Genomic DNA, 72,089 nt, shown 5'->3' on the forward strand with positions numbered 1-72,089 from the left:
GGAGGACAAGTCTCAGTTGCCTCAGCTTCTGAGACAGTCAATCCGCACATCTTATCATGCGGCTCGTTGTGCATGACACCGCGGAGACTCACAGCATGTGGAGGCTCATGCTACTCTCCGCTATCCACGCACAACTTACCACACGCCCCATTGAGAGCGAGACCCACTAATCGCAACCACGAGGAGGTTACCCCATGTGACTCTACCCTCCCTAGCAACTGGGCCAATTTGGTTGCTTAGGAGACCTGGTTGGAGTCACTCAGCACACCCTGGATTTGAACTCGTGACTCCAGGGGTGGTAGTCAGCGTCAATACTCGCTGAGCTACCCAGGCCCCCCGGCTGCTGGACATTTTAATTTATAGAGCACATAGATTTCCTTTGGAAAAATATTGATACATAGACATTCTAATTCTTAGATGTGCCTGAAAAGACTTTAAAACAACATTCTCAGAAAGCTCCAAGAAAGCTGTGATAGTTGCCTGCAGTGTGTGAAATTTGGAGTTGCATAATGTTTTGACAGTATTGCCAGTTTCATCTCACAAAAACTCTGTCTCGGTTCCTGGCAGTGCCGGGCAAAAAGAAAGGAAGATTATTGCACCTTCAATCTACAAGACATAATTAGACGAAGGGCTGGTTATAATGTATTACGGTGCAATACAGGACAAATAAATGACAAGGGTTTCATTATGATATTAAACTGTCACCTCCACGAAAATCACAAAATCTTTCACTCTTTGATTTTTAATCCGTCATAATAACCACACTTGTGTTACAATAGATTCCTTATTAAATAAAAGCATGTGTTCTATTTAGGCTTGTCTGTTGAAACACAGCAGATTGGCTAAAGGTACATCAAAGCTAATTGTTTGCTCAGCAGATTATTGTGCTGCTTTGCACTACATCTTCTTACAAAGAAAGCACAAAGACAACAGGCTTTATTTAAACCTGCAGGCCTTACAGTACAGTAAATTGAAGCCTTGATGAATGTCCTTTGGCCTGTTTTCGTCACCAATTTAATCTGTAAACACAACAGATAAACCACTGCAAGCTCAGACAGTAATTAAAACTGATTTGTTTTCTCAGTTCAACCCATTTTGGGTTTGTTAATTTAAAAAAGATGTTTAGTGTAAAGGGAATGAGTTTTGCTGTCTGCTTGTATATTTAAATTAACACAAAATTGATTGTAATTACCCATTATTTTGTCTCATCTATCAACTGGCAAAAAAGAAAAAGAGGATTTGGGCTTTTCCCATTTTAAACAACATTCACTTTTTTCGGTTTAATTTGGGTCATAACTGTGGGCATGCATGCTTCATTTCAGCAGCCTGGTTTCCTGTCATAAATTTATAAATCCATTGCACAGTAGAGGCTGCTGTCAGTCATGGCTACATGAAAGAAAAGGCAAAAGCAACAGACAGCTTTTTCCTTCCTTCCTTAACAGAGAAAAGGTGCTTGTCTTTTCACTCTCTGCTCTAACTGAAGTAGTGTTTTGACTTGAAAATATATATATATTTTTTTTTTGAGGGATTGCTTTTACTGCTCAGGGTCTAGAAAATGGACTGAGATTAATTTTTATTTATTTATTCATATATTTATCTGTTACTTTTGATCATATCTTTGTTATTGGGTAATTGCACAAATGCTACATTAAAGATATAGTTCAGCTAAACATGATAATTCTGTAATTATTTACTCACTTTCATATCCTTCCTCTGTGGAACATAAAAGATGAGGTAATATCCTGTCAAAAAAGAAAAGTATCATAAAAGTGTTATAAATCGTGTGCTATATTCCAAGTCGTATGAAGTCAATACCATGTTTTTGTGTGAGGAGCAGACTGAAAAATAAGTAACTATTCACTCTGAGTCCTGACGTCTGTCCTGGCTCTCCCTAGCCCATTCATGAATGTACATGAGTAAAAAAGCCGTTCACATCTAACACTTTCTGTGCTAAATAAAGCTAGTGGAGCAGATTGCAGGTCTCTCAAGACACATTTTGCACGGTTGAAGCTAGTTTTATTTTTACACACAGTGTTTATTTAAAAAAATAAAAAATACAATAAAAAAATAAAAAATCTGTAAATTAGTTGCACCAAAAATTATAAATAAAAAAGAATTAGACCTTACTATTATCATAAGGTAAAAATGAGGATCCACTCTGCCAGTGCCACATAGTCAGTGTCTCTAAAGACCAGTTAAATATTTTTGGCCTTATGGTGTGTCCCTTAAGTCTGAGTGGGTGTCCAAAAACACAGCACTCCTGCATGTGGTGCAACGGTCAAATAAGTCCTTTTAGTGCATGTTTACATAGAAGTTTTTTTTGAAAAACAGTGCAGACTGAAACATAAAATGGTGTGGTGATGTCTGATTCATGAATGAATCATTCTTTTGAGTCAAATCTTTTAATTGAATCAGTTGATCCAGTTCACAGTTTGGGTGATTTGTTCACAATCAGACTGATTCCTTTTTCGAGTTCAGTTCACTGAATCAATGATTCGTTCACAGCAGATAACGGCTCACTGGAGGTGATGATAAGTAGCAAATGAAAACTTAGATTTGAGTCTGTTCCTCACACAAGCTATGACTTATGACTGCAAAAGCCTTGTGGATTAGTTTCGTGATAGTTTTATTGTGTTTTTTGTTGTCGCTGTGATTTTAGAGCCTGACAGCCCGGATCCTCGTTTAATTTAATTATATGGAAAAAAGGACAATTGACCTGTGTTGAATGGAAAAAATTAATTCATATGGTCTTGAAATGTACACTTCTGGGTAAAGTATTTTAAGGGAACTCACACGGAGACTGTGATCTGTTCTTTATTTCGAAGCAGTTGAAGGGTATTGTATCAGTGTGGAGGATTGAGGATATGGGTAATAGCTCCATAGCAGAGTTGTTTATGACATGGATCAGCAGAGTATAATGAAAATCAGACCAGGCTACGTCATGACCATTCTGTCTTTGTCTGTGTGCTCTGGTCCTTGTCTTTCCCTGGCACCTGGGAATGCTTTTGATAGTGGCCAATTCCACCATGGTTTCTGAGGTTTTGGGGTACTTGGCTTCAAGTGACAGGTCTGCTCTTTGCTTTTTCAACACTTATGGCTTTCAATGTCTTCTGTCTTGGCTAGCTAACCAGCATCTCCTCCCAGCTATGGTGACTATACTTTCATCACTGTGATGTCACATGCAGACTTTGTTGCATTGACATTTTAGGCTTCAGGAGGCTTAACCATCCAGTTTTCTATGATTAAAGAATTACAGAAAGAGACACATCATATTTCCCACTGTCTCCTAAACTGCTGTTGGTGGTCACACTATTTTTACTTTGGGGCTTTACATTTTGTTCTCTAAGCAAAAACTAAGCAAAACCCAAAACACTATTCTTAGATCTATTAAACTGAAACCAGACTTTGCAGTCCCATAGCATAAAACGAAAGAGGGTGGTGATGCTCCCTGTTTTTGGTTACAGCTCTGTTGCATGAACAATATTAGCAACATCAGGCCTTTTTTTTTTTTTTTAAAGAAGAATATGAATTATTTTTGTCTTTTGTCACATTTCAAAAAGGTATTGAAGATGAAGAGGAAAAAAGATGGAAGAGAGAAATTTTTATTTGTATCTAATTCTGAATCAGAAGCTGCCCTCTCAAGATTTTCATGTTTTTATTGGCAAAAAAAAAAAAAAAACAAACAAAAAAAAACAACAACAACAGAAAAATTATTTTTGTTTTTAGAATTTGGTTGGGCAGCAAAGAACACAGATTTTTATCTGTGAATTATGTTTTCAAATTGTGTGTAAACAATTCAATTAAAAAAAAAAAAAAAGAAAAGAAAAATGTCCTGCAGTGTGACTTTGCTCATCATGAAATTAAATACAGAAATGCATCAAAATGAGCAATGTGGATAGAAATACAATTTAAATACATTGCCATTATAATTGAGATTTTAACAAATGACTGGTCAATATTTTAAGGCAGATGCTATATACACCCCAGTGCAAATAGTGGCAGATATTATTTGCACCCCAACCCTGATGAAAATAATGGTAGATTCTAATTGCACCCTAGTGTAAATACTGTCAGATACTATTTGCACCCATATTTAAATACTAACATACAGGATGGGCATCACCGTAGTGTGTTTGTTGTGTTTATTTAGAGTCCCACAGACACACTACATTATCCTCTACCTCTAAACTTAACCTTACCTTAGAAAAAATAACCATGGTTTGATGCAATCTACACACAAGCGATGCCGAGCCGTGGAAGTAAGAGGAAGGGAACGAGTGCAATCGTCAGACCCCGCCTCCGGAACAAAACCTTCTCTGAACTCCTCGACAATCACCGTGAGCAAATCACTGTGATGAAATCAACATTTATATTCATTTTTATCTATTATTTTAAGTAGTATTACAGGAAATATTTAGAGTGGAAACAAGAAATCGGAAGGGAAAAAGAGTGAGACAAAATGTGGAATCGATTCACGGCCGCTAATACAACGGCACACATTCACATGCCGTCTTTACTCCCCACACCTATTGTTTGGGTTGCTGTATATTTCTCTGGTTCCACCAGACTATTGGGGTTCAAATATCTTCCATGTGTGGCAGATGCTACTGTACTAACACTGGGGAGCAAATAGACACTTTTTATAGGAGTCATAAAATGGAAAATAAAATTGTCACTTTTAAAAGACGCGGTGTCAACTTACAACTCAGAAAAAGAGATGCCATTAAGTTTCATTCAGCTGCTCTGCGTCATGCGCCCATTTGTACTATTTTTTATTGTACTATTTTATTTATATTGTTGGTGTATGTAAACAAGTACTAGCTGGACATCTTTGACCGTTTGAATGTGTTTCTGGCGATCTGCGACTCACCTATGTGTGCGTCATGTTTCACCGTGCTATGGACTTTGTATGTCATAATATTCAAGCTTTGCAGAGGAACTGTTATTGAAGAATGGGGTAGTTAAAAACACTTGGACTTGACCGCAAAACAGCAAGTAAACAGTTTATTCATGAGTATTTCAAATTTCATGACTGTTTGATAGTTATGTGCTGAATGTTAACAGTTGTGCTTGAGTTAAGTTTATATTCGGATGCAATGTGTTGGATGTGCGTAACGTGTAAATGCTGAAATTCAGTTTTATAATGTTGTGGAGCTGGTTTATTCTCTTCTGAATGAGTTTCAAATTTGGTTGTATTTGAGGGGCTGCACGATGTTAGCCAATCAGAACAGTGGGTGTTTACATTAAGGTTTAAAGGAGACACTGAGGCCAAAACTGAGTGTTTGAGCAGAGGGCCAGAGACATGGTGGACAATGATCATTTATTACTCAACTATGACAGTTTTGGTGCAGAAAACTTTACTGACATTATCAGTGGACCTCAGGGAAGATAATAAAGTGATAAAAAAACTAGCATTTCATGACCCCTTTAAATATTGCCCGAAATTTATAAAGTCTGTTGTGTCATTATTGTGCCACAAAATATTGAGTCCTGTGCAATGACTCAGAAAGTACATGTGGAAGTACAAATTGCTTTCTAAACTTATTTCTGTGAAGTCTTATCTAACTAATTATTACAAAATCCTGTGATCCTGTTTTTGGATATAACTTTAAAGTTTAACTTGGATATATTTTTTCTTGTCGAAATAATTTTTAGTGATAATCATTCAACACTATGGCACAAATGCAATGCAACGCATTATGGCACCAATTTGAGCCTAAGTCTGACAATGATGCATCGGAAGATAAACCCGAACCACCATCGCGACGAGAACAGGATGTTTCTCAGTGGTAAGTTTATATGTAGTTTGACAATAACGTGAGTTAGCCAGTTAGCAGAGGCTAACAGCTAACAGGCTAACAGCGTGCACTGGCTGTACACGTATACAACACAAAACTACGCATTTGGAACACTCGGTAGAAAATATATACATAAATAATTAATCATACTTACAGGTTGTGATCCAGAGGCGCAAGATGGTCCAAATAAAGTGGGTACGGCCCCATGTTTAATAAATAATCATTTTGCAAATCCCGCATTGACTTCAGCTAGATTGGAGAAGCAGTCTTCAGTGAAATGACGGTAACACAAACGAAGGTCGGAGTTCAACTGGTTTGGTATCGTTTTAAAAATGAACTCTAACCACTGACGCTTTACATCCTCATCCTTTGGTAGTATATGCAAAGTGGTTTTGCTTTGGCAGTGCAAAAAACAGCATTTTCTAGACATGGCGACAACAGGAACCTAACTCTTTTAGGGCAACTACCACTGTAGTGTTTGAGGGCGGGTCAAAGCTGTTCGCGAGCAGCCAATGAAGACCAGAGGTGGGTTTTTTGTTACCAAATTACGTAGGTTAGTACAGGAAGTAAGTCTGGAATTACTAACGACTCGTTTCAGGTGTTCTGAATCGGTTCTTTCTTTTGGGAGTTAATAACTCCATTTGTCGTGCACTTTGATTTTTGAAACTTTGCAGACTTTTTTACATTCACAAACAGCTATATAACACACTACATGAAAGGTAATATTTGAAAAACCATACTAAGTGCTCTTTAACAGCTGCTCACATTTTACTGTAAAAAAAAAAAAAAGTTAGACATTTTTGAGGCAAAAAGAACATTAATGTGATCTTACAGACATTGTATGACTTTATGATGCTGTCAATCTACATACATTAATCAACTGAAGACACCTGTAGAATTATGCATAGGCCAGAAAAAAATGACTGAATCCAGTTTGACAGCAGGCTGTTCTGAGTGGCAGTGAGAGCGAAAGTCTTGAAGATGCATCTGGGGTGAGTGAAGTTTTCTTTTGAGATTGCAGCCTACACATCAGGTTGGTTTTGACCACTCTTATTGTTGTACTGAAAACATGATAGGCTATATACACTATATTGCCAAAAGTATTCGCTCACCTGCCTTTAGACGCATATGAACTTAAGTGACATCCCATTCTTAATCCATAGGGTTTAATATGACGTCAGCCCACCCTTTGCAGCTATAACAGCTTCAACTATTCTGGGAAGGCTTTCCACAAGGTTTAGGAGTGTGTTTATGGGAATTTTTGACCATTCTTCCTGAGGCGCATTTGTGAGGTCAGACACTGATGTTGGACGAGAAGGCCTGGCTCACAGTCTTCGCTCAAATTCATCCCAAAGGTGCTCTATTGGGTTGAGGTCAGGACTCTGTGCAGGCCAGTCAAGTTCTTCCACACCAAACTCGCTCATCCATGTCTTTATGGACCTTGCTTTGTGCACTGGTGTGCAGTCATGTTGGAACAGGAAGGGGCCATCCCCAAACTGTTCCCACAAAGTTGGGAGCATGGAATTGTCCAAAATCTCTTGGTATGCTGAAGCATTCAGAGTTCCTTTCACTGGAACTAAGGGGCCAAGCCCAGCTCCTGAAAAACAACCCCACACCATAATCCCCCCTCCACCAAACTTCATAGTTGGCACAATGCAGTCAGACAAGTACCGTTCTCCTGGCAACCGCCAAACCCAGACTCATCCGTCAGATTGCCAGATGGAGAAGCGTGATTCGTCACTCCAGAGAACGCGTCTCCACTGCTCTAGAGTCCAGTGGCGGCGTGCTTTACACCACTGCATCCGACGCTTTGCATTGCACTTGGTGATGTATGGCTTGGATGCAGCTGCTCAGCCATGGAAACCCATTCCATGAAGCTCTCTACACACTGTTCTTGAGCTAATCTGAAGGCCACATGAACTTTGGAGGTCTGTAGCGATTGACTCTGCAGAAAGTTGGCGACCTCTGCGCACTATGCGCCTCAGCATCCGCTGACCCCGCTCTGTCATTTTACGTGGCCTACCACTTCGTGGCTGAGTTGCTGTCATTCCCAATCGCTTCCACTTTGTTATAATACCACTGACAGTTGACTGTGGAATATTTAGTAGTGAGGAAATTTCATGACTGGACTTGTTGCACAGGTGGCATCCTATCACAGTACCACGCTGGAATTCACTGAGCTCCTGAGCGCGGCCCATTCTTTCACAAATGTTTGTAGAAGCAGTCTGCATGCCTAGGTGCTTCATTTTATACACCTGTGGCCATGGAAGTGATTGGAACACCTGAATTCAATTATTTGGATGGGTGAGCGAATACTTTTGGCAATATAGTGTATGTTGTTCAACTTACCAGCTATATGCTTTCTACCCTTTTGTTTGTCTGAAACATCTGAGAAATGTACAGTGGAAAAGAAAAGTATTTGGAGTGTTGGTAAGCCACACTTACACATGACATGTATGAATGTAATTTAATTTGTACAAAAGCTGACAAAGATTTTTGATGTCTTTTAATGACAACAGTATTAAACATATCCAACTATCTAACATCCATAGATTTTTTTTTTTTTTTTTTTTTTCATTCATGAATGGGCTAGGGAGAGCCAGGACAGACCTCAGGACTCAGAGTGAATAGTGACTTATTTTTCAGGGGCATTGTCTAAACATAAGCTTTCAAGTTTAGAATTTTTCAACTTTAAACAGACTGATGCAGCCACACCTACTAATACCAGTAATCCATTAATCATTAATTTGATATTAGTCCATCACTGAACTACTGACTAATGTCTGATTGTGTCATGACCATTATTTGGCAAAGTTACATGACTATTACCAGAATTTGAAAAATTGATATTGTAAAAAAGCAGTCTAGTCTGCTTCCTTTAATTTCCCTGAAATTCTACAACTGTGGATTTTCCCAAAAATCACTTTTTCAAATGTCAAATTGATTTATTAACAAAACATTTCTTAATTTTCAACATCAAAATGTTACATTTTCCCTAGTTTACGCTATTAATTAATAACTGTCTGCCTCTTGTTTTGTAAAACTAAATGGAAATAACAAACTTTTAATGGTTTTACACGGAGTAGCTTTACAAGATTAAGCGTGGCTTAGAAATGATTGGTAACATGATTTCCCAGTTATTTAACCTGTAGAATCAACAGATGGCTGTTTTGGTAAATAATCGGATTTTACATACACTCCTGTGTTTTAAGACATTTTAGACAAAAACAGCTTGAATTAATGGCACTGTTGTGCACTTCTTTTGCTTTTATAGAGCAGTGGATGTCAAAAGTCCAGTGATGAAAATGCAGGACCAAAAGGCAAAGATCTGGGAATGGAGAAATAGGTTAATACTCTACTTTCCCCTATGATATAAACATTAATATTAAAACGAATAAATATGTCACCGCCTTGCCAAAAGGGGTGCTGAAATCAGGTCATCATTCAACCAGAAACTCCCAGGCTCTGCCAATATGTTAACATCCAAAAAAAGAAGTAGTTTGGTTTTATAGGTATTAAGGATGCAAGACTTTAGGTCAGTAAGGACGTCAGGCATGCTGAAAGACCCCGTTTGTGCTTATGTGCCTGTGCAGTTTGTTGTTTATTTCCCTTTTTTTTTTCTGAAGACAGCAAGGACAGGACTAAAGCAGCATGGAAAAGCCCAGAGAAGTGCACACAGAAAGGGGTGTGAAAAGCAGCCAGCTGGAAGTAAGTGGAGCTCCTGAAGTTCTTGGGGAATGTAGAATGACTTTTCAACACCAGTCAGCAGCCCTGTTTAGCCACGGAGAAGGAAATATCTACTTCTCTGAAAGAAAGCTGTGGTTTATTCTTAGCAAATAAAAGGAGAAAAACTTTTTATTTCACCGTTGTGCCCAAAATGATTGTACCATTATACATCGTGTCATGACCATTAGCTAGCATATTTATATGGTCATTACCAGTAGGCCTATATGAAATAAATGTAAATGTTACGGTCAGTTATTTTTTCATTGCTTGTCAATAAATGGGTGTGATTGTGTGTGTATGACCAATGTGTTTATTTCTGCAAATTACTGCTTTATAATATAACTGATTTATCTTCTCTGTCTTACATTTATCTTATTTTTCTCTTTCTCTTTCTTGAGAGGGGATGCTATAGATCATGTATATATCATGTACATTCAAACGTTAAGCGTCAAGACACATTGTTTGATGTCAGCATGAGTCACACCTGGCATGGCATTTCTTAATGCACCATATTTAAATGTACATGAATTTTTTGAAATAGCAACTATGGTACACTTTGATTACAAGGCCAAAACTTACCTGAGGATAAATCATGCGGTGCATAGATGACAGATATGTAGGAACAACATATACTGTAAATGCTCTGTTGATGAATTGTTTTAATTAACAGAACAATTAACAGAGTACAAATGCATAAGAGTTTGTGCTTTCTTTCCAAATCAATCAATAATGTCCAAAAATATCTGAACTGGATTACAAACACACAGTTGACTGGTAAAGTAACAAGGGTTGGCTGATGAAATATAGGTTACTACAGTGCTTTTTCTGTAGTTTTCTTATTATTCACATACCTACCTACAAATGTGATGAAATATTTTCAGATAATGTATGGACCCCAAGTGTTTTCCAGTAACAGTACTGTACTCTTATGATTTTGCAATCAGTGGCATAGCAAAGGGTGGGCTGGGTCTAATTTGGGTGGGCACAGGCCCACCCAGAATATTAGAGATTATTCTTTGACTTCAAATATAAAATAGTTAAAAAAAAATCATAAATTCTGATTTCTGAATGTGTGAAAGAACTGTTCGAATGTGCCGCTTCTCTGTTGGTAAGGAAAATTTTGTAAAATAAACTGGGTGAAAACTTTGCCCATGCATTTTTGTTGAGGCCCACCCAAAAGTTATTTCCTGGCTACGCCCTTGTCTGCAGTGCCTATGGCAATTCCGTTGTGACATTGAGCTAGCTTTTTAATAGCTGGTGATATATCTCCACAATTGAAAGAAAAATTTATTGAACTTGGTGCAATGGGAGCATTACTCATCCATTTGTTACGGTTAGTTTATGCGTTTATGAAATCAGTGGTTTAAAACAAAGGCAAGAAAGAAAAGAGGCTTATTGAATAAGTGTTAAAAACTGGAACTGTTTCAAGGTATTTGGACAGATACTCTTACTTGCTGTGGCTACTGTTGCCAGGGGGGCAAATATTTCTTCCATTTCTTTACTGACCTATAGCTGCCCACTAAGCCTCTCTGTTCTGATGAGTCAGACTATCCCGCCTGACCCAAGTGAACAGAACCATCATGCCTGTCAACTTTAACTTACCCTTAACTTTTTGGGGGAGGTAGAAATCACTAAAGAGAGAGAGAGAGAGAGAGGCTCATAAACAGCCACACAACACAGCAACTTCATATTTAGTTATTTAAATGCTAATATTTGCAGTGATTAAATTAGGATGATGGTAGGTCTCTTCTCTGCACTTATTTTACATTTGTGCAGATTAGGTTTTTGTATGGGGCTAATCTCACTTTGTAACTGTTTATCCAGGCCAGAAAAAGGAAACTATATATTGTAAGACAACATACCAATAACCAGTCTTGTCACAAGGAAAGCTGCATTTTCTGGATCTTGGTAGGCATTTGGCGCCCTCTTGTGAAAGGTTGTGTGAATGTAGGCTAATAGTCTATGTTATGCTAACTAGAGTGTTCACAGTCATAGCTGAAGCACTGTTTGTCAATAGATGATTGGAGGGAACTAGCATTAGGCAAATTTCCATTTCATGAGTGAACAAAGTAAATGAGTGAATAAAAAAGATACTGAAAGAGATATTGACTAAACTTAAGTCTAAAATTAGCAAAAATGCTACTCTTCTACCCTTGATTGTTGACCATTTGTAAACAGACAGAAACTTGATATGGGACAAGAACATATTTAGGCATACAGACGATCTCTAATTGATATTTGAGACTATAACAGCGTAAAGAAATCAGGCAATTAGTGACCAACCCTCATGAGTATTTTGTATCTGATTGAACCATGAACCCTGGAGATTTGTTGGATTCTGATGTTTATGCACGTTCCCCTGCCACGTCACCATTCAATAAATTAGACAATCATTTGCTATTATCTCATTAGATAATACCTAGTGTTCTATCTGCTGTTAATTTTTCTCTCACAGTAAATTTTTTTTACTATTAGTGCATCACACACCGTTTTTGATACATTATAAAAAGCACTTTAGATTAGGAATATGCAAAATACAGCGAAGAACAGAAGTATGTCAAGTTAGTGTCTGTAAAACTGAGAACCTTTACACAAGTGTCTATGACTTCTCAGTAACTGTGGTTAAAGGCATGTGTGGACAGTTGGCATGGCGAGGCTGTTGGCCATTTCTTTTGGCATGTCTGCTGCTTGTCCATGTGTGTAGACCTCAGGCCCAGCGTGTGTGTGTAGCAAGGGCTCTTCAGGCAGAGCTGCTCAGGTCAAAAGGTCAGGATGACAAAAGTGACATTAGTAACACAACTTATATCTAATGAAGGGAGTATTTGTCTGTAAGTGTCAGCATTAAAACAATTATTACATCAGAAACTAGTTTTACATATATTGAGGACTTCCATTTAAAATATTTAATCTCTTCAAGTCTTAAAGGAATAGTTCACCCAAAAATGAAATTTCTGTCAGCATGTATTCACCCTCATGTTGTTCTAAACGTCATGAGATTTGAAATCTTTCTTACTTATGTGCTTATTTAAAATTGCCATGTGAAGACCTGTTGTGCCAGGTTGGATGTCAGTGATGCCACGTGTCACACACCACGTTGATGCCAATTGTCATTGCATATCTCATAACCAATGATGACACGTCAAGTTTGAATATGCGGAAAAGTAAATTAGATATTGGTGGGACTATCTGTTACTACGCATGCCCGGTCCCCAATTAGGCTAATCAGCCGAGGAGAGGGATAAATGCGGCAGAACGCGGCAGTTCGGGAGAGGGAGAGCCACATGCAGCTACCATGTGTGCGTTTGTGTTCTGTGTGTCTTTTTGTTTAAGTTCTATTAAATTTTGACTGTGCAGCCGGTGCCTGCCTCCTCCTTTCCCAATCGTAACCTTTGTTACATACTTTTTGGTCACTGTATGATTTCATCCCTTACAAAAAATCTAGAGTTGCTGCAAATATGCCACTCATTAATTGTCACATGCAAATGAACTTTGTGGCAAACTCCTCATTGTTGCAAAAGGTTTGCTGCAGGTTCACCACTACTGGTGAAGAGCTGCAAACTTCTGGCAAACATTTGCTGTGAATAGCAAACTCATTTGCATGTGAAATAATGAATGGCAAATTTGCTGCAAGTTTGCCAGAACTCTAGATTCTTTGTATGGAAAAGAGCAGCGTGTACATTCTGAAAAATATCTCCTTTTGTGTTCTACAGAATAAAGAAAGTCATAAAGGTTTGTAACAACATCAGGGTGAGAAAAATGATGACATAATTTTCATGTTTAGGTGAGCTATCCTGTATAGGATTGACAGTTTGGCTACATAAGCTCCAGATACTCACAAGAGGGTACAGGGAGTATCACTGATGTGAAGTTAGGCAGTGGGATGTGCTCTGTCAGTATTTCTCTAGAGAGGACTGGCTCTGTAGATGTAGAGAATATAAATGGCTCAGGATTTGACTCTACAGAGAGGCAGAAAAGAGAAGATCCCACTCACTGTTTTATAACATTATTGCATTTTCAACCTGTTCTCACTGTAACTACAGTTAAGTCGGAGAGAGCTTAATCTCCCTTGGAGGACTGATTTTGAGTCTTAAGCTTGCGAGCTTCAGGTGGACCCTGGACTGAGACCCCCTATGGAATCTTAGTCAGCTCCTAGTTCACAGAAGTTTATGCTGGAAAAAATCTAACTCTCTATGATGTTCAGGATCAGCACTGCTTGCCTAAACCCAAGACTTCATTTACTGACCCTAAATCAGCAGTGTGGCAACCCAAAGGTAAATTTTACCACTAAAAATTTGCGCTTTCATAGCTTAGGAAACTTAAAGGAATGTTCCGGGTTCTATACAAGTTAAATTTTGAAAACAAAACCAATCAACGCGGGTTGACGGTTACAGTGGGCGCAACGTAGGGGTGTTCGATTTCGAGTTTTTTGGAGTCAACTCCAGCCATTGGAGTCGATGGTATCGACTCTTCGACTCCATTTATTTTCAATCAGGATAGTTTCAAAATTCAGGGCTGTCACCAGGGATGGCCATTAGTGGGCAGTGCCTTCCAAAGTGACATATTTTCACCCCCAAAATTGCTTGTCAGACATGAGTGGAAAATCAACGGAATTATAAAAATCATAGTTTAACTTTCACTCGTATATATCTCACTCAATCCACTGCTTATTGCATCCGATTGCCGCTCCGTGATAAAGTTGAAGTTTTTCATTAACTGCTGGTCAGTTTCTCCTACCCAAATCCAAACACTAACGTTAGTGGGACGGGAGAAGCTTACTTTAGACTAGATGGCTTCCATGCCGATGGAAAAACAAATCACACATACGTATTTTCTTGCTAAATTCACTTCAATAACTATTAATAGGCATATAATGGAAACATAATAAAATAAAAAATAATTAATTTGGACCGTTGTTTTATGGAATGTACTGTATTGTACGTGAAATCGCTTTTTAAGGAACGTTGGTGAAACAGCAGCTTTTTAAACTCAACAGTCTCGCCCACAACAGATTAAATAGCTGTGGGTTTAATTAAGATATATTGATATGGTTATTGCTTTGATAAAATATCACTAGCTTACCTGTAAGTTAATAGTGTTTCCTATTCCATTTGTTCTGGCAATGGCCCTGTGAAGACTGCAGTCTTTAATCGCACACTAAATTTAGTTTTTATTTTCTCTTAAGAGTTTTTAAAATGTGTGACATGAAGACATAAACTCCAGCTATTATAACAGTGCACTTTTAGTACTGTTCAAATTAGAACAGTAGCAGTCAACTCCGCACTGAATTTGGGTCTGTTCTTCACAGAAAGCAGTCTTAAGATTTGGTTGATAGCTAACAAATGTATGGATTAACTTTATTATTGTTTTATGGTGCTTTTTGTGGTTTATTTAGCTTTTTGGCATATTCTGAAAACTCCTTTCGTGTCCCATGGCAAACAAAAATAAAATTAAATGCTTAATAAATGATTAAATGATTACAGAGTTGTTATTCATTTTTTTTTTTTCTCCCCAATTTGGCATGCCCAATTCCCACCACTTACTAGGTCCTCGTGGTGGTGCGGTTACTCACATCAGTCCGGGTGGTGGAGGACAAGTCTCAGTTGCCTCCACTTCTGAGACTGTCAGTCTGCACATCTTATCACGTGGCTCGCTATGCATGACACTGCGGAGACTCACAGCATGTGGAGGCTCATGCTATTCTTCGCAATCCACGCACAATTTACCACGCGCCCCATTGAGAACGAGAACCACTAATCATGACCACGAGGAGGTTACCCCATGTGACTACACTCCCGAGCAACCGGGCTAATTTGGTTGCTTAGGAGACCTGGCTGGAGTCACTCAGCACACCCTGGATTCGAACTCGCGAATCCAGGGGTGGTAGTCAGTGTCAATACTTGCTGAGAATTTTTATTCATTTTAACATTTTAAAGTTTAGTCTTGGTTAAAGTGATATAATCCTTTAAAACATTGTATAGGGCTGCAGAAATCACACAGAACTGAATGAAACCGTTAAAATGTCATATTATAATGTCAACTGCGTTAAATGTGATGGCATTTAACTAATCTCATTGATTATTAATTAAATGTAATTAACTGATTAATTCTTTGAATTATTCAATTTTAATTAATTCAAACAGTACACGTAAACATTTGTACATTTCAATAGGTGTTAATACATAAAATGATGATGTTTAGATGCTGTCAATACGTCAATATTGTACGTTTCAGTGTCTATGCAAACATTAGAGAATGTACGTTTGCTTGAACCAAACTTGACGTAAGAATATATACGAATTCTCATGAGATCACATTCCAGCAAAGCAATTTTATCACACTGAAATAATTTTTACATGCATATTGTTTATGTCTAATGGCTATACTTTTGAAAAAGTGAGTATTATAACATTCAAAAATTGGCCCCAATTCACTTCCATTGTAAGAGTCCCACTGGATCCAAGATTTTTGCTTTTTATAAAAAAAGGAGGGACAAGTCAAAATAAATTTTTGTGATCCTCAACATTATGCCGCAAATGCTGTCGATTGAGCTTAACTTGTATTGAACATGGAACATTCCTTTAATAAAGTTCTCAATTATGTTTCACTGAAGTATCAACTTTGTCTCAGAGGTTTATCCTAAAATTTCCTGGAAGAAATAAAAATGTAATCAAATGAGACAACTGTTGACATACAGTAAGCGTTTAGAGCTATAAAATGAATGTGAACAAAGTCCATTTGGCCATCTTTGGAATGTTCCTGGGAAAGCTGGGCTGGGCAACTATTTTCAGTGTAAACAAGTGGCATAAAAGTACAGCTACTATCTACTTGAATGGGGAAAGACCAAAATCTCCAAAACGGTTGGTCAAGATTATGATCAAATAACATATGGTATCATAAAGTGCTTCTTTAGCTCAGATCAGGCTAAAAAAAACACTATTTTCTGACTGGTTCAGCTAACGCGCGTGCACGTTTTCAAGTTGACTGACAGGTGATGTCTGTATCTAAAAGGTTATTGGCTCTTTTACCTAAAAGGCGGGACTTCCTTTTCTACATCCGTTGGGCACTCAGATTTCTCCCATTCATTTTAACAGCAGTGGTCCACCTCTGCTAAACTGTCTATGGTGTGAATAGCATAGCTTGGATCCACTCTATGCTATTCACATTCATTTTTTTTTTTTAGCTCTAAATGCTTACAATATGTCAACAATTGAATGAGAAATGCTTGAGTTCATATAGAACTCTGACATTTGGTTGCAGACTTTAGTATCTTCCCAGGTGGAAAATCTGAGTAGCAGGAGACTTCATCAAATGTCTCAGTTTGCTCTCTATTTAATCTATTCACTGTCTAGGAGAAACAGTTAAAGATTAAAGATCTCATTTGTGATTTTTCCTTTCTATGGTACCTGAGACCTGCAGTGATTCAGATCCTCTGGCTGCCTCTTCTCCCAGTAGCATCTCCATCAACAGGCTGTCCACGCTGGCCTTGCCCAGAAGACGCATTAGCTGCAGCTGCTCCACCATCTGCCAGGCCACGCTCTGAAGTGTGGTCAGCAGCAACAGTAGCTCCCCAAATCGTCCTCGCTGCTCACTAGTGGCCTCATCCAACAACACCTGGGCTTGGAATCGCAACTGGCGCACTGCCTGGGTACAATGTAGTCCAGGGCAGTCTAAAACAGACAGGGGTCAGTGACATAACTATGCAATTCAAAACAATACATGGTGAAGATGCTCTCTGAGGTCACATTCACCATTTAGTAGATGTAATGGATGATTACTTCTGTAGTTTACTTCTGAAATGTAATCTAGTAATGATTACAAATTACATGAATAAAATTGTAATCAGTAACATGATCTATAATATGTTAAACCTTTTGGGTAATGTAATATGATTACTTTTGGATTACTTATTGCATGTTTTTAAAAACAAAAAAATATTTTATCCCCTTTTCTCCCAATTTGGAATGTCCAGTTCCCACTACTTAGTAGGTCCTCGTGGTGGCGCGGTTACTCACCTCAATCCGGATGGCGGAGGACAAGTCTCAGTTGCCTCTGCTTCTGAGACAGTCAATCCGCGCATCTTATCACGTGGCTCGCTGTGCATGACACCGCGGATAGTCACAGCATGTGGAGGCTCATGCTACTCTCACACAACTTACCACGTGCCCCAATGAGAGTGAGAACCCCTAATCACGACCATGAGGAGTTGACCCCATGTGACTCTACCCTCCCTAGCAACTGGGCCAACCTGGCTGGAGTCACTCAGCACGCACTGGATTCGAACTCACGACTCCAGGGGTGGTAGTCAGTGTCAATACGATGTATTGATGTAAATCATCTAATTTTAATTTTGCATCACCACAATAGAAATAGAAACCGTAACTATGTCACCGAGCCTGGATTGGCACAGAACGACATGGTTCAGCAATGGTAACCGTTCGGCCCGATGGTGGAAAAGCACCTTTTGTATATGATGTGCTTGATAGTCTGTGAGTGAATATATATTTGTATAAGCAACAATCTCAGACTAACTATTACACTCTTTTGACAGATGGCTGCTCTTGCTGACCAACCTGGCTCTAGTTTTATAATCAGACCTTCAGGCCAACAGGCAGTAAAGTCCAGAACTCAACATTCCAAGTCAGCAATATCTCAGATATTAATAGATCCACATATAACATCACAAACCAAAGAAGACAGTACAACAAAGTTGTGCCAGGAACAAGTGCAAAAGCACCTGGCACAGACACTGTATTTGAAAGCGAACCACCGAGACTGGGTCTTAGCCCTTAGCGATGATTCCTGACTAACCTGGGGCAAAGAAGACAATGGTTTTGAGACAGACAAATTCTGTGTCTGTGATGCTGAGCTCTTTCAGAGGTCTCACTAGCTCCTCCAAGATACGAGCTGCTACCTTGGACATCTCCTGCTCGGTCCCTCTCACAGGAATGATGAAGTCATTTCCTGTGAACAGACAGTATAATGCATAATATGGCTCACATTATAGGGGTGTCAGAGGCTAGTTGTCACATGGGGAAGTTGTTTCTCAGTAATGATAACCTTCGGTGTCAAAAGTCCAATGGCGCAAATGTATGTTTTCTATAGCAGAGGTTTTGTATAGTGGTTTCAAACACCTAGTTAAAAAAAGCTCTTATATTAGAATAATCTCTCCCCAGTAAATCTTTTATATCATAATATTTTTGTAATTGCTCTTACAGAGAACATACTGTAAGCAAACCAAACTGGCATACAATCAGGCAAGGGTCAATTACAGTATATAAGCTTTTATACATTTAATTGATAAGCCTATAATAGAAAGTTTAATGCAGGTTAACATGTAAAGAGAAGTGTTGATTTTGTTTTGGTGACGGGGGAATGTGTTTTTCCCAATGTGCACATGAAACGTGCCACTATTGGGGCAAGTTGTCACAAAAGGGCAATGTGTGTTTAAAGAACTGTATTTATTTTTAATGGCCAATCTAGAAAGTGTTCAATATATATTGAACATTTTCTAGACTGGCCAGTAAGAAAAAAATACAGTTCTTTAAACACATATTGACGTTTTGTGACAACTTGCCCAATATATATACATATATATATATATATATATATATATATATATATATATATATATATATATATATATATATATATATACAAACAAACAAACAAATAAATAAATAAATAAATATATACATATATATATATATATATATATATATATATATATATATATATATATTTGTTTGTTTGTAAGGTATAATATATTTGTTTGTTTGTAAGGTATAATTTTTCAGTTGTTTTTTTTTTCTGTTTTCTGTAAAGCTGCTTTAAAACAATAAGTGTAAAAAGTGCTATCCAAATTAAATTGAATTGAACTAAACATTAAGGCAGCCATATTTACAAGAGAACCCAATCAAGCCACTCTCTTCTTACCCAACAGGATGACATCATTGTAGGGCAGTGAACGACGCGCCACCCCTAAGATGAGGTGTTCTGCAGAGTGAGCTCTCAACAGCACAACCTTCACATAGACAAAAACACACACCACACACAGACAACATAACTCTCAGACTAGCTCCTGGCATAAACAACTGAAAGCACATGATTGAATGAACACAACCAGGTATAGGCATACTCTGTCATCCACGGAAAGCTCACGGAATTCAGGGATGCGCTTTGCCCATTCCACTAAGAGGAGGAGTTGCTGTTTCATGGATTCACACACATCACCCACACTGGCTATCTTCTTTGTGTTGATGTTCCTCATGGGATTCAGGGAGAGGTGCTGTAGAAAGCAGCGTGACTGTGAGTTATATAATTGAAAGTTGGTAGGACAATTTTGATAGCAAGATGTCCAAAGATGGTACTACACTTAATTAAAAAGGCTGTGATTATGTGAGAGGAAAGAATACAGCAAGATATTTTCAAAATGATTTCAGCAGAAAGCTTACCTGATGATTGCTGGCCTCTGCCTGCAGCAACACATCGATGGTGAGCGTTCCCACCCCTTGGCCCTCTCTGCGACAGCTGATACGGTCACGCTCATTTTGAACAGCTAAGAGACACAAGGAGAGATCAGTTTTTCAGTCTTTGTTACTGAAGACAAAACAACAGCTACCAGTTGTTTAAGCAGATACTTTTATGTCAGGTTGGGCAAAGCCTTATTACAATTGTCATCCATATGTTTATTCTATCTTTCAGAAAGAGATTCATGAGTAATGGGATAAGGCCAATAACTCAGTTAGTTTATATGTAAGCCGATTTCAGATTTGTGACCTTGTAGAAAGCTCTTTAAAGAAACTCTTCAAGCGCAGTATCATAAACTAAAATGAAATGGACTTCTCTCATATTTTACCCTGTTTCCTCATGCCGGCTCTGAAGCACTTTCGAAGTCTGCAGTAGCGACATTGGTTTCTTTTGTCTTTGTCCACTACACACTGTCTGCTGAACCTACACACACACACGCACACACACACACACACACACACGCACACACACACACAAGACAGAAATACATATCATTCTCACATTTGCAGAGACAGAGGAGAAGTCCAATGAAACACTTCATGTCACACTCATACAGGCTCAGATGAAAGTGGTCACAGATTTTTGTAGGAAACAGACATCTGTGTTCATGTATAGATGGAGTCTTACCAAGACAATGGGCGTAGCAGCCAGCTCCTGTGGAATTGTGAAATATCTTTTCCGTTGTATAAACTGAGCTGCGAACTTGTAATGTTCTGTCTCACCTAGTTGGCTATTAGAGTTGTCTACCTGGTCACAACCAATGTCTCTGAGAATCTATACTTGCTTTCAATATATTCTTACTGATAAGTATCAGACACATAATAGTTATGGGAATTTAATGAGCCAAAGAAGTGATCTGTCAGGAGACCCTTTAATATTTGTTATGCTGTATGCAGACTAATGCAGACTAACTCAACTAATTCCCCTGCTTTGTATAACTGTAATTCATAAAGGCAACACCAGCATGTTTTTTATTTATTTATTTTTATTTATTTTTTTATCCCCTTTTCTCCCCAATTTTGGAATGCCCAGTTCCCACTACTTACTAGGTCCCCATGGTGGTGCGGTTCCTCACCTCAATCCGGGTGGCCGAGGACAAGTCTCAATTGCCTCCACTTCTGAGACAGTCAATCCGCGCATCTTATCACGTGGCTCACTGTGCATGACACCGTGGAGAGTCACAGCATGTGGAGGCTCGTGCTACTCTCCGCGATCCACGCACAACTTACCACACACCCCATTGAGAGCGAGAACCCCTAATCACGACCATGAGGAGGTTACCCCATGTGACTCTACTCTCCCTAGCAACCGGGCCAATTTGGTTGCCTGGAGTCACTCAGCACACCCTGGATTCGAACTCATGACTCCAGGGGTGGTAGTCAGCGACAATATTCGCTGAGCTACCCAGGCCCCCAACACCAGCATGTTTGATGTAGTTCTATGGAGTGGATATAAACATTATTTATAAGTGTGCCATGCACATCTAGAGGACAGTTATCAATCTGATTGTGTCTTCTCACCTGCATGTGTAGGCATGGTTCTTGCGTACACTTCTTCTAAAGAAACCCTTGCAGCCATCACAGCTAGATGCACCGTAATGTTTCCCTGTTGCCCTGTCTGCGCAGATAGCGCAGAGGTTTACACTGCTATGCTGCAGCAAAGGCACTGGTTCTGATGCAGGCACGGGGTGAGGTATTAGGTCTTAGAAAAAAGTGGACAGAACATATTTTGAAGTCTAGCATCTGTTTGACAACATACTGTTATAAAAGGCATGCATAAACTTGAGACTGAACTTTTATATAAATATCTTCTATATTAAATATTTTAATATGTAAAACATACTATTAACTTATGTTAAAATATTTAAATCAGTAAGTATATTATACATCATTTTAAATTCCTTTAAAGAGCCCAATGAAATCAAAATAATGGTTTTGTGGATTTTAGGTCATGTCTGTTAGCTTTGATGCCATTTGCTAGTGTACACCTAAACACTAACAAAATTAATTTTCAGCAGATATACATATTTAAAATGTACAGTCTCTTTCGGCAAAAACATTGATGACTCACACTGTACTCACTCATTTTGTCCAATCAAATGCTTTCAAGACTAGCAATAGCAAATAAATAGCAAATCATCATCCCAACCAAACTTCCTGTTTCAATTAGAACATTCGTCCCCACACTTTTTGGGAAATAATAATTATATACATTTTTAAGAATTTTACTTTCCTTGTTGGGGGTACAAAGTAAAAAAGTGCAACTGGCAACATAAAATTACAATTTTAAGATCAGGCAGAAGCCTCAAAAACGATTGTATCCGCCGCGTGAAAGCGGTTAGTGGCCAAATCATATTGGGCCTGTTGAATATTAATAAGATGATGCCATGGCATGTAATTAATAATCATGAGCAAAGCTTACACGTTTTATAATTGATATCTCCCTCACCTTTACCGATCGTTTTTAGACCTGATCGCACAGGTCTGCTTTTACATGTTAATGTTTTTTGACAGTCAAACAGTTAGTATAGTTATAGTGTGTCAGTATTACAGTCTCTAGACTGGAAGTTCTAGCTCTCTGTAACACTCGAAGTAATGTCAACAGTCTGTGTAAATTGTGGAAAGTTGAATGGGCCGCTTGGATGATCCAGTGTGTCGGTGCTGTGAAACGGTATATAAACACGACCACAGTAATAACATATTATCAGTAATGATCACCCAGAGAGGTTAATAAACACGTCAGCTTTCATTTCAGAATAAATGAAACATGTAAACTTGACCACTACTTAATCAGAAATATTTATCTTTAGAGCGTACTGACTAATCTTGGTGTCCTGTATTTTTTCTCAACGTAAAGGATGGCGATTCCACAGCAATGGAGGAAATGGATCCAATCACCAACTGCGCTATTGGCATCCATAGTGTTACTTTGAGAAAGAAGAAACTCAATTTAATTAAACAGGTCAGTGAAGAGACTTCTACCCCCATTTCCCACGTAATTTTGCAGTGTTAGCTAAATTTTAATTCAATTTCCTCATATATTGCGCTCGGGAATTTGATTGCCACTGGTTTGTATCCTCAACCATCAAGTCCATTCTTGACTTAGTTAGGCAATACACTCAGTGCTTTATTCCCTCTTAGAGAGGTAATATACTCTAACATTCAGATCGCCTTTGGGTTCAAAGTGCAGTGATTTAACAGTCAACAATGCTTTTTGCCACCCACGCGTGTATGCATTGGAAGATGGATCCAGTATATCTAATTCAGCAATCAGCAGAACTTCTAATGATTATAGAAAATTAGATTATAATGGAAAGCAGGAACAGGTTGAAGTGGTGTGAGCACTGGCGTTTGAAAGTCCTCTTATGGGTAGATATATACTGTAAGCTGCAGCATCTCATGCCAGAAAGTAGGAACTAGGGATGCAGCGATATGAACATTTTGGGCCGATACCAATATTTTGCCACTTACCTTGCTTTGTCATCAGATCACAGATTAACTTTGGAAGTATGCTTGATGAAGGTTGTGTGACCGAACCATTGCAAATAAATTCCTGATCATGTTTTGCAAGCTATGGTAGTGTGCAGGATTTTTTCTTTTTGTCTTGATAATATATTTTTTCTTACGCACCTACTTATAACTTTTCAGGTATGCGAGGGGCTTTGAATTACTGTTCTAATGATAAATAATTTAAATTGACCAACAGAACAGGCCAACTTTTCCAAGAGAGACAAAATGAAAAGACAAAATGAAAGATACATAGAAGTTAAAAAGATGACAATAAAAAAAAAAAAAAAAAAAAAAACATTTTTAAAATGATGATTGATATGAAAAAAAGGATATTTTTGTACTTCTAAAACATTTTTCTTCTGTTTTTGCAGTTCAACTCACATGTATGTACTGTATATGATAGAACATTACAAACATGTACATGTTGGACAATTCAAAGGAAATGACAACCACATCATAGAAATATAAAAAGTTTTAACAAATGGAACAAAACCCCTTTGGGATTTTAGTGGTATAATGGATAATGCTGTCCAGATCACTAGAGGGTGCCGCTTGCTCACAGAGCACTGACTGAATGCAGACCTTATTCACACTAGCTGCATCTTTGCTGCATGGGGGGGGGGAAAGGGGGGGGAATGCCCAATTCCCAATGTGCAATGTTCATGGTCACATACTGATTCGCCTCAGCGGCAGAGGACAAATCCCAGTTGCCTCTGCGTCTGAGACCATCAACCTGCGCATCTTATCACGTGGCTTGTTGAGCACATTGCCACAGAGACATAGTGCCTATGGAGGCTTCACGCCATCCACTGCGGCAACCACACTCAACTTACCACTGAGAACAAACCACAATATAGTGACCACGAGGAGTTTACCCCATGTGACTCTACCCTCCCTAGGGACTGGGCCAATTTGGTTGCTTATGAGACCTGGCTGGAGTCACTCAGCATGCCCTGGGATTCGAACTAGCGAGCTAGCGAACTCCAGGGGTGGTAGCCAGTGTATTTTACCACTGAGCTACCCAGGCCCCGCCTCTTTCATTTTTAATGGGAATGACAACAAGGCTTTGAGGAATAGACTTACAGTCTGCTCAATGGCATGAGCGGTACAAAGTTGTATAAAGCTCTTAGATCACATCTGATTTTCCACAGCTCATGTTGTCTGGAGTTCTTTGTATACTGAATGTTCTTGGACAGATATTTAATCAACGTTTTGTCCGCGGAACAATCCAAAATAACTTTAAACTGTGGTACAGCCCACTGAAGAGATGGTGAGTCTATCCCACACAGCCTCGTTGTCATTCTCATTAAAAATCAAAGATGGCACTAGCGTGATTAAGGTCTAGACTGTGTCTCATTTCGAAGGCTGTTGCAAGGTAGGATGCGTCCTTTGTCGGCAGCGGAATACCGAGCGTCCTCCACTTCAAATTAGCTTTATTCATACGAGACAGCCTTCGAAGGACAAATGGAAAAGCTCTGAATGAGAAGGGAATCTCTGCAGCTTTACTTAATACTTATTCTTCATTATATATTATTATAGTTTTACATATTATTTATTTTACTCCCATCTACTAAGGTACTTCAACTTGGCAACATTACTTGCATTTGAACCTCATATTTTCGGGTAAATCAATGTTTCCGTTGAAGCAAAGAATTGTGGGTTGTGAGTGCCAAAGAAAGATACACCTCTTGCATCCTCCGAATTCCTGTGAAAGAAGGTCGCTTTTGAAAGCTGCATTTGGAGTGTGCTACTTGTGTTTATGAAACGAGACAGCCTCCTTGAATTATGTGGCCAATAAATGTGACCTCCGGAGCATGCAGCCTTCGAAACGGGACACAGCCTATATTTTAAAATGCAGTCTTTTATGGTTTAGTACACATGAAAGTACATATTGCAATTTTTTCATCAATTATGCAGCATTAATGAATATCATACAGATGCCACAGAAGTCAGAGTCTGCTGGTTTCATGTAGCCTATAGATAGTTTAACACAAATCTCATGAATTTTTGTTTAAAAAAAAAATAGGCAATTGTCAGGGACATCATTTGATGTTCCACAGTATTTTCAGAGTTTGGACATGAATTTTATTACCAACAGCTGGTGGAACTGCAAATGCGGAAACTATGTTTAGACTTTATGCTGAAAACAGACCTGCTTTCGAAACGTCTTCACGCAATGACATATTTCTCAGAAAAAAAGCTAATTACGCTTTGCGCCACTTCATTAACATATAATACACCCACAGTTTGTGTGCATAAACCCAAAGTTTGCACAAACACTCCCACTCATGCTCACTTGCACTTTGCACTAGCACGAAATTTGCAATGAATTACTGCACTCTGGAAAATTGGAAAAGACGTCGTGCACGGTTGTTGCGCGTAGCGCTGAGCTTTGCACACTCACGAAAATAGAGCCCTTGCTCTTCTTGGCTTGCTTCTCAGTTCTCCATGTTCATTAGCAGCAGACACAAATACAGACTGCTGTCAGACCTTTAAACATTTATCTGTGTGTTTATGATTTAAGTCAACCGTCCATATCAATCATATTCAGCCACAAAGTTGACTTTTTAGTGCTTCTCTTAATCCGTTAGGTAGGAGAGGTTCTTCAGTGTAATATTGTGTTAACTGTGTAATGTGTTAGTAGATCAGAGGTCACATGTACCTGTTTGTTCAGGGAGCACGCGTAGACCGCCAAACTCTAGCATGGTGTATGTAGGGTCCAGTGTGACTCCATATTCGGCTACACTCAGGTCAAGTGAAATCCCGGAGGTCTTCATGGTCTGGTGATGTCTTCCCAGGTGAGGATTTGGATTTGGCCTAATTATATTCTGTAGGCCTAAATGAGAAACACCACCACTTCTGTTTCACGTACTGACCCTTTCAGTCCCACCGAGCTGGTAAACAATTCAACTTTGTCATATCGGTGTGCTCTTGGCTCAGTTACTCTTCCTTTCCCTTACAATGGATGTCAAATGTTGAAATTTCACCACCAATGACCTATATGTCTTTTTCTAGATATCCTCTGTGCTATAAGTTGCAAATTGCCCACACCCAGGGACTGAAGCAGGGCTCCTGGATTTGCTAAAGACACTTAATGTCCAAGTCTCATCCGAGCTAGAGTGAGAGAGGCTGAGATTTTTCCAAATGTCTGTGTGTTTGCTATTCTCTTATCAGTGTAGAGGGGATCATAAAGGGGTGGGCTCTGAAGCAGGTAAACATGACTCATTCTTCAGTGGCAAACAACATCAAGCTCAAAGATGCATATTTATTTTATAAATAACAGCACATGTTTCAGTTTGTCCTTTGGTTTACATTTAACCTTTATCCTACTTTATTTAGTGCCAACTTTTAGAGGTGCATCACCAAATGGAATTGCAAAAAAAAAAAAAAGAAAAGAAAAAAAAGATTTTTTTCAAACAGGTCACACCATCGGACGTGGCAATGTTGCTGTGTCGCACTGTCTTCGAAAGCCAGGATTCCCATGGTCATGGAAAACATGGAAATTCCAGGGAAATTTTTTTCAGGGAAATTTAAAATTGTGGTTTCCAGGTCTGGAAAAGTCCTCTGAATTTCTATGCTACTTGCTTGCAGACCAACTTGAATTATCATTTGAGGGTCTTATTGGAGACATTTTCACACTAATCCTTTAAATCTATTAATTAAAAAAGAGTTGTACTGTACCTAACAAACAAATGGAAATCTGCCTCAGCAATATATATATATATATATATATATATATATATATATATATATATATATATCAGTATATAATGCCTATCCAGAAATCAGGACTGGAAACAGGGAAGTTTGACTGAATTTATTGAAACCCTGGAAAGGGCCACAGTGTTTTTTAGGGAACCCAAGCTACAAATGGCTTATTTATAGCTTACAGTATAGTAATTGTCTGCATATTAAAGAGATAACAATGTCACAACAAGGTTTTCACAATGTTTTCCTGCTCCAGGCCTTTTGTGCTACTCAAGGTTCACCTTAAAGGTGAAGTGTGTAATTATTGTTTAATATACCATAGATGTTAAAATATTCTCCTATCTCAGCTTAAAGAGATAGTTCACCTAAAAATTGAAAATTATATCATCATTCAGTCACCCTCATATTGTTCAAAATCTGTATGACTTTCTGACATGGAGATGTTTGGCGGTATGCCAATCTCAGTTACCTTTCACTTGCTTTGTATTTTTTTCATACAATGAAAGTGAATGGTGAATTAAGCTTTCATTCTCTCTAACATCATCTTTTGAGTTCCAAGAAAGAAAAAAAGTCAGTCATAAGGGTTTTGAACAACAAGAGGGTGAGAAAATGATGACATCATTTTCATTTTTGTGTGAACTATTCCTTTAAGCTGAGATAGAGGAAAATATTTTAACATCTATGGTTTTTTAAACAAAAGAGCAGAGATAGAGTTTATCTTATTAATCAGACAGACACTTGCTGTCTGGACTTTATTTTAGTGCCTGAACGTCCTTCTATTTTCTTTGAGGGAACAGCCAGCAACTTTTATTTTCAAACTTTGCCCTTTTGGTATATTTAGGTCAACGGTGCTGTTGATCAAAGGCAACATGATAACAAGCTATTGCGCTACATTCTTTCTACTGTGCTGGATTCAGATTGTATAACATTTCAAGTGATACAGTAAAATCAACCTGAGCTCTTTCAACATAGAATTGTATTCATCATCAACAAAGAGTACTATAGATTTTCACTTCAACCGATCTACATGTAAATAAAAAAAATGCGGCCAAGATAGTGTTTTGATTTTGATTTAAGTTGAACTCCCTCCACAAAAGGTTAGGCTAGCTCTGTCGGTAGCACTTTATTTTACATTTACGTACTGTATAATTACACCAACTACAGTAATTACTAGGTACTAACCCTAAACCTAACCCTAACCTTAACCCATATTAAGGACATGTAGTTACCTAATTTTACTCAGTACTTTCTTGGGTAAGTACACTGTAAGCATACTGAAAATACACGTACTCTAAAATAAAGTGCAACCGCTCTGTCACTGTATTACTTAAATCTGTTTCACAAATATTTGTCTGTTTTCTTGAGTTATGAAGCAGCCAGTGACTGCTGAATGGTTTGGTGCTCCGTTCTGTTCAACATGGAAGAAGTTTCTTAATAACATCCTTCATTTTTAAGAGCAAAACTTCCCAGACATCTATAAAGCCAAGACCGTTATTTCCCCTTTTATGCTTTAAATAATATGCTTCATCCAATTTTGGCATTAAAGAGATAGTTCACCCAAAATGAAAATTCTCTCATCATCTACTCACCGTCATGCCACCCCAAATAAGATTTTTAGAAGAATATCTCATGTCTGTTGGTCCATTCAATGCAAGTGTATGGTGGCCAGAACTTTGAAGTTCTAATGGTTAAATCCATATCTTCAGAAATGATAAAAGTGTGGGTGAGAAATAGATCAAAAACAGAAATAAAGCTGAGACATTCTTCTTAACATCTTCTGGGATTGAATGAGGGTGAGTAAATGATGAGAGAATTTTCTTTTTCTTTTTCAAGAACAATCATGGAATACTGAATTTATTCCCCTCACAAAATATTAAATCATCATTGTTGATGGCTTACAAATAATATATTATTGAACTTTTGTATAATGTTTGGATTCTTTCGAAGTCATTATCAGGCATCTGTGGTACCTTGTGATTCGTATACCTCAATAGTACATTTTGACATTATTTAAAAAAAAATTTTTTTTTTAATACAGGTAATGTAATCAAATAAAAAATTAAAAAGGATTAAGGCTGAAATTAAGGCTATTTTTTTATTTATTTTTTTACAAATGATAACAAAATACATGTCAGGCTGCATATTACTTTTTTGGAAGAAATATCCATTATGCTTTTCAGTAATGGGATTTCCTTGGCAAGAATCAGTCCTTCCCTAAATGTCACACTAGGCCGTGGGTCAGACCTCCCCCAGCACACGCTAACATACAAAGACCACGCTTTATATGATTGATGGCTCATAAAAATCTGTCCGTCACAGCATAACTGAGCTCTGTGCCATGGTCTCCCATGAAATGATTGCTGGTTTACAATGAAAAATGGCTTAATAGCACTTTGAATTCTCTTGATTGGCCTGACAGTTTAGCAAATCAGAAATTTAAAAGAATTACTTTTTTTGCTTTTTGCCTTTATTTTAGAGGAAAATGGAGTGTAGACAGTAGGGGTGAGGGGGACTGGAATCGGGACATGATCCTGTTCAGACTTGAATGTGTCCTGTGAATGTGCACTGCTCAGTATGCTCAATATATTATTGAATACATTTTAATGTAATATAATAGTAAATGTAATAATATAAAATGTAATATTATATTTTATTTAATGTGATGTTATTTAATTTGCTTAACAATAAATAGTCTTAAGATATTTTTTTGCTTACAACCACTAGGGGGAGACAGAGTACATCTTATAGGTCACTGCCTAACTTACATTTTTAAAGAGTGGGCGTTCTAAAGTGCCAGTCCCAAAACCATGTGAAGCTCTTTATGATGGAACAACATTATTCATGGCTTACCATTAATGAAAAGAATATCTCCAGTAGATACCAAAGGTTCAGATTAAAGTGCTCTATTCTATGACTGAAGTGGCTTAAAATAGGTGACACACCTGTCTTAAATCTGAATGCGTATAGCCCGTGTAAGTTTCTGTCAGTGCGGCAGAATTTACTCCTTACAGGTGCACTGGAGGCAGCTCTACCTGTCTGCATGTGTGCACTGGGGGATGATAGATGGAAGTGAGCAACTGTATTTCAGAGTCAGTTCCTGTGCATTTTGGAAAGGTAAAGTGTGGAGAGCAGCAAAATTGGATTTGGCTGTTGCTCAGTGCTGTCACAACCTTGACTGTAATGCGGCTAGGGCTATTAACCAAACATAAATAAATTATGTCTCTACCGCTTCTTAGCAGGCTGGCATCTAAAAGTCTTAACAGATGCATTTCAAATTTCTTTGTCTGCCGGAGTCAAATGAAATTATTGTTCGAAATAAATCACTTTCCAGGGAGACAGTGCTTGCAACATCGTATTTAGATCTGTGCTGTTTAGTGAAACCATATTTGGCCACAGATAACCACTTGTTTGGATGTGTGTGTATACTGTATATATGTCTAAATGTGTGTATCAGTCCCTGTTCCTACATTCCTCCACACAACAACATTTTCAATAATATCCATTCTTCTTTATTTCAAATAATAACTTTTTAGATTACCACTTTTACATGAAAAAAGACTGCATTTATGCAAACGAGTGTCAAGAGGAGAAGTACAGGTTATCAGGCAGTAGAAAGTATGATTGCACTGCGGAGATGTGGCACATATATGCCACATACTGTATTTTATACAGTCTGCAGTAAATTCAGCGAAAGCAATAGCTGAAATAATGCACTGTATCATTACTGGGGCAATTTCCTAATGGGACAAAATCTGAGCATAAAAATATATGAGCAGGAGGTGTAGAATGTGAATTACTCTGTGGTATGCAGGATGATGATGCATTATACCATCTAGTCATTAGCCTTAAAGCTCTCGTCTGTACAATTGAATTATCAACAAAATTGAACCACTCCAAATATTCACTTTATTAGTTAGAGCATCAAGACTTTTTGTTGGAGGGACTTAATGGTTTTTGTGCTTTCCATTTGCTAACATTTCAATAATGAAGCTGCAGATTTTTCAAACAGATCGTGCATTGAGACCCTATCATTTTCTCAGACTTCACAGCAAATCCTGATGCATATTTCAATGAAAGTCTTTTTGTATCTAGTACATGTTTATTGGATGTTAGTTCAGAGGAAACTGCATTTGTGAATTAGAAACATTACAGTGCAAACTCCCTTCTAAGACCAGTGTGTTCCTCATTAGAAAAATAGACATCTGTAGTTTTATTCCAAACAAGGAGTGAGGATAAAAAAGCAGCAAAAATGGGTTATAAACATATGGCAGTTGTATGATTTAGTGGAGCAATAAAGAATAGAAAGGTGGCCATTCATCATGGGAGCAAGCTCACCAGGAGAGGACCTGTCACGGACACCGCCAAGTCCGGGAGGTAGTTCAGAGCACACTGAAAAAATCATGCTCCAAAAATGGACTTGGACCAATGGCTTTTCCAGACGTCTTAAGATGAGCATGCTGAGTGTTTTGTGCTGTCCACCATTTGAAAACGAACACTAAGGGCAGATTCAGGGCAGATGGACAAATGCGTCATGAAAGGCTGGACTAGATGAACAGTATTGTAGTGCAAAGACTGAAAAATGCCATGACCTGCCTGAAGAAAAGTTCCCCAAACCCCAAAACTATCAGTGGAGGAAAATGTAATGTTAGAGGGAAAAATGCAACCTCCGAATCGCGCTCGTCACTAATTATGCGAACATGATTACTTCCTGGTTTCAACATGGAATCCGAACCCGGGTCTCGCTTGGTGCTGAAGCAACGTGCTTCCGGTCAGGGCAAAAGAGAAAGTAAACATGCTGCAAAAATGTCTGATAGAAGATGCTGCTTATCGGTGAGTCGGCATAATGTGGCCGATCCTAGGGTACTGGAACTCTCGGTATCAACATTTCGACTTCCTGTGTGATCACGTTTCTAAGGTCACTGTTGCAGACTAATGCATATTACACAAAAAGGGATTTGTTTGTTATAAGTTTTTAGCATTATAAGTTTGAAAAGAATCATAGTTACAGCCAAATGCATCTGAATAAAACAAGAATTTAAAGTTAAAGATGATATTCTTTCATATACAATCTTTGGCCACTGTTCTAAGGGCAGGACACACTGTATTGGTCATAATTTGAATGAATCTGTTTGTGTGATTACACCCATATGCAGCGGCTTCCCTGCTTTTAAAGTTTGAGGGTCAAAGTGTCACAAACTCATACTGAAAATCGGTATGGCAGTACTGTTCATTAACTCTTATATACTTGAGTTCACTACATGTGGGAGGAACAAACTGCTGTCAGCACAAGGTCACGAATGTTTCCCATGAAGATTCCAGCGGAGATCCCTAACTTTTTCCTTTGTCAGAAGTAGTAAAATAGATTTTTAATTTTTTTTTTTCCTTCCCATTCCCCTCCAGTGCTTTTGTATGCCAGTCAGCCTGTTTTCATTATTTATTTAGTTTTGCCTACAAGACAACGTTGTCTCCATCTTCATTCCATTTACACCACTATTTACACCGGCTTCCCCAATCAGTCATTCTTCTCTATTATGAACTTGAAAGATGTTGTCGAAGAGAAATGTGGTTTAGATACTAGTGCTGGGCTTTTAAGTTTCTGTAGAAAAGGCGCAACACCTTGTGCGGACTGAGTATGTCCATAACTGCTAATAAAAGGAAAAACACATGTTGGCTCCTCTGAAGAATTATAAAAAAAAAGCTCCAGCCATTCAAGGCCTCTATGAAGCAGCTTTTAATTAAAACCACTTGTTCCAGAACTTGTAGTTAATGTTTCCCATTAGTCATGTTTGAGGGATTACAGACAGCTCCAATGAAATTCAAGGATTAAATGGGAAATGCAGATGTGCGAAAAATGCGGCTTGTTTTATTGTGATCATGGTCGATTAGTAATTATAAAACATTAACCAGATTTGACAAGGCTTCCTAATTTAATTTCTGATTAATGTTGACTTATGAAGGTTACTCAGGTCTGCGATAAAATAAGCCTGGGTTCCAAAGTTCTTTCATGTTATGAAAAAGTTTTATTTTCCTCCTATTTCTTCTCCTTTTTATGTCTGTAATTGGTTAGAATGAATCATTTTCTGTTCCATTTTTCCTCTATAGCCGTGGTGAAATTAACACATGCCTCTTTCCTTTCTACGCGTTCCTTTGTATACGATGTACTGCTGTGAAAGGTGATAAATTGAAGTTTACAAAAAGGCTACTAAAGAGAAGCCCTGTAATGAGCGCTTCATTCAGTGTAATTTTAGAATGTATAAATGGTAGGGATGTTTACAGCCTCTCTCGTAATCATGTCAATAGTACAGAGTGTAAACGGAAGTATTATTATAAGATGTTTTCGTCATGGGACAAGGAAAGTAGTTATGAATTTCTTCAGGGGCTTAAAATTTGAGAAGGAATGGAATTCACATTGGAGGTGGTTGGTTGACCTTTGACACCAAGGTTTCCCCTGTCATGCGGATATCCCTGCTGCTCTGCAAATGTTTAAAGGGCAAGGTGAGTCTTGGAGGATGTCTTTGCCCCCCTCCATTATTACGCCAGTGCTCTTGGCTGAAGCATCGTGTCTGCACATGCCGATGTGGATGCGCATGTTTGTACATTTAATTATGCCTCTCACATACCCACCACTGAGCTAGGTGTGTCTTTAATTATATACCCTGAGTTTGACCTCTTAGCAATGGAGTACTTGTTTTCTTCTAAAGTTTTGTGAGGTCCCTCTGAGATTTATAAAATGCGCATGAAGTGATGCATCAGCAGTGTGTTTTGCTGATTAAAATGCGGCGAATCATTATTCAAAATAAGCACAAGGGGTGGGTGAAACTCATCTCGGGAATTTTACTCAAAGGGAAAACAAGTGAAATAAGTTGGACTTAAACTGTAATTCATTTTTAGACTAGACTGTCTGTCAGGCATGGGTAAAATACAAGTGATGTGTAATGGGTTACTTGCGAGTCTGCTATTATTATTATTATAAAACTTTACAGGGAGCTTACAGGCAAAACTATGAGCAATTGCTCTGACAGTTCTAATTAATGTGTTGTTTGTGCTTTTTAAAGCATCCCAACTCTGCGTTCACAGCGGAAGCTGATTTGTGAGGCAAGAAAAAGAAAAGAGTCGAGAAAGGAATCTGTGCAACGGTCTTAGAACAAGGTATGAAAGTAATTATTTTTGCTTTTCAAGATTTAGGCATATTTATGGGGCATTACTGTAGAAGCAGGCTGTTTAATGTTATTTGCAGAGAGCACACATTGTTTTCATCAATCGCATGAGAAGCTAAGAGAATGGCTTAGAGAGAGAGATGTGACCTCAGCGCTTAAGTATGCAGCTTGACTCATCCAGTGGGGCCTCAATAGTTATGCAAGCTACACGCAATTAATAATGGAAGCAGGTCTGAAAGTTGACAACTCCTTGAAGTGCCAGTTGTCTAGCGTCTCTTTTGTGAAAGGCAACCAGAGGCACAAGTTCAACCCCCTGGTCAAAGATACTGTGTGGTAAGAGTGATATAACCACTATTTGATACAGAAGGAAAGAAAGAAAAAAAAAAGAAAGAAAGAGAACGAAAAACGTGATGACATTTAATTACAAACTTTGTTATCTTAGCAAATCTGACCACCATTTTTGACATTAAGATCTCTTGAAACTTTAGAAGAGACACGTGAGATTGTGGAATCTATATCTCTGGAGATAAATCTGAGAAGGAGACTTAAAGGAATAGTTCACCCAGAAATGAAACTTCAGTCATCATTCACTCACCAAATTGTTGTTTCAAACCAGCATGGCTTGCTTTCTTCTGAGGAATCAACAGTTTGTATAATAGTACGAGATGGAAGAATTGTAAAAAATCTTAGAAATGTATCTCCTGATAAGAGAAATAAACAAACCAACCAACAATGTAATTTAACCATAGTTTTAAACTTAATAATCTGTATTTTTTATGGATTTTCATAGTATAATATTGAAAGTTTGGGTCTGGGACAAAGCTAAAATAATTTTTAATCTAAATGATGAAGGCATGGTTAAAAAGTTTTAATAAAACCTTTTAATGCAAACTAATCTGTTAGTTTTAATAAAAAGGATGCAAAACTGCCTGAAGTTGAAGAATCACCCATTAATTTTGTCTATTCAAACAAAATGTACCTACAAATAAACATATTGTTTTGAAATGGATGACCGAATAGTGAAGGAAAAGGAGCCAAAAAGTGCCCAGTATTCATGAGTTCCTTGGAAGAAAGTTGTAAGAGTTTGGAACAACATGAGGGTGAGTAAATGAAGAAGACAATTTCATTTTTGGGTGAATTATTATGAAGGAAAAGTCTAATTTCTGTTTAAGAAATTATAGAAAGAAAGAAAGAAAGAAAGAACGAAAAGCTTTGTGAATAACACACAGTTATGCTGCAGCAGACAATGGATCGTGTGGAATGAAAATTAAGCTTGGTCTTACAATAAAAACAATTATTCCATAGTTCTGACAGAGCCAAGACATGCAGAGCATTTGCAAATGTGTGTCTTTCACATCAGTGCATTGTAAATCATTTAAATGCATTCTTAGAGTGGAATTTTGGAATGTTTCATGTAATCTTGGATGGTGCTGTATATTACATCCCATTGTTCTCAGCTCAGGTTGAAGGCTTTTAAGTGTGTGGAAAAGATTCTGATCCTTTTTAAAAAATCATATGTTATATTGGTCCATACAATAGGCAGTGTGGATGACAGGGGTGGAAAAGCCAGTCTCTTTTTTTCCGGCTTGACTCCAGAGCAAAGAGTAAGTGCTGACTCGCGGGAACCACTTACAACTAAGACATGGTGCGCTTTCATCCCATCTGGCTGGATGGTGAAATAAATAAAAATAATGTAAAAATGGCTGCTCTCTGGGCTGTACCCTTGCTCCCTGGCTCTTTGTTAAAACCCCATCTCTGCTGCTCCATTGCCCCCAGCTACATTAAATCCCATTAAATTCACGTTCATTAAAGCAGCCCCTGTCTCCTCCTTGCTGCTGCCCCTAATGCGGGTCCGCTCAAGGACAGAGCCGTAATGAGGGTAGACTGGATTTAACCTTGAAGAGTACAGGTTTTCATTTCAAAATCAATAACTTATGCTTCAAACCACTACTAGATCCAGGCTATAATTTTTGGGCATTAATTGCACAGATTATGTTTCTTCTCCAAAACTGTAATGCCAAAATGCCATTTAACTTGGAACTGCAGTATGCATTTTGCATTAAGATTTGTGATATTTTCTCTTTCCCACTGCCCCATCTCAATCATAACCAATGGCAACTGACAGCTTGCACGTTTTCTTTATCAGTGAGTCTATGTGCGTACACACAGCGTGCTTGTTCTGGCTGGATGGCAGGGGTAGATGGGATTTCAAAGGGTGACTACACTATGTATAAACAATTATTTAATATAAGCAGTTTTCCAAAGTGAAGCCAGAAAATTGCACAGTATGGACTTGGATGCTTTAATTACACTGCAAAAACATTTTCGTACTTAGTTTTCCCTTTGAATTAAAGGAATAGTTCACCTAAAAGTGAAAATACTTCCTAGCGCTTGACGCATGCACGGAGTGACAGATGGCGATTAGATTGCTTTAGAAGACATGGATTAAACCACTGGAGATGTATAGATTACTTTTAAGGTGCCTTTAAGTGCTTTTTGGAGCTTTAAAGTTTTGGTCACCTATCACTTGCATTGTATGGACCTAAAGAGCTGAGATATTCTTCCAAAAAGCTTTGTTTGTATTCTGCAGTAGAAAGAATGTCATACCCATTAGGGATGCACGATCTGATACCTTGATCGGTATCGTCTTCAGTACTGACGTTTTTAATTGGATCCGGTATCAAGCGAGCCCGATCCAAATCTGATACTGTGTTTTAGGAATAGTTGTTACTGTGAAGCTCCAAAAATGACAAAACAACCATTAAAATAGTACATATGATGCATTTTATTTAAAGTCTCTTGTTGACAAATGATAGCTTTGTGAATCGCTGCGTTTGAAAAGTAAATACATAGTCTGCATGCACAGCGCTTTTCAGTGAATGCCTGCTGCTCTGTTGACACACACTCAGCACACGTTGCTGTTTTCATAGAGCAGCGATATGTGAGCGCTACTCACTGACACCATCTCAGCTGTAGAAGCTTAAAAGTTTGGTTCACCTGTAACATACATTGAGAATGGCAACGGAGGAGCCTTTCACCAGAATACTGTATGAATAAGCGTATGAAAATACTGTCAGCTAGGCTACACACACACACACACACACACACACACACACACACACACACACTCAAAGGACTTCCTGGAGTGTTCTGACCATCAAAACAAAAGCCCAAGTGTTTTAAAGTTAAAAAGGCAAGACTGAATATATATTACTTTTGTATAATACATTTCTAAAAGTTAATACATAATAATAAGTTGAGTGGGTTCTAAAAAATATTTATGTGAATGAAAAGTTGACTTATATCCTATTACAACTAAAGTGAGCAAAAAAGAGATCATTTCAAGTCCAGATACAAGTTGAAAAAAAAAAAGTGCAGAGTAAGAGAACTGGCTTCTTTTCTACTGAAGATTTTCACATACATTTTTGTTAATTTTGCTGCTGCATTATCCAGTAGACTAATTAACAGTTACAAGTTTTTCTTAGTAGGCTAGAAATTTATATTGAAACATTGTGTTGTTAGAGGTTTGTGTTTCTTATATAGAAGAGTCCCCACAATTAGCATCACAGAGAAATATTGATATTAGATTAGCAAAAAAACAACACTGGTATCGGGATTGGACGGTATCGGCGATATTGAGATTTCAGGAATCGGATCGGTAGAGAAAAGTGGTATCGGTGCACCCCTGATACCCATCTGGGATTTCATTTTTGGGGGAACTATTCCTTTAAGTGTACTTTTAGTACCCCATTGCCAATTTTTGTTAGATATGTTGTCATTCTAGTTCTTAAGTAAATACATATTGATTCAAATCTTATGTGGGAGTTTTCTGGAATCTGTTTGACAACAGTAAAAAATTTTGCAATTCCAAAATTTACAGAATTTACACACTTAGGCTTTGAGGATGTTTAGATATTTTTGATGGAAAACAAGACAAAAATACTGAGGAAGAAAATGAGTTTTTGCAGTGCAGTTTCTTGTGAAATTGCAGGGCGATGTCGTCATACACACCAAATAGGTAAAAAGAGACTTCCATCTGAATTATTTGATTTAGACTCAGTCAGTGAAGAAGGAAGTGGAAAATGGGAATTATGAATAGGTATTTGAACATGGAGCATGATTGAAAAGATGAGTGGGAAAAATCCAGAACACCTGAGATAAAGGAACAAGTTCACACTTAATTTTCCTTTTCTTTAACTTTCTATACATTCATCTCCTTTGCATGGGGACGCATGTCATTGTGGAGGTCCTGTGAAATGTATTAATTTGTCCTGCGGTGATCATTTCTGCTCGACATATTCATAATGTGAAATATTGGATCTCATCCTAAATTGGGGTGGGGGAAGGGGTGATCATGGCAGCTTAATTTTTTAATCAAATCCTGCCTTTAATGGAGCTTTATTAAATTACATAGCTCATACTAGGGGAGTGGAGCAGTAGAAGTAGTGGTATAGTGTAAAAAGAGCTTTTTAGGATAATTAAATAAAATTAATAAAAACCCAAAGCCGAGGGGGAAGTAAAGAGAATGGGGAGGAGGGAAACCCAACGGCCACATCTAAGCTCAGATTCATTCTGTCTCGGATGGGTCCTTGGGAATGCACCATGACACATTAGCAGACTGGGGGAGGCTGCTTGAATTAAGAATATGTCACTCTTTCCATATTAAGACTTAGACATATGTCTGTCTGTGTAGATCAGGTTAAAGAATGATACAATTTGTACAGAATGCAAAGTGGCTGATGTAATGATGTCTAAGACTGCACAATAGACTTGCTACAGGATCATTGGGTAGATGTAAAATATTTATCAATATAATTTTTTTTCAAATCTAGATAATTGTATACCTACATTAAAGACCTTTGATGTTGCCTAGAGACAAAACAAAGAAAATAATTTTTTACTTTTTACAGTCACAACTGGCTATGTGAAAAATTGCCTTAAGAGCATTGTTGCATCATATATACTGCTACACATTGAGCATGTTGTCATAATGTGTTCTTATGTACTGAATAACATAATTTTGTACTTTTTACAGTCACAGTTTTCTATGTGACACCTTGCCTTAAGTTCATTGTGACATCATAAACACTGTTCCATGTTAAGCATGTTGTCAATGTGTTTTAATGTTACGTTTTAAAAGTAATTATGCCTTAAATGAGTGTTATTTTATCTGAGTGCAGGGGCTTAGAGATGTTTGGCACAGATGATGCACGTGAACAGGTTAATTGAGCATGTAATAGGGCTAATTGGAGCTGTGATGCATTGCTTTTGTTACAGAAATCCCACAGGGCCTCTGTTTAGCTTGACAGTAGATTGGCATGACCTTGTTTTGTTTTCTTTCATGTAACTGAATAATAGAAAAATAAATAATACAGGTTATTATTTCTGCATGGCATGGAATGTCATCATTCAAGAACGCAATATTCAAGAATTGTTGGTATGTGTCTAGAGAGCCTTCTGTCAATTTTAGAGCCTAAAGAGATATTTACTTTAGTGGTTATAGTGTTTTTTTGTTCAATTTAAACCTATAACTATTTATTTATTTTAATCAATAGTTTTACATTTAATTAGACATTGAATATATGATTATTTAATATTAATATACTGTATAAAGTTTATTTATAGCACATTTTATATACAGCGGTGGTAATTCAAAGTGCTTTATATAGAAAGGATAAAGAGAAAGGTCATTTTTATCACTTTAAGAAAAATAAATAAAAATAAAAAGTAAGAAATAAGAATTTTGATAAAAGCTTGTAATAAAACCAAGAAAAGGAAAGAAAAAAGAATACAGAAATAAAATGATACTGTGCAATCAGTAAAGTTCACAGTGCTCAGTCAACAAATGCACAGCTAAACAGATGTGTTTTCAGTCTGGACTTCAATGTGGCTACTGTTGGAGAAATATAGAGATTTAATATATAGGGCTCTATTTTAAAAGTGCTAGCACCAAGCATAGCGTTATGCCATAAGTCATGCATGCAAAGTCAATGGGCATGGCCATGAAGTTTTGGTATTTTCGTACAAGCATGCGCTAAGTCTAGGCGCAAGTGGGTTTGGCGAAATTGCGTGCACAAAGCGCTTATGGGCTGGGTCAAGTGAAATTTAATTCGGAGGTTTCTCTGCACCATCTGGGTCCTGTTACATAGTCTGTTCCCTGTCAAGCACCAGCGATGTTAACAAAGATGGCACATTCAAAAGAAGTTGGAAGTGTAAATGAGCTGTATGCAATGAGTTAGAAGAATTGAAATATGGACTAACGTTCTTTTGTGCATTAACTGAGTCCTTGTTAAATGTCAGGAACATTTCTATGACATGTTCCTTTAATATGCATGGGAAATGTGGTTCTTGCCAGGATTTGGATTTACGCTCCGTTAAATTATAGCGAATATAAGTATTATTAATAATTTTCATTTACTGAAATTCAAATCATGTTTAGTATTAACAGTGATTGTATCGGAAAGCACTTCACTTCTACCAGTCGATTTAGATTTTGGATAATTAAATTTCATGTATTCATTAATTCATTTATTAAAACATGAAAAAATTAAACCAAAAAAAATAAAATAAAAAAATAAATAATAATAATAATAACAAAATGCTAAATTTAAATTACACTTCAAATGAAACAAAAATATAATCAAAATAACAAAGTGGTAAAAAAGTCCCAACAATATATACTCTCCAAGTTCATCCACCAGCCTCTTTTGCAGTGACGTAAAAATTATTTTGCGACAACAGGTGGAAAAATACCAATACAAATTAGATCATAAATACAATTTTAAATATGAATATAATAATAACAATTGAAAAATAAACCATGACCTATAGATACCAAACCATTTAGTGCGTAGAGCTGTGCTTTGTGCTCTCTCGAAAACAGAGCACATAATGCATAATGTATACTGTATATAACTCTCAAACATTTTTGTACTTTGACTGCTAAACAGTGTAGTTGACCATTGTCCAAGACAAACAGTTTCCTACACAGCTGTTGTAGTATAATGTCTCTAGTAGCACACTGCAGTCTCTATATATTTACATAATTTCAACTCGATTCAATATTTCATTTTACTCTATCTGTTTATTGGTAGTAGTAGGGTAATAAGTGGGATAACCTACAGTCAGCTATTCATTTTTGCAAAATAAACCCCTTTCAGTGTTCTGATCACCCTGTCTGTTTATTTTGTGATAAGATTTTTAGCTTTACATTTATGCACTATGGTGTGTGAGAAACGATATCTCGTTTATCTATATTGCATATGGTTAAATGACAATAAAGCTCAAACTCATCCCTAACTTATTTCACTTAATGTCCATTCATGAAACTTATATGGGCAAAAAAGATCATGGGCATATTGTGTTCTTAACTCTAAGAACAACTACTCTCTCACTCTATTTTTCTCTCTCAGAGGAGTGATCTGGGGTCTGGGCTGTAGTTGGGACTTGTTTGGATTAGTTAAAGGTGGTAAAATGAAGAGCACCCCACTGTGATGCTGAGGACCTGGCCTAAAGGCCTTAGACTATCTCTGGCTGAAAGGCACATTTATACCTACCACAGCAGTAATTAATCACTCATGGCTATGCAGGGCTGCTGGTACTGCCCAGGCAGGAGTGGAGATGTGTGTTAGTATGCAGGTTTCGTAGATGATCTTGCCCCAACACAATTGCAATTAAAACACAGATTTAAATTATGAAAACTGGCATACCATTTTAATGTTTTCTTTTTTCTTTTTATACATTTGCTTAATCTATTGTTCATACCCTCTTTTAAAGGTGCACTCAGTAATTTTTTGAAGTATGTCGAAGTGACTTACATTGGCTTACATTGACACCTAGTGGCCTGGAAGCTGCATGATTCAAACACAGTAGTTTTCAGTTACAATTTAGGGATGTGCGAGACTAGTCAACTAAACGGTTCTGATGCTGCTAGTCGACACTGGAATTGCTAGTCGGTTAATATTTTTCCCCATTAAACTGTACAACATTTATACACATTTACGTTTGACTTTACATTTTTACAGAGGCTTCAATTACAGTGTCATAGTAATGTAACACATTTTAAATATAATTAATAATACAAATATTATTTAAGAAAGTGGATATCTGGAGCGGATACAAATTTCATTTCCCTCTCTCACATATGGTGCATGCAGGATAATGCATTTATCCTAAATCTTGAAATACAAGCAACTTTTCAGCACTTTTTCTGTCGTAGATTTGGCGTAGCCTACCTGTTATTTATTTTCAACAATGTCCAGACTGTTTTAATATGCTAAGTAACTTTTACTTGGTGAATTTGATTTAGAACAGGCTATTAGGGTTGCGCTATTGGTCCTGCACTATTCATTCAGTTGTTTTCAATAAATAAACCTGTATTCGCTAAAGGTGAATGCGTGTCATGTTCTATATTTAATGTACAATGATCATAATGCAAGGCAAGCGCATCGCAGATAATTGCTCCTTTTCATCTGAATTTTGCGTCAGATTTGGAATAGATTAAGTATTTTAAATGGGTCGCATTAACAATTTTTTTGACTATTTTCTGAAGGTCAGTTTCTTTTTAGACTAGTCGACTCCAAAATTTTCATTTAAACGTCAGTGAAATGAGTTGTTCCGCACATCCCTATTACCAGTGCCATTGTAGAAATTCACTATGCCCAGTAAACCAGGATTAATTTAACAGAGTATCTATTTGCACCCTGGTGTAAATGTCATCTGCCTGGTGGAACCAGTGAAATATACGACAAACTAAACAGTAGATGTCATTGCAGTGGCGTGGGTGTAAAGACGGTGTGTGAATGTGTAGTGTTGTCCTAGTGACCGTGGTTGGAATCCGCATTTTATCCCACACTTTTTCCCATCCGATTTCCTGTTTCCACTCTTAATATTTCCTCATTGCAGTGATTTGGTCACAGTGAATGTCGAGGAGTGCAGAGGAGGGTTTGATCCGGAGGCGGGGTCTGTCGATCGCACTTGTTCTCGTGGCTCGGCATTGCATCACCGTATTACTAATATTGTAGTAACCATGTTTTTTGGCAGAAACCATAGTTTTAATGCAATTAACCATGGTGCTACCACAGTTATATGGTGGTAATATAGTAACCATTGTTAATTTTGTGGTTACTGTAATAGTATCTGCCACTATTTGCACTGGGGTGTAAATAGCATATACCTTAATTTAATCCATGAATGAAAGCATCCAATAACAGGGCAGTCACTGAGATTAAGCAAGTATTCAGCTGGTCATGTGATTCTAACATGGCTGCCCCCATGAGGACACCCCGGCCCCATGTAGAATAAAAGAGCTTTTTTAAGGTTACTGATATGACTGAACTCTTCATCTCACTTGAGTGGTCATGATTTCATACATATGTCCCAATATTACTATTAATTTTTTACAAGTCAAACTTTTTAAATTAGAAAAAAAATGACTGAGTGCACCTTTAACTGTTTAGATCTAACTTGAGTTGAATTAGAGTAACCCAGGAACTTACATTGTGCTGAGGTATTTCTAGTCCAGCCTATTCCTAGTACATTCCTATTACATGAAGAAAAGGAAGTGCACCTTTCAGGTAAAAAAGCCAATAACCTTTTAGACATTGGACATTGCCTGTCAGTTAATTCGAGAACATGCATGCGCATTAGCTGGACCAGCCTAGTATTTTTTTCTTCATCTGAGCTAAAGAAGCAACATTTATGATGCCATTATACTCAGATTTTACTGCTGTTTTGAAAAAATATGATTTGATTATAATCTTGACCAACTGTACTAGAGATTTTAGCCTTTCCCCATTCTAGTAGATAGGAGCTGTACTTTCATGCTGCATGTATCCATGGAAAATAGCTTCCCGGGAGTTTTTCATGTTTCAGTATAAACATTATTGCTGGATAAACTAAAGTATTTTAAGTGTGATAACATTAAACCTTATCCCAGTTGAGATCATCTTCCTCCACTTTCATAAAGACATGTTATGCTCAAATTTCAGATCTCAGATGATAATGTCAGGGATTAGTGTAAATTCATCTGATCCCCACTCAACTCAAGATGTTGCATCAAGTTGTAGAGTTACAATGGCTCTTGAAGATAAAAGAAGGATTTTATGCTTCCTTTTTCTGGAATGAAGGAAAATCAAGCACTCTGTGCTTGTTAAAATGACTATACTGTATCTGACTTTTAAAGGCAATTAAATGACATTGGAAGTTTCTTGTTGGAAGAATTTTGAACCAGCGGTGCTATAAATGGTGCTGGGGTTACAGAAATTGCGATGCAATCTACATATGGACTCTCTATGCTTGTGTATTTTTGGTCTGGGTTTCTTGTACCTTGGTGTACCAGACTATCCCCTGCTTGTCATTCCTGGTAAGAGCTGTGAAGTTTCAGATAGTGATGATGGCTTTGGAGAAGAGTACCAGCACTTTTATGTCTCTCTGTCCATTGAATTTTTAATGCGCTGATATTTTTTTCTTGCCATTGCCCCACTGGCTGTGTGCTTTAATTAGATTACACTCAAGGAATCACTGTGGTTCAGAATGCCAATTTGTGTCCCAGACTGTGTAAAATTTGCTTTTCCACTTGCTGCCAAACAGAGCAGGTAAGAGCAGACAAGGTCCTCAGGCAGAAGGAAGAAAAGACAAATCTTTATATGTTTTACTCTCCTTCTTTCAATCTCTCTCTCTCTCTATCGCTCTCATTCTCTTGGTCTCTTGACTCTGTCCATCTCGAAACTTGGGATGCACCGATACCACTTTTTCTTTTCCGATCCAATATCTGAAATCTCAGTATCGGCCGATACCGATCCGATACCAGTGTTGTTTTTTTCATAATCAGTTTAGAATATCTATACCTCACTGAGTGATGCTAATTAAATGTAAAGAAACACAAACCTTTAACTACACATTATTTCAATATAAATGTACAAACTATTAAGAAAACCTTTATTGTTAACTAGTCTACTGGATAATGCTGCAGCAAAATGAATAGTAATTCCAGTCTAAGTGTTCAGTAGAAAAGAAGGCCATTTTTTATTTAATTTTTTTTTTCGTAAAAAACATTCAACTTGTATCTGGACTTTAAAGGATTCAGATCTCTTTTTTTGTTCAATTTAGTTGTAAGATATCAGCTCATTTTTCATTCACAGTTATTTTTTGGAACCCATTAAACTGAAATATTGTTATAATTAGCAAACAAATAATAATAATAATAATACATTATTATTATTATTTTTACTTTTAAAATTTTAAATACAACAGTAAAATATTTCAATCGTGCACCTTTAACTTTAAAACCCTCACGCTTTTATTTTGACATTCTGAAATCCTTTATGTGTCTGTTTGTAAGCAAGTTCACAGTACTTTAATTTGCTTGTTCAAATTCTGGTAAAATGCACATTATAAGTGAACCGAACTATTGAGCATCTACATCTGAGAAGTTGTTCGTGAGTAGCGCTCAAATGTTGCGGCGCCATTCAATAACGCACTGGCGCTGCATGTGCATATTATATATTTACTTATTAAACACAGCCTTTTGTGATTCACAGAGCTATTGCATGTCTTCAAGTGGCTTTGAATAAAATGCACGAGTCATATGAACTGCTTTAATGGTGTTTTTATGGTTCTTTTATGTCATTTTTGGAGCTTGACAGGAACGAACATGACTAACACACAGTATTGGATTTGGATCGGGCTCGTCTGACCGACACTCGATCCATCTAAAAACGTCAGTATCGGAGCCGATACCGATCCAGGTATCGGATCGGTGCATCCCTACTCGAAACTTTCTACATTAAAGGTTAAAGTCATTATGTAGGAGTCTAAAGTAAATCAAATAAACAGGAGGAAGTGGATTCATTTTTACATAAGCGATGAGCCTGAAATAGTGAATATTGCAGGTGTGCTGGTTAACATATTGAGACTGGACTGGCTGGCTAATCATGAGGCGCTGTGTAATATATATGGGTGTTTCTTCAAATTTATGGAAAGTAAAATTCCATTAACAATTATTCTCACTCACTAGTTAGTCTAACAATGTGTGTAAATGCATCACAGGAGATTTATTACATTTCTGTCATTTTTTTCTGAAAGTCATGAAATTTCCCACTACAGTGTCATTTCCACCACATCTCAAATTCTGTATTAGGTATGTTTAAAATTATTCTGTGGTGGAAATTACATTGATGGAATTAAATTTTTTAAAAATAAATTTAAGTGTCATCATAAAATCAGAGACCCTCCCCTTGAAATCCGTACACAAGTTTTCACAGGCAATACATTTAGCGATCAGATGTAAACAGCGGTGTGTTTTGTCTAACCACATGTGATCAGATCACCGCAGCATCTTAATAACTGGTGTAAACGGGGTCTCTCTCTCTCTCTCTCTCTCTCTCTCTCTCTCTCTCTCTCTCTCTCTCTCTCTCTTAGATTATCATAGTTTTAAACATGAAATAATTTGTATTTTGTATGGAATTTTATAGTTTAATATTGAAAGTCTGGGTCTGGGAAAAGGCTTAACAGGAAAATCAATACATAAACTGTGTTTTGAAAAGTACCAAAAATAAATGGTGAAGGACTGGTAAAATTTATTAAGTCAGTTGTAATGTGACCTTCATATAACAAAAAGAAAAAAGCTGATATCTGTTTAATAGAAATTGCCCAAAGTTGAAGAATATAAACGTGTATTTGTTAAAAAAATAGTGCTTGATTTTATGCACCTGTTGGGTGTGGCTGAAAGAGCAAAATAAAAGGGTGTCTGTTTCCACATAGCCATATAGTGTGTGTGTGTATGTGTGTGTGTGTGTGTGTGTGTGTGTGTGTATATATATATATATATATATATATATATATATATATATATATATATATATATATATATACTGTAGATATGTACAGACATGCATATATTTTAGTTGCACTTTTCTGAGGGTACGTAGAAGAATACAATTTCTATGATCTGCGTTGAAAGTTCACCAGAATGGCATTCCTCAAAGTGGTGCAGAACATTAAAATAAAGCTACCATTCAGCTTTGGACATATGCTAGTGAAGAAAATGTCCAAAAAAAATGAAATATAATTATTACTGTAGGACATGTTGCTTCCAATAACAATCTGACTTTTTATTTAGTCTGTCACAAATCTATAATTTACATTAAAAATATAGTCAGTGTGTTTGAAGAGGTGGGCCAAGGAAAGCACAGGAGAAGTGAACAGCTGTGGGTGATTAGAGGAGGCTTTGAGGTGGCCAGGGATTCAAAGTAAACATGGACCCTTTCCACAGTCAACAACATTTACAAATGTAGAAGAAGGAAGCTACTGAATTTGTGAAGAATGTGCGGCAGAAATGGAAAGCATGGAGGCATGAAGGCAGCAGATGGTGAAAATTAAATCCATGCGGCGGAGCGGCTAGCTGGACTAAGAGTTTATTCTTCTGACGGTGGATCTTGCCGTACTCACAGGGCCGGAGAAGACCGTTCTGGGTCAACACTCACAGGTTTACATATATCCTCATCGCTGTCCCGCTGTTCTCTCCACATTCCACCAGGATAAATAATGTTTCCTTAAATGGCCATCCTGCTCTCTCTTTAGACATGTTAAAAGAAAACCTACTTTAGCACAAAAACACTAACAACTTATTCCGAAGGAATCAGTTATCATATACTGTGTGAGTGTGTGTGTGTGTGTGTGTGTATATATATATATATATATATATATATATATATATATATAGTGTGTGTGTCTGTGTGTATATATATATATATATATATATATATATATATATATATATATATATATATATATATACACACACACACACACAGTATATGTGTGTGTGTGTGTGTGTGTGTGTGTGTGTGTGTGTGTATTAGGGCTGCTCGATTATGGCATCACGATTATTTTGGTCAATATTGATTATTTTGTCACGTATGGATGTTAAATAAAGTAGTGCCTCCATTGCCACCATTATCTGCAGGGATGTTACATGGATCTACTTTTTCATCATGTTATTGCAACAAGATCTACCTTGTTCAATATAGGCTATACATTATCACAATACCAAAATTTCAGTAGTCTGTAGTGAAATTTGATATATAATATGAATATGAATACCAGCTTCAAAACCACAACAGATAATAACACTAACTAATATGTTAATTGTGGAAGAATGGTTTCAAGTTCTTAATTATTCAAAACTAGTAAACAGTAAACATAAAATAACAATAAAAACAGCAATAAATAAAAATAGATTAAAAATAATAGAACAAAAATTACAAATGGATAAAATTTAGTTTTTTTTTAAACAGCTTTAAAAGTTTTTAACAGCAGTAGGCTATCAAGCATTAAAATAAACATTCAGAATGCCATACAACATAAAACTACTACTGGTCTTCACTGTATGACTATAATACATGAATACTTTTTAAAGCTTCTAAGGTTACCCAGTCAAGAGCAGTGAGTGTTTTCTCGTTTTCTTGTTATGTTTGTTTGATTTTTATAATGACACACTACACTAGACGGCAGCAGGTCTATTAGCTTACATTTATACTTACAAGTCCAACATTTTAATACAAATTCACTTTTTTCTCCGCTGTTAACCTTCAATTTAGATATAACTTTGTGTTTACATGAATACCTCACTAAGATGGGCATTTTGGCGAAATGTTTAAATGTATTTGACCATTCAGGTGCGCATTAGTGCAAGCATGTTCAGCACACACACATACGCCGCCTGTCAATCAAACAGGGCGCAGCTGTTACTAGATCACTAGAGAATTATAAAATTACGTGCTCTGGATTATTTTCAACAGCAGAATAAGAACTTTGTAATAAGTGACACAGGCCTAGGCAATCACAAATATAGACAGTTATTTTTTCGTAATTGACATTTTAATCAGTCTGCTTGTCCGGTCGGGCAAGTAAATTTCTCTTTCACTTGCCCCTTCAAAAATCCACAAGCTTTAATGTCGACCCATGATTTAAATATTGTATTCAAAATTCTCAGACAACAATTTTTTCTTCTGCAGTATAGTTCCTAAAATAAATGTTTGTTGTTTTAAAGGACTTTTAGATATTATTTTAGAAAACAAGCCAAAAAAGACTAATAAAAAAATTATTTTGTTTCAGTGTATAATGGGCTAAGACTACACCCTCTCAACTTTATGTTCACTTCGATCCATCTTTAACTCACAAAAAACACATTTTCTCTTCTTAATAGAGCTGTGTATGGCTGATTTTCTTAATGATAAGAAACACACAGTGAATGTGACACATATATTATGAGTCACTACGTCACGAGCCATCACATTATAATCTAGCTACAGCAAACGCGCATGAGTGATGAGCGTCCCCTCGCCAGAGTGTGCATCAACCGGGAGAAGATTCAATCTCTTCCCCGGTCACTTCACGCAACTCGTAGATGCGGCACTGACCGCACAGAGAAATGCCAGTTTCAGAGTTTATTTTCATAACCCGCTTCCTTATTATTTGAACTGTAATAAAGGATGCTTTAAAGATATAACGCCAGGGTGTTTTATTGCGAAACGGAATGCGGCACAATAATCATTTATCTCGATTATCTTGTTTTCATAATCGTTGGAAATCAAAATCATAATTGAAAATAAAATTTGATTAATCGCCCAGCCCTAATATATATATATATACAGTGTATATATATATATATATATATATATATATATATATACAGTATATACATGTTCCGGTTGCTGCCAGCACGCTGCACGAGTCTGTGTTTGTTTGTAGCTTGCTAGCCTGCTTAGCACTGCTTATTCCTCTACGTTCATCGTTTTATCTTTTGCCAATTAACAGCGTGCTTCATTTCCCCCCCGCTTTTCTAATGTTTCAACTGAGTGAATATTACCGTGCGTACCCCTTTTCTTTTCTTTTTTCCGCTTGTCTACATCTCGCATTTAGATTGTGTGCATTCGTTTTCTCCTTTGTGTTTTACACGGATTATTGCATCAATCTCAAACCTCTGCTGATCAGGAACCAACACAACAACAGCAAACAATTGCGTGAGGGATTCACATCGATCTCAATCCCTCGCCACTCAAGAACAACCATAACAACAACAAACAATTGCTGTAAGTCATGGCATCAGCTCATGTTATTGCTTCCTGCATTGCATTCCACAGGTTTACTATAGCTTCTTCCGTCAGCAGTGAGGGATTTACATGTGATAAATGTGTTTTTAAACTGACAGAGAAGGTTCAGTTAGAGACACGCATTCAAATGCTAGTGGAGGTCAGTGAGAAAGAGAAGCCGGTAGATACTTTGGTTCCGGCTGTTGAGCCCCCGCAGCAGGGTGTTTGGGTGACATTTTTACGGCATACTTGCTCAAAAAACCGACACCACTCTACTGTTCCTGTTAGGGTTTCCAATCGATTCTCCCCACTCAGTGATGCACCCACTGAGAATCATGTTGAAAGCGCCCTTGTTATAGAAGATTCTATTGTATGGAATGTAGAAATAGAGACTCCAGCCACTATTGTTAAATGCATTTCGGGGGCTCGGGCATCTGACATCAGATCAGATTTACTTTACAAAAGTGCTTGCTAATGCTAAACAAAGATTTTCTCAAATTGTTATTCGTGCCGGCACTAACGATGTCCGCCAGTGTTGGAACTAACGTTAGCCAGTCAGAGGTCACTAGAGATAATATGAAAGAGGTGTGTGATCTTGCAAAAATGATGTCACACAGTAAAATATGCTTTGGCCCCCTTCCTGCTCTTCATGGTGATGAGGTTTGTAGTAGATTAGTGTCACTGAATGGCTGGATGTCTGAGTGGTGTCCAGAGAATAGCATAGGATTTATAGACAATTGGAAGAGTTTTTGGGGTTGACCTGACCTGCTAAAGAGAGATGGACTCCATCCCTCCAGAAAAGGTGCCACTCTCCTCTCTAGTAATTTGGCTCCTAGTCTTAATAGTGATAGTATTTGACTAACTGGGGCCCAGGTCAGAAAGCAGACAAACTTGCTTATCCGAACTTCTAGCTGCCTTGAGATGTCACACAGGTCACATAGACTACAACACATAGAGACTGTATCACCTAGATATCACATAGAGACTGTGTCTGTACCCCGAACTACCAAACACAAACCCCTCACTAAATAATTTAGAAAAAAATTTGATTAAGGTAGAACTTGAAAATAAAAAAATTGAAGGTAAACATCATATAAAGATAGGGCTACTAAACATTAGATCTCTTTCAACCAAAGCACTAATTGTAAATGAAATTATTACAGATCATAGTTTGGATGCACTCTGTTTGATTGAAACCTGGCTTAAAATGGATGAATACATTCGTTTAAATGAATTTACTCCCCCAGGTTATTGTTATAAACATGAGCGTCATCTGAAGGGTTGAGGAGGTGTTGCTGCAATTTACAGTGAAGTTTTTGGTGTTACTCAGAGGCCAGGATATAAGTTTAAGACTTTTGAACTAATAATGCTTCCGTCAGATATAAATAAAAAAATCTCTGTTGTCTTTTGCCCTTGCTACATAATATAGATCACTTGTATTCTGATTTCCTTGGTGAATTTGCACATTTTCTATCAGATTTAGTAGTTACCGCAGATAGAGCTTTAATTGTTGGTGATTTCAACATTCACACAGATAATGAAAATGACACATTGGGATTAGAATTTATAGATATTCTCAACTCTTGGAGTCAGACAAAATGTGACAGGACCAATTCATCGCCATAATCATATGCTAGATTTAATTCTGTCATATGGAGTTGATGTTGATACTATCGAAATTCTGCCGCAGAGCGATGACATCTCAGAGTTTTACCTCGTCTCTTTTATGCTGCAATCAGCTAATGTTACTCAATCTACACAACACTATCATTCAGGTAGAACTATTCTTTCGATCACTAAAGATAGCTTCACTAATAAACTTTCAGATTTATCTCATATACTCAATAAGCCAAAACTTCTAGAAGAACTTAATGTAATAACAGGAAATATAAATAGTCTGGTACAATGATCCCACTCATGCGCTCGAGAGCAGCTCAGAAAATGGAGAGAAAGTGGAAGAATACAAAATTAGAGGTATTTTCGTGGTACATGGAAGGATAGTATCTGTAGCTACAGACAGGCACTAAAAGCTGCCAGGTCAGCATAGTTTAGCAGAAAATAACCACAACAATCCTAGGTGTCTATTCAGCACTGTGGCTAAATTAGTTAGGAATAAAGCCTCGACTGATCCAGATATTCCGTCACAGTACAACAGTAATGACTTCATGAATTTCTTTACTGATAGAATTGAAATCATCAGAAATAAAATTGGAATTATGCAATCATCTGTCACAGAACCTCAGAAAACAGCATCTCATAATTTTCCTCACGAGTACTTCAATCCTTCACTGTCATAGGTCATGAAGAGTTAAAACTTATTGAAACATCAAAAGCCACAACATGTATGTTAGATACAATACCAACTAAGCTCTTAAAAGAGGTATTCCCTGTAATCTCAGAACCTCATAATTAATATTATTAACTCCTCGCTATCCGTAGGACATGTCCCAAGAAACTTTAAAAGGGCAGTTATCAAACCGCTTATTAAGAAGCCACAGATCCTGGAGAATTGGGTAATAACAGACCGATTTCAAATCTCCCATTTATGTAAAAAATACTAGAAAAGTAGTGTCCTCCCAACTATGTTCATTTCTACGGAAAAATAGTATATATGAACAATTTCAGTCAGGATTTTGGCCCCATCACAGTACAGAGACTGCACTTATTAGAGTTACAAATGACTTGCTCTTATCATCTGATCGTGGCTGCATTTCTCTTCTATTGCTTTTAGATCTTAGTGCTGCCTTCGACACCACAGATCATGCCATTCTCTTGAATAGGCTTGAGAATTATGTTGGCATTTGTGGACTTGCATTAGCATGGTTTAGATCCTATTTAGCAGGCCGATACCACTTTGTCTGTGTTAACGAATAATTGTCCAATCAAACAAAAGTATGGAGTGCCACGGGGATCAGTTTTAGGGCCTCTGATTTTCTCCTTGTAAATGATATGCCTACCCTGGGAGATATTATCAGGAATCGTGGAATAAGTTTCCACTGTTATACCAACGATACCCAACTTTATATTTCTTTGAAAACCGACAAAATGTGTATAAATTAAATCAAAGATTGGATGGCCAGAAATTTCCTTCTACTCAATTCTTACAAAACATAGGTTCTAATTATTGGACCAAAAACCTCTAAAAATAAGCTGCTAAAATATAATTTGACTCTCGATGGATGTACTGTTACATCGTCTTCTACAGCGAAAAACTTAGGTGTTATATCTGTTACAAGTATGTCCTTTGAAAATCAAATTTCCAATGTTTGTAGAACAGCATTCTTCCACCTAAGAAATATTGCTAAGTTATGACACACGCTCTCTATTGTTGATGCCCTGGTTGAGCAGTTAATGCATGAATATGTCTTAAATCTATCAAAGTTCTTTCATGCCTGACATCACTTTGCACAAAGAAGAGTGGTAGGTGGAGGACATATGTGGAAATGTCACAGTGAGGAACTGAATGGTGAGAAGCAGTTCAGGAGACTGCTGGAACACATTGTCTGTTTCTCCGCATGTTCCACCCTCAACCACAATTGACAACAGGACTAGTCAGTTTGTATGAGGCACTATAGCATTTGAAAACCTACTCATATTTTTTTTTATTTGTCCTGTTTCCCCCGTTTTGAATGCTTATTCAAAAGATGCAGGTGTTGAATAATATTTTCCGAAACAGGAAAGATTTTTCTCTTCTTAGATTGTCCTTTCACATGATGCAAAAAGCAATGCTCTAAATGTCAGATATTATAAGCACTTATTTGAGAAGGCATGTGATTTGACTTGCAAAATAGTGGGTTAGCCTGGGTGAGAGGAGTTGGGTATTGGTTTTCAAAAGCCCGGCACAACTTCAGAGGAACAAGGCTAAACATTTGCTTTTTGTTTAACCCCAAACTAAATACTGCCTTTCCGAAGAAACCAAAACACCTCGTTGATCTGATTTTGGAAAAGTATGGCACACCATTGGCTGTCTGTTTATTTCAATCTCAATATTTCAAAATTGTACTAATATGCATTGGTAATTTTTTTTATAGCGAGTTCAGAGGCAGGGCTAGAGCACTGTTGCTATGCGTGCTGTCTTTACTGCTTGCCTCAGTTCCTTGGATCCATATTTTGAAGGATTTATGGATTATTATGTCAGAAATGTGAAAAGCATTTTGGAGCCTTTCTGAATTTCTGATGTGATTAATCACTATTTCTTAAAAACTGTGCAGAATGAAGCAGTTTAATGTTTAACATATTTTCCTAATAACATTTTATAATAACTTTTATTTCGTGTCACTACTGAAATATGCTTGGGAATAGTTGGTCTCCTGCCCAAATTAAGTGATATCCTAAGGATGGTTTTAAAAGCGGTCTGTCTGCCATTACACATTGACAACACATTGTTTGATGTTTAGGGTTACACCAGTTTTGTCCACATGAATAAATTCACGCTTGCTTTAGATATGTCGTCTTCAATACAATAAACTTCCAGAACAAGAGCTCTCCCTCAGTCTCACAGGGAAAAGAGTGGCCAACATGGAACTCCCTCTCCACTCAGAGTGGCTGTGCTGTTCTCCTTTTGCTCATCTGGAGAGTGGGAGTTTCTGTGGTTTTTATGACTTAATGACTCCTGTCGGCTATGATCATGCAGTTGAGATGAATGTTGCCAGCTGTTGTAACCCTTCTTTCCCCTTTTCTCTCTCTGTCCTGCTTCCTCAGGCCCTCATTGTGGGGATGGAACCTCATTTTTAGAGGGATCTAGAAAGTTTAGTCTGGGTTGAGATGGGTTAGTCTTCAAGAGCGAACCCAGGTTTTTGCCCTGGTGATATGATTGCACACCGTGAATGTGCAGAGGTTATAAAGGTTAGACTGACAATGTGAAAATCTGCCATGAATAGATGCATCAGATTAGAAAGCCATGCTTCTGTTCCTGGTCCGTGGACTGTGATGTAAGGTGCTAAAATATAGCGTCAGTTTCTTATTCTGTATTCTGCGTTAAAGACCAGAGTCAAGGGAATGGTTAAAATCTTCATTTAAAGGACTGAAATCTTAGCTGGCCAGGATCTGAGGCTTCAACGACATTCCCTGGAGGTGGGCTGGGGTCATTAGTTTTAGTTTTTGAAGTGTTCACCCTTTTGATGTCAAGCGTTCTCTTAAGGCAGCCTGGCCTGAAGGATATTTAATTTTGCTCCAGCAAATTTCCAGTTAGGAATAATTTGAACTGAGCATCTGTCAAAGGAGCAGCCGTTTAAATACATTAGTCTCGGTTAAAGAGGCAGAAAATGAAGCAGATTAGACAGAGTACCTTGCGCTAGCATGAACTAGGCCTGGTCCGGGCCGGTTTTAAGGCTGCGGTGCAGAGGGCAGAGAAGAAAATGCACACAATCCCATCTCATTAATGGCCATGCCTAACTCCTCTGGAGTTCAATCACGCGCCAGCTTACCGCCTCCTCCCAACCATACCGCACACCCCGGTGCATGCCGCTGCAGCCGGTGAGCGATTGTTTCAGGAGTCTTGATGCCTTGATATTTTATTTACAAATCTTCAAGGAGAGAAGAGGCCAGTACAGGGCCCTCATCGCCTACTCAGATGCCCATAGTAGCTTGGGAACGCCAAATCCCCCGGTGTCTCTACATCAAAGGTCTGCTTGTGTTCCTACAGGGTGAGCGGAGGGAACTTTTATCAGGGTACACAATCTGAGGCAATGTTTTATCACTAGGAGAGTGTTAAAAGAGCATGCATTAAAATGTCTGACAGCAGCTGTCGGGCTTTATTGGAACTGACTGGGCTGGTCTGTTGGAAATCATCTTGGCTTGTCTTTTTGTCCAACAACAGTAAAAGGGGCATGTGTGTGTGCTCAAATCACCATGTGCACCCATCAGCTATTCACTCTAGGAGAGACAGCAAGTGACATGGCTGTGAAACAGATGACACCATAGATGAAAACTTGACTGTCCAATCACCTGTTATTTTTGCATATTCTTAATACAGGGAACATGATTTTAATATTGTTTTCTGTCAAGTGACAAGTTCTTTAGATTGATTTCAGTTGTCAATGTAATGGGAGTGAAGAAGAACTGAACTAAAATAGGAAACCTCTTATTTCAAGTATCTGCCTTTTCAGTTTGGGAAATATTAGATGTTCCGCATTGTAAATTTAGATAAGTTTGTGTAGGATTTGTTTCAGGTGGTTTGCATGGGCAGTTATTTAGACACTGCTGTTATATATACCTAACTAATAGGAATGAGGAAAAATAACATTTTCTGATGCTTCGCAATCTTCGTTTGAACGATCTCGAAATCAATTCTTAAATCCCAAGAATAATCTTTTACTCTGTACGGTAACCCTCTACAATGTGAGTAAATCACTCGCATATGCAACCAGATTTCTTGCTATGCAACTAAAAATGGCTGTGATTTGCCACTGGCTGGTATATTTTCAGATTTCACTCACCACTGATTAAGTGGATAGTGGTAAACAAGTTCAGCACCGAGATCCTTTCACTGCCTGTTGAGAATGAAAGTTTGATTTGATGCGTTTTGTGCCCAAAGACGGGATCCATGCAATCCATTTGTCATTGAATAATGCCTCTTTTAATATAGTTTCTGTTCTTTACAGAAGTTGATTAAGAATAACAAAAAAAAAGAAATATTTCATTCTAATCACACATTTCCAAAAAGCAACCATCAGCACTGATTAATTGGAAAAAACGATATATCGGTTAATCCCCAGTTTGGACCCTTTGCTGTCACAGCTCATACACCTGCAGGATAGACACTACTGAAGGTCTTGAGACAGTGTGTGCTCTTGTGGTGTGATCAGCCAAACTTTATTGTCAGAATACCAATTTCCTGTGGTTTCCGAGTGATAAGTCACATAGCAATTATGGCTCAGGTGTTTGGCTGTACCCAAAACTGAGGATGAGCAAAGAGCAAAGATGGCAGTGCACAGGTCACATTCTTCCATGAGGTATGCACCAGCTGAGTAAGTGCCATTGAGATGAAGGGGAAAGCAAATGGATGGGTCTCTCCAGATATTATAGACCTTTGATTTGATTGAGGGTGATCTCTGTAGATGCATGTATTACTTTGACGGAAATAGGCATTCTGCTTTATCAGTCATGTAAGCCTGATATATACATACTACTTTCAACTCATAAATTGGACAAAAGGTGTCATCTGAGAGAATTCATCAGCAGCAACTTGTTTAAAACACTGATTTTAGCTGCTCAATTTGTATAGAACATTATAAGGGACAGTGATGGTCTAACATATTTAAAACTAACAAGACAACACAAGGATCTGTATAATCTTACTCCTTCCCTGTCTGCCTGTGTTATTTTTTTTCTCTCTCTCTCCACCTGTGGGTGGATAAAGACAGGTTGCATGAGCTGTGAAGCCCAGACGCTATCTTCTGAAAAAAATAAATAAATAAATAAACAGCACATTAGTTCCAGATCATCTTGGAAGAATATGAAACAGAGGAGAGCGTTGGAGGGGTTAGTGGAAGTCCACTCCAGGGGGGAGGCTGGGGATTATTGGGGAGCTGGGAATCATATTAAACTCTGAGTTCTCTCTCTCTCTCTCTCTCCCTCTCCATCCTTACTTCTCTGTTTTTGCCATGTGCTGTAAATTAACAGCACCCTTCAAACTCAAAAGTCCACCACTTTCTCTCTTCATTTTAGTACGTCAGTGAAATATGTTTAAGGGCTTGGTTCACAACCATTTTCTGCTTTGTCTTGGTTTCTCTGTCTAAAATGTCCTGCTGGTGTGATTCTCCCAGATGTTGTGAAAAAGAGTCCAGTAAATCTTGCTATCCTTTTCTCCCCTTGTGAGATTTCATTTTTGCATGTAATACTAGAGAATTTGCACCCAATGGGTTCCACATAATTAACCTTAAATGTGCCATTCATTAGTATCAAAGAAAACTAGTGTTAATAGTCTACAAATTAAAACCACAGAAAGGTTTTCAAAGGTCTAATTATTGTGTTGATAATACTCTTATCTCTAGAATCTACAGTACCTTGATAAACCCATTTGCTTTTGTTTTGGCCAGTGCATGTTTTAAGATATATAACGTTTTGCTCCCTATGTAGTAATCTTCTTAAGTACTGCGATTAGTCAATATGCTAATGCCAGCATGTTCGCTATCTCTCTGTACCCAAGTGATGGGTAGTTAGTGCAGAATTTTCATTGCAGGGATGAAGCTTGGATGGAAGGAAATAATTGTGCCACCTGAGAGCAGGACTGAATGAGAGAGAGAGTTACTGAACTAGTGAAAGAGGAAGAGCAGGAAGCCGATGTGTTTGATGTTGGGTGAGTCCTGTTGCTATTACAGGCTTTGAAGTAAGATTGGGTGTTAAATAAGCAGGAAATGGACAGTGGTTAGTTTCTCTAAAGTTCTTCCATTCCCTGTGCCCATCGAGTGGGGCTGACTCAAGCCGGCGGCTGCATCAGGGCAGAATTTTTTCTGGTGTGTGGCTATTCTGGAATGGGCTGTCAGGCTTCATTAGCTAAACTTGTCTCCCATCGGAGCAGTGCAACTTGGCCAGCGATTTAAAACCAATCTCCAGTACCTGGTCTCTTTTTTATGAACTTCCGTGCCATTACCACACACTCAAGAATTATTCTGGATTGGGGTAGAGAGAGATAATCTCCCGTTTAATTAAACTCTAGGTCGTCCTCAATATTGAGTCAGGGTTCTACTTAAAAAAAAAAATACTTTTAATATTTCAATAAAAACTATTTGATTGAATGTTTAATGATTGAATGCGACTTCTACATTATTAATTGTCCAAAATACAGAAGTAGCAGGCATTTAGAAAAACTTTTAGGGCAAAATCTATTCCTATTTCTCACTTCGCGCTGATAGTTTTGCATGAACACATCACTTCTGGTTGGGCGGTCGCATACGGTCTAGTCGCACGAGTTGAAATATTTTAACGCTGCCGAGGCTCAAATCGGATCCGGAGACAGTTGGAACCTCACGCAGCCCCCGTGCGACTCTCCATTGGAAATGAATGACTTCTGGTCTATCATCTTTCAGATTTCACCGGCAGATTTCGGTGGTGAACATCTCAGAATTATTCATTGACTCACTTATAGCACATAAGGCACTCATTTGTCGCCTCCTAGTTACATCTCCAGAAGGGGTCACTAAACTAATCAATTAATGAAACTGAACAAATTTGTGAAACAGAAGCAAGCCACACCAAAATACCCTTTATTTTTGCAGCAAATTCTGAACAATTGTGCAGATAATTTTCTATACTTGAATCCTTAAAATAGTTTAAGTTGGTGCTTTTAGTTTATTCTTTAAAGAAAAAAACTCTGAAAAACATGTCAGTGGATCAGTGATTGTCTCAACTTTTTCAACCCTCATGAGTTTGCATCCCTGTGAGTTATAAAATTTAGACAACGATGACAGTCGGACCACTGATTTTTTTTTGGTATTAATTCACACTGAGTTGGCAGCATGATGATTCAGCCTTAATATCTTGGGATGTGAATTAATTCTCAACAATTCAGCGATGGGAGTCAGCTTATACTACCGTTATCTCATGTAGTATGTGGAAAACACGGAATCTACATGGGGGCGTGGTCATGTGTCTGTCTGCGGGAGAGGGAAAGTGGTAAGGCTCGTCATCTGGGTTTACTCTAACACCTGTCTCTCATTATAGTGATGGCAGAGGGAGACCTGATAAAGCATGCCAGAGCATCAGAGAGGGGGAGAGAAAGTGACCAGAGAGCATGACAGCCCGAACTAAGAGAGTGTTTTAGTATTGAAGAGTGCTTTCATTTGTCTACAAGTTTTTTATGTTATTGACAGTCCATTTTGTGCTGAACAAGCAATTAAAGGGTCTGAACTTGAACCTGTTTCGTTGTCTCCTGACTCCTCCATTGCCCATGAATGTAAACTATCACAGTGGTGCCGAAACCCGGGAGGGAGGAGGGATGCGCTGTCGTGGAATCCTCGCCACTGCCATCCGCCAGGGGAGCAACCACGGCTGTCTGCCTGGGGACGGAGGGGTCGCTGCCGGCCGCCGAGAGCCGGAGGAACCGCGGCCATCTGCCGAGAAGGGGAGGAGCTGTTCCGTCCGCCAGGGGCCAGAGGACTCACTGCTGGCCACCTGGGGGAGGAGCGAGCTGGCGTCCGCCAGAGGGCAGAGGAGCGGTTGAGGACCGGGCGACAGTGCGTCTGGGAACTGGCGAGCAAGTCCTTCTCTCTCTCTCTCTCTCTCTGTGTCTCTGCTCACCCTTTCTTTCTCTCCAGGCCTCCCCTCGTCTCTCCCCCAGGTTCACAGGAGGTGGGGTGGGCCGAAAAGGCAGCGTTTCACCCCCAGAGATGAGGGGAGGTAGTCAGACTGGAGGCGCCCCGGTCTGAATCAGGTGGGGGAGGAGTGTGACGAGGAGGAGGGCGTGGCTGGGCCGTGATGAATCAGCTGATCAGCGGGAGAATTTAGATAAGGGGCGACCGGAGACACCGGTTCGAGAGAGAGAGACGCACGTGGCCGCACTACACGTTTGTTTATGTTGGTTTTAAGTTTATCATTAAACTTTGTTTACTGTTCAGCCAGTTCCCGTCTCCTCCTTGCCCGTCCTTTATACTGTTACACTACTATAGTCATATAAATGGCACTAGCAATAAAACGCAAAATGTCATGGAATATGACCTTTTTGGACTGAAATGAATGTTTGAATTGTACAATTAATGAAATTAAAAATGTTACATGTCCTAGTGTGATAAACTTAAAAAGTCTCTGATTTAATTGAATAAATAAATCATCTGCAAGTGATGCACACTTCAAAATGAATGTGTATAGAGAGGCCGCTCATACACTGAAAACACCTCATCATGATCGTCATGCGTGCTCTTGTGTGTGAAATGACAGAGACAGAGAGCACTCTAAATAATCACACTGGGCCGTGGAGGAAACTGCTTACCTGGAGGTGAGAAACTACCATCAAAAACGCACAGAAATGCAAAACTAAAAGCTTGATTTAAATGGACGCATGTGTTTTGCTTAAATATTACACTTGTTGGGCGCATAAAATGTCCTGGAAATTTGTGCCTTGAAAAGAGTGGGAACCCTGACTATGGATGTGTGAAACTAGTCCACTAAATGGTACTGATGCTGCTAGACAACACTGTAATTACTAGTCGGTCAATATTTTTCCCTGTTAATCTTTTCAACATTTTTACACATTTAATGTTTGGCTCTACACTAAAAAAAATAAAATTAAAATAAAATAAAAAACAACCTATAGATTTTTTTAAGTAAATGTTCTCAGATTTAGCATGCATATATAGGTTAAGAATATCAGGTAAAGTCTAGCTAATATACTGTAACTTAGATAGTTAATGCAATTTAACTTTGTAAAACAGGCAAAATTCACTTTTAAATATTGGGTAAAATGAACCTATTTTTTCCCATTTCCAGGGCATTTTTTGCGGGTTGTCCCTTTCTCACTCACGGCAATGCACAGGAAAATGTCCTCTTTCAAGATGAGGAAAGCAGCTATGGAAATCAATTTGGTGGTGGTGTGGGAAGCGGATTTCCGAAAGGTTGGCTTGCAAGTTGCTGTGGATGTTTTCACATTTGCGTCTTCTTTAAATTTGTGCATGCTTGCAAGTTATTTTCACGCTGAGCGGGCTTTTTCAAGTGCAGTATTAACGCCTCAGTTTTTGCTCATCAAAAATATATGGTCTGAGTAATTAGCCTAGAAAATGACTGTTTTAGGCTGGGTATGCCAAGTTATTTTTACCCTGCTGATCAAGAAGACAATTTCAACAATGTGCCGGCTGCTTAACAGTTTAAACGGTCTTTTATGCTGTGTGCACATCATGTTTAGAACAATACATATGGTTTATTGAACATTTCTCCCAGGCCTATTTTTTTTCTATCCTAGCCATTTTTGTTTTTACATTGTAACTTTCTTAACTGAACAGCTGTCATGTTAGATCAATGGCTAAAGCATGTCCTGACACATGCGTAACTTTTTAGCACGTTTTTTCTCTCGTAGATTTGGCTTACCTGTTAATTGTTTTCAACAATTTCCTGACTGTTTTAATATGTTAAGTAACTTTTACTTGTTGAATTCCATTTAGAACAGGCTATTAGGTTTGCTTTATTGGTCCTGTACTGTTTAATCAATTGTTTTCAGTAAATATGTCTGTATTCGCTAACATTGATTCAGTGAATGCGTGTCATGTTCTATATTTAATGTAGGCTACAATGATCAAAATGCAAGGCAAGCACGTTGCAGATAAAATGCACCTTTTCTACGGAATTTAGTGTCGGATATGGAATAGATTAAGTGTTTTAAATAGGACGCATAAACACAATGATTTTTTTTACTTTTCTGAGGGTTTCTTATTTTTAAGACTAGTTGACTCCAAAATTTACATTTAAACATCAGTGAAATTAGTTGTTCCGCACACCCCTAATCTTAATTATGCTGCCTCCTAAGACATCTTGTTTTGGACAAATTTTAAGGTAACATTGCACATATCCTTCCCCAGTGAGGCAATCCCAGAATTCAATGTGATGAGCTCTGTGGAAAAATAAATCCAAGATGGTGGATGAAGTGAGCTACATTTTTATTATAATTTTAATTAAAATAAATAACAGTTTAATATGATACAAAACCTACTAATTTACCCAAAATGTGTGTGTGCTGTGTGTATTTATACTCATTTGAGTATCGCGTCTTTTCTCTCGTATCAACTGTAATGAAATCAGTTGCGAGTCGTGTATCCCGTGCGCTGCGTGTGCGAATCCCTATGTAAACGGAGTTGCTGCCTTTTGTAGAGCATTCCAAATCGCTCTCTTATGAGGCTTCATTTCAGTTAGGATGCTGCCACAGAAGACAGCTGCCTATGTAGGCAGGAGACAGTGAGGCAGCTCACTAAGTTTTGGAACAGACCCATAATTACATTTTTATTTTCAGGTGAAGAACAGATTGCATTTGCACTGTACTCCTTTCAGCTGAAGTACTGCTCTCCTCTGTTTGACTGTGCTCTGTGAAAAGAGTTTGACTCTCTCTGAAGTCCCAGAAGGCAAAGAGGCAAGGAGCATTTCACTGCCTTATCTGAGTACCAGGGAGGTGGGAGAAAGAAGGGTGAAAGGGCAGGTGTCTGACATAGAATTTATTTAGTTAGAAGAAAAGAGTCATACTCAATGTTATTGCTTTAGGCACTCTTTAATTCAACCCCACCCCCCCCACCTTCAGTCTATCCAAGATTAATTTGCATTAATTCTGAAATACTTCCATGATGAACACAAATGTCTTCGGCTTCTCACACACTCTTAAGCATGCACACATTAACACCTGGTCACAAATCCGGATTGTCTCTCGTTTGCACATGAATGTAGTAGTTGTGGGGTGAACATTGGTTTGTTATGAACTCCTAAGTGACCTAAGCCTCACCAGGAGAAGATTCGTCTTGATCCCTGATTGCTTTTTTAAATGGCTTCCATCCTGTTGAACACAAGCACTTTCAATGCATGTTCATGGGGCTCGTAAAGTGCTTACCCCATGTGGCAGTACATGCTGCCATAGCCTGCCACAGCGGGAGATAATGTGTAGATTATCTGCCCCCTCCCAAGGCTCTGTGGGTCCACACCCTTGGATCGTGCACAGAGAACATGTGTAATAAACAGGAAGTGGCCTTAGGCTTTCCCGATGTGTCTTAGGTGCTCAGACATATCAATATGTATTCAAAAGAGCTCCAACTCCAGGGATCAGCCCAACACCATACCAGGCTCACATACAAAGAGGGGGATTTTTACTGAGGATTTCTGCCTGCTGCACCAGGGAACATGGTGCTTATGGTAGATGTCTTTCATCTGTTCTTATCCAAGCTGTTACCTGAAAAAGTTTCTGTTAAAAGTGAGTAATAAATCTGGTTAAAAAGAATCATTTAGCCGTAGCACGACATAGATTCCTGTAATGTGTTGGGTTGATGCTAGCCTTGCAGAAGATATTTTTTATTCCTCAGCTCCAAGTTCTCATTAAATACTTGGAAGACATAATGGAGTTCTCAGCTAAGATTCTTTTTGAAGTATCATCTTTTGCCACATCCACCAGACTGATCTCACAGTAAATTCGGAAACAGTAGGTAGACTTTTTTTTTTTAGCTAAACTCTGTTTGTGCTTACATAAATTTGAAGCATTTCCCCCAGTGGTTGAAGTGGGAAGTGTTTTTGAACATAAGGGCAGGAGGTTCAAGTTGAAATGCACACTGAGGTGCACCAAAAGTGAGTTGTAAAAGTTGTGAAAAGAGTTGTTTCTAGCTGTAAAGGATGTAAGACTGCGTAAACTCTACCCCCTACCCCAAACCCCAACCCTAAACCTAACCGTCATTGGTGAAAAAATTTATTCATTCAAAACTCAGTTTTCAGTTTCCTAACATTATCGTTTAACAAATTATGCAGTTATGTAGAACATTTTGTCCCAGCAGTGTGGATGAGAGGTGAAAACATAGCAAAATGCATTTTACAACGAAAACATATTAGTGTGGACGTGGCCTTTGTCTCAGATGTTGCTCCTAGAACTCCTTAGGAGAAATAAATATAGAAACAAATGAGATAACTGTTGACATTGACATGCAGTAAAAATAAAATTGATGTGGATATAGTGGAGCTATACTGTAATTTTATATTGAAATCTCTGAATTTTCATTGCAGACTTTGGGATGTTGACAAATCTGAGCACAGTATGCAACATTGTTGAGATCTTTTCTGAAACTTTAGAAGAGGTGCATGTGAGATTTCGAGCAGAGATCGACCGATATTGGTTTTTAATGACCGATAAGATACGCATTATTTTTGTGTTTAAGTGTCCGTGTTTAAGTGTTTGATTTTTAATTCCAGTTTTAATTCTGCTTTTAGGCATATAATCAACTTAATTTATCACTAACCTCTGGAGAACTGCTTTACAAAACTAATATTGAGTACAATATACAAATAATTTATTTGACTAGCTTCAGTTGCAATATATACTTAAGTAGCAGTATATGCTTGAAGCTTAAGTAGGGGTTCAAGCCTGAAGAGCTAGAAACCCTATTGTTTTTGTCAGGATTTTTATTAGGGGTTCAAGCCCAAAGGGCTGAACCCTATTGTTTTTGTTAGGATTTTTATTATTATTATTATTCTCCCCTAAAACTGATCGTGCAGACCAAACCGTAAGGCCTAGAGACATGAAACTTTGGGGAATGGTAGTACTCACATAGACATACACATGTTCTCACCCCAGTCGGCCTAAAGGTGGCACTATAAGAAAGGCAATTGCATTTTGGGCCATAACTCCACAACCCTAAGGTCTAGAGTCAAAATTCTTAAATCTTTGATTCAAGCCCTACAAAACATATATCTCCAATTTCATTTCTGTCTATAGCTTTCATTTAGAATTTTTTTTTAAAACCTACTTTTTCCTAATCCTCCTAGACCGTTAGTCTGGTCGGCATGAAATTTGTTATACATCATCTACAGACACTCCTGACAAAAATTTGTAAAAATTATTTTGATACGTGAAATCGTTCTGAATATAATAACAGTACAATTCCTTTAGTTTAACGCAATTTGAGTACTGAATCAATATCTACTCAATGCAAACTCCATGCGTAACCAAACCCGGTATACATAGTCAACAGGATGTTTAGAAGATGTCAGCAAAGTTTTGTACAATTCCACCTCTAGGGGGCGCTACAACTAAAAAACTGTCATAACTTCGCAGCCGTTTGAGTGCCAAAGCTCAAATTAAATATGCATCATCTTTGGTTCAAATGCTGACACATTCTTAAAAAAATCAATTTGACAAATTAACAAAAATGGCTGACAACGGCCAATCAAATTTTAAAAGTCATATTGGGAATGGCCGAAGGTTATGGAAATTACTATACACAAGCAGGGTATCAACTCGAAGCCGTGTATCAAATTTTGTGACAATCGGCCACATGGTGGCGCAATAATTAGCTAATTCGCATTTTTGCTAATAACTCCAGAACGGTATAGGCTACAATAAAAATTTGTAGCTTTCCCACAATAAATGTTTTCTATAATTTCGATTTATTCTTTTTCGAAATCGTCCTAGGCTGTTTGCCCGATTCGCATGAAACTTGGTATACATTATCTATTCTGTCAAAAAGTTATTAAAACAATTTTGATATGTCGAATCGTTCTGAAAATATAAGCAAATATGTTTTGGGGCATGGCCTATTATAACTAATTAGTCTGTATATTGTGAGCGCAGTTAATTGTTTATGCTGGGGGCGCTATAACAAGAAAATTCTAAGTGTGCTACTGTGCTCAAAGCAGTTGAATTAACTCCAGAATCTTATAGGATAAAAATGTTTTTTTTTTTTTTTTTTTGGTATTTCTGTGAATCAGTCAGTGACTCCAAATCATTTGGTTACATGAATTTCCATTTGCACAAAAAAAATTTCTACCATTTTGATTTGATTGAAAAACCTACTTTTTTCAAACTTGTCCTAGGCTGTTTGCCTGATTCGCACAAAACTTCATATACATTATCTTACAGACATTCCTGACAAAAAGTTATCAATATAATTTTTATATATCAAATCATTCAGAAGATATTAGCTGATAGTTTTTTGCATGTGGCCTGTTATGACTAATTGACCCATATCATGAGAGCACAAATTTTAAACTTAACATAACTTAATATTCATGCACAAAAGAACATTTTGAGGTAACATGCAAAATGTCATCAATTTGGCATTGCTTTAACATAAGAAATACCTCATTTCTCAACTGTATTTCAATTTCAAATCATTCAAAGAGTTTTCAAAGAGTAATTAAAGGTAGACTAAGGGTGGGTTGCACCAACCAGGATCAATCTTAAATTTAGATTAATTCAAGGTTTATCTGATAATTCTGTTGCACCAAACTTTAAACATTTACATTAAAATAATCGTTTTGATCCCGATTTAAATTTCACAGTAAATCTGATCTAACTTTAATCCTGTTGCTCCAATACTTTAAACTCTGATTTAAATCTCAGTTATGGATTAACTTTAAACTTGCAGCTGAGGTGGTTTAAATATTAAATAAACCTACAAATAAACATGAATGACTTTGTAAGACAACAGTGAATACGCTGTCAGCCCTCATATTCTTTATATTCTTTATATCATTATCATATTATTTATATTTATTATGGCCCAAAAACTTTGGCCATCAGCCGCAATGTATGCTTTCAAATCCGGGGTGCGAGTGCAATGGCTCATCTCGGTGTTGGCGTGATTCCCGCTTCCCTGCTGGGACACGGGACAAAGATGGTTCTCTCGAGGAGAAAACAGTTACAAGCGACAGGTGATCGTCGCTTGTAATCGCAGAATTTTTTTTTTAAGCTCTTAACTATGTTTCTGTTTTTCTTAACTAAGTCTCACATACCTCAAGTGCACATACTTATCTCTGTTCATTTCAAGATGGACATCTTAGGAAAGTAATGATAACTTGCCTTTTTTTTTAAGTCAGAGTCAGATCATGTTTAACCACTCTGTCGAATTCAGTGAAGACTTTGCTAGAATGACCCAAAGTGACAACTGTTTGTGAGTCTTTCTGACCAATTCATTAAATAAACTGAAGATTAATACATTTGTGAACTGGATTGATGTGTTTATCATTGCGTGCATAGCAGGTGCGGAGCGCACCACCGGAGCAGGTGAGCAAATGATGAGAGAATTAAAATTTTTGGCTGAACTATTCTTTTTTTTTTTTTTTAACCAATTTGGAATGCCCAATTCCCAATGTGCTCGAAGTCCTCATGGTGGCGTAGTGACTCGCCTAAATCCGGGTGGCGGAGGACGAATCTCATTTGCCTCTGCGTCTAAGAACAGCAATTTGCGCGTCTTATCACGTGGCTTGTTGAGCGCGTTACTGCTGAGACGTAGCGCGTGTGGAGGCCCACGCTATTCTCCGCGGCATCCATGCACAACTCACCACGTGCCCCACCGAGAGTGAGAACCACATTATAGCGACCAAGAGGAGGTTACCCCATGTGACTCTACCCTCCCTAGCAACCAGGCCAATTTGGTTGCTTAGGAGACCTGGCTGGAGTCACTCAGCACGCCCTGGATTGGAATGCGTGACTCCAGGGGTGGTAGTCAACGTCAATACTCACTAAGCTACCCAGGCCCCTGAACTATTCTTTTAAAAGACACAAATACCATAAACATACCAATTTTGTAAAATTTTTTATTGGATTTTTTCCCCTTTTTCTCCCAATTTGGAATGCCCAATTCCCAATGTGCTTTTAAGTCCTCGTGGTCACATAGTGATTTGCCTCAGTCCGGGTGGCGGAGGACGAATCCCAGTTGCCTCCGCTTCTGAGACTGTCAATCCGTGCATCTTTCACGTGTCTTGTTGAGCGCGTTGCCACGGAGCCATCCACCGCGGCAACCACGCTCAACTCACCACGCGCCCCACCGAGAACTAACCACATTATAGCGACCACGAGGAATTTAACCCATGTGACTCTACCCTCCTTAGCAACCGGGCCAATTTGGTTGCTTAGGAGACCTGGCTGGAGTCACCATAAACATACCATTGACCAATTGTGTTTGGATTTCTAGCAGAGGGTGTCTGATATTTTTACTTTATACATCAGTCATTACATTAGTGTTTTACTGCACGATTAATGTGTTACACAAGCAAAAATTATTATAACAAAATAAAAGCGCAAAAAAAGAAACACATCGATTCTGTGCTCAACAATCGCACAATAAAAATATTTTCAAATGTTAAATAAATAGTCATGGATGTCAAATAATTGAAAAAAGGGTTATGGATTATATCAAATAAAGTTAATACTTATTGCACCAATAGATGAAATATCATGTGCATGCTAAATGATCCATGTTTAAACAAACTTTTAGTAGCAAGTAAAGCTGGTTATACATGGGATGTAGTATTTGGAGGCATCTCTGCTAGTCATGCTCGTTCACAAGAACGAATTTGCATATTGCATTGTCATGCAGGACTGTTTGCGGAACACACTACTAGAGTTACAAAAAATTATATTTTTGCCTGTGGCATTGGCTAAGTTCTGTTCATGGTTAAATTGTTTAATGGGTATACAAAAGCAACATTACACACTCAACGGATTTCCAATCTATTTATCATCAAAGGTGTTTCCTTGTTTTAAATGTATTATTTGTTTTAGATCTGCATACGAAAATGTTAATTAGTGTTTGACAGAAGCGCTTTGTGCAGATGTAACCTGAAATCAGTACTGGCTCTCACTGCAAAGCTTAATGCACAGATCCTGTCTGAATTTTTTTTTGTCCCACCTGTTTTCACTTAAGACATATTTGACTGTGTTTACAGACTTTTTACAGAGTGTGCTTTCCTGTGTTGGTAAAACAAAATGCAGAGTGTTTTATCTATTTACTATAAACTCCCTATAATAATTAACTTTAATCAATTGCTGCTTGTTATTTTTATTCATGCAGACCAAACCATCATAAATATAATAAAATAAATAAAAGATACAAAATATTTCCACCTTCCTACTAGGACAAGTACAATGGCACACCAAATAATGTTAGACTTCCAACTTGGAAATTCCTACAAAATATTATACTCCACTTTTGCCAAGATGCAGAGGCCTGTCGTCACACAAACATTCCAAAATCAGAAAGATGTACAAACTTGGTACAACACCTTGACTTTTATTAAAAAATATCACCCTGTGAGGCAGAGGTTCTGCATTACATGATGATAACACTTGTTTAACAAACATTTGCAAAGACACGTGATCTAATCATACTACAATGTACTCTTTCTATAACCACCTGTAATGCAAATGCGAGCATTGCAGAATCATTTATAATATGGTTGCTCTGACATGTCTCTAATAACAGTCTAATACCTGCTACACTAACAGGATTGTTCCAATTATATTTTCTGTTATATAATATTATGACCATCATTCAATGAAATGCCTTTATGATCAAACATCAAAGATATCAAGTAGAAATATCCTACATCCGAAAATTTTATGTAACACAACATAATGACTAGACTTTCATTCTGATAACAGTTACATCATGGCAACCAAAAAATAAAAATCCTGCATTCATCTCCAAAACATCACATTCTGTGACAATACCAGTCCATTACCATGACATACAGGGAACTTTGTACAACAGTACTTGTCTATTGTTAACCAGTTGTTCATTTTTGCATTTCATGATTATTTGTATGCACTTAAATGCCCTAAGCAGCTTGAACCCCGATAATTGCTGCTTGCAGCTATATTTATTATTATTATTATTCTGCCCTAAAACTGATTGTGCAGACCAAACAGTAAGGCCTAGAGACTTGAAACTTTCAGGGCTGCGTTTCCCCAAAAGCATTGTAAGCCTAAGTAGATCGTAGAAGCCAATGGCACCAGTGGTCTCTATGATCAACTTAAGCTTGCAATGTTTTTGGGAAATGCAGCCCAGGGATGGTAGTACTCCAGCTGGCTAGCCATTTGCATGGAATTGGCACGGTCAGCCCATTGGTGGTGATATAGTGAACAAAGCAAAAAATCTAATTTTGGGCCAGAATTATTTTATCCTGTTATTCCTTGCATCATGTTGAATCTTTTAAGCTCTGGCCAATTTTGGCTCCACCCCCTCGTTTTCCCGCTATTTTGAATTGTTTGAAAAAAGTTCAAAACAAACTTGTACTAGGCCGCTCTCCTGATTGGAACCAAACTGTTCAGTCCCATTATGAAAGTTATTAAAGGAATTTTGAACTTTTGATTTATCATCAAACGGTACGCCAAAACGTATGTAGTGGGCGTGGCCACTTTTACTAAAATGGATATAACTTTTGAATGGATTGAGATATTATCACCAAATTTGGTACACTTATGTATGGGGGCATTCTGAGGACAAACAATAAAATGTGCACGCCTCTGCCTCTTGGTGGCACTATAATAATAATAATAAAAAAAGGCTCTAACTATGGAACCATTGGTCCCATCGATTTGAAATTTTCTTCCGCATTTTAAATGCGTGTAAATCGATGTATATACGTCTGTCTTTCACAAAGAAATACGTTATTCATATCATATGATAGACCTCCTCTTTCTGAACAACTTTGCCTCAAGAACCATTGGTGTGAATCAGCTTGCTCACAGGGGTTCTTAACACAATTATTATTTAATTATTTAATTTATATGCACAATTTACAATCATATTTAATAAAACTACACAATGATCACTCTAAGACTTTATAGATATTACAGTTACATTTTTTGTTAATGCATGATTTCCTGTAAAGCTGCTTTGAAATTATGTTTGTTGTGAAAAGCGCTATACAAATAAAAATGACTTGAAATTACTTGATGTGTGAATCAAATCGTTTGTTAAATATTTGAGAAGATTTAACAAAACTACTTTTTCGAACTAGTCCTAGACCATTCGCCCAGTTGGAACCAAACCAGTGCAGAAAGATTCTTGAGAGTCCCAATATTAATAATTATCAAAAAAGTTTGAACTTTCAATTCATCATCACAAAGGTACGGCAAAAAGTATGTAGGGGGCGTGGCCACTTACTAAAACGGTAATA

General features: G+C 37.8%; 1 protein-coding gene across 2 annotated transcripts; it reads right to left on the minus strand.

Annotated features, from left to right (window-relative positions):
* Window positions 1-10,165: 10,165 nt before the first annotated feature.
* On the minus strand, window positions 10,166-26,683 carry LOC127420922 (hepatocyte nuclear factor 4-beta-like). 2 transcript variants are annotated; one of them, XM_051664707.1, is made up of 10 exons: window positions 26,223-26,683; window positions 21,572-21,752; window positions 20,380-20,474; window positions 19,976-20,079; window positions 19,660-19,809; window positions 19,458-19,545; window positions 18,333-18,485; window positions 16,928-17,191; window positions 13,361-13,441; window positions 10,166-12,274 (listed from the first exon to the last, which is right to left on the minus strand). In XM_051664707.1, exons 1-10 carry the CDS (start codon window positions 26,335-26,337, stop codon window positions 12,147-12,149), a joined length of 1,359 nt encoding a protein of 452 aa, XP_051520667.1. In that variant the 5' UTR covers window positions 26,338-26,683; the 3' UTR covers window positions 10,166-12,146. The 2 variants fall into 2 exon arrangements, with proteins under 2 accessions (XP_051520667.1, XP_051519884.1); XM_051663924.1 differs by having other exon boundaries at window positions 13,361-13,480.
* Between the last annotated feature and the right edge of the window lie 45,406 nt (window positions 26,684-72,089).

The sequence above is a fragment of the Myxocyprinus asiaticus genome, chromosome 1, assembly GCF_019703515.2.
Source record: "Myxocyprinus asiaticus isolate MX2 ecotype Aquarium Trade chromosome 1, UBuf_Myxa_2, whole genome shotgun sequence".
In the NCBI taxonomy this organism is placed as follows: domain Eukaryota; kingdom Metazoa; phylum Chordata; class Actinopteri; order Cypriniformes; family Catostomidae; genus Myxocyprinus; species Myxocyprinus asiaticus.

Excerpts from the sequence above, each read along its gene's own strand:
- LOC127420922 (XM_051663924.1), bottom strand. The coding sequence starts at position 26,337 with ATGAAGACCTCCGGGATTTCACTTGACCTGAGTGTAGCCGAATATGGA. Across the intron at positions 20,475-21,571 it reads AACCATGCCTACACATGCAG|GTTCAGCAGACAGTGTGTAG; the intron begins GTGAGAAGACAC and ends GTGTGTGTGTAG. Across the intron at positions 17,192-18,332 it reads CATTGTCTTCTTTGCCCCAG|ACTGCCCTGGACTACATTGT; the intron begins GTTAGTCAGGAA and ends TGTCTGTTTTAG.